This window comes from Malus domestica, chromosome 06, assembly GCF_042453785.1.
Source record: "Malus domestica chromosome 06, GDT2T_hap1".
In the NCBI taxonomy this organism is placed as follows: Eukaryota; Viridiplantae; Streptophyta; class Magnoliopsida; order Rosales; family Rosaceae; genus Malus; species Malus domestica.
The window spans coordinates 2,839,742-2,911,830 of NC_091666.1; positions in this window are offsets into that span (position 1 = coordinate 2,839,742).

The following is a 72,089-nucleotide window of genomic DNA, read 5'->3' on the forward strand; positions in this document are numbered from 1 at the left end:
TTAAGTACTGGAAACCAAGCTGCAATCAAAGCGGAGCTGATAAGTATTGGTTTCACATACCCTTGTTGTGGAAAGATTCTCACAATCAACAAGTGACTAATTGAGCGTTTGAATGTGTCTTCGTGTACTGATTCAGTAATTGAATGTGTCTTCGTGTACGTACATACTGCACGATCAATCGGCGACTTCCACATCTACAAAAATCAAAAGACTTCATTTTCCATCCACATTGTTCAAGGAAAGTGCTAAAACCTAATATATTATACATCTTAGCAAAACGAGAAAAACAATTGGTTGTTATTAATTGTATGCTTTTATTTCACTTATTTAATTTCTTTGACAGAATGCATCGTTTATTATTCATAGTTTTATTTATTTACACCCCCTGTCCCTTCGAAATTCACTCACATCCCTATCTAAACAAATGCAATTTTGGGACACACATAAAGCAGAAGCAGGTGTTGTAGCTATCAAATGACAACTGGCTTGTTAAGCTGGTATGATATGGATTACTGATTTATGGTCGTCCTTGAAAGAATAATTTAACAATAATTTGTAAAAGAGGAGGGCTGCGATTTTATAGAGGTTACGTACTGGAAACCAAGCTGCAATCAAAGCGGAGCTGATAAGTATTGGTTTCACATACCCTTGTTGTGGAAAGATTCTCACAATCAACAAGTGACTAATTGAGCGTTTGAATGTGTCTTCGTGTACTGATTCAGCAATTGAATGTGTCTTCGTGTACGTACATACTGCATGATCAATCCGCGACTTCCACGTCTACAAAAATCAAAAGACTTCATTTTCCATCCACATCGTTTCTTTCGGTTACCTGCATGAATTGTCCTTACATTAGTGATAATAATTAGAAGATGGACGGTATCATTGTTCAGGTTCTATCCAAAAACCCAGTACAATTGGGAAGTTGCCCTCCATAGAAGTCATTGCAAGGTTTATTGAACCTTCGGCGTGGGACATTAACTTTCACATTCTCACAACTAAAAGCTAGAATACTATTTGGCCACTATGTTCGGGTTTAGGTAAACGATAACAAAGCAACACACCTCAAGCTGCTCTTGCAAATCTGTTTTGTACTTCAATTTAACACTTGAGAGCCTCGAACAATGAAATTGTTTTGTTTTCAGGGTGTTACCGTTAATTTGTAGTCAGACGCTCGTACGGAGAAGAAGTAGAATAGTCATAAAACAAAGTCATTTTGTAAGAAATGTGCAAAAATAAAAATAGGCCTAATAATGTGTGATCATTAACTAGCTTATGCATGTTTTGTGAATGGTTGAACTTTAATCAAATAAAATGTAAAAGAGAAAAGACAACAGCTTGCAAATGTTCGAGGTGATCCGAAAGACATGGATGGCAACAACAGTATCCAAAGCACCATTAGGAGGGCTATATATACCAAATGCATAAACAGGAATGCAATTTTAATAGCAGTTAAGTACTGGTAAACCAAGCTGCAATCAAAGCGGAGCTGATAAGTAATGGTTTCACATTCCCTTGATGTGGAAAGATTCTCACAATCAACAAGTGACAGATTGAGCGCTTGAATATGTTTTCGTGTACTGATTGAGCGGTTGAATGTGTCTTCATGTACATACGGCATGTTCAATCCATGATTTCCATGTCTACAAAAATCAAAAGAGTTCATTTTCCATCCACATTTTTTCTTTCGGTTGCTTGCAAGAATTGTCCCCACATCAGTTAAAGCCCGGCAATGAGATCATCTATTAAATCAATATGGCGTCAGTTCAATGACTTCAGCTAATTGAACAACTCAGTTGTTGAAAAATGGCAAATAAACCTCATAAAATATAAATTAATAATCTGAATCATACAACTACGTACCCCAAAGTAAAACATGAATCCATAGTGTCCTATATATGAAATCTTTAAATAAAAAATAAGCAACTTTCGAAACAATGGATTTGGGTACATGTGAAAACTCAATTTCTGCTTGAATTAATCAAACGTAATACAAGGTGTGGTTGTGGAGCTAAAAATAATCAAGAAAATTATGGAGGCGACACATGTACTTTTGGGTGAAAATGACAAAATTACCCTCAAGTCACACCGGGATTCCCATGCGCATGCAACGGACAATAACTAGCTTGTAATGGTGAAATCGATATCCCTAGTTCCATTTCCATTGTTTCTGAATCAATCTATCATTCATGTTTGTCTTTGCTTGCAGCTTTAAGTTATTTTAGCTTCCAAAACAAAAATTTTAATTCAGTCTCAATTTTCTTTATTTAGTTAGGGTTCACATAAAGCTAGTAATCGTAGAGGTCTAATCAGTCCATGTGGTCAAATACTCTTACTTGTGCCATTATACTAAGCATATTTTTGCACTATAAAGGTACAACATAGTACCATAAGGCACAACAGTGATTGAACCCACAATACTACTAGGAATATGATTATGAGCTTGAGTATTCGAGGAAGATGCAGAACTAGAACTGGCATTACAACCTTGAACAAACATTGCAAATAAGCTCTGAGATAAGACATTAATCTCCCCTTCAATTTCCCTTTTTGCACCCAATAATTGTGCTCGAAACTCCTTCAAGGTAATCAATGACTCCCTAGCCAATATTACCGTGCAAATGACACCATATTCCTTAGGTAAACGAGCAAGACCAACAATCATTACATCATTATCAGACACAGATTCAACAGTTAGTTGTTCCCTAATACTTTTCAACTTCAAAAGATACTTATCAATTGTATCAGTTCCTTTATGAATTGTGTGCAACTCTGTATTGTGATGATTGACCCTAGACTTAGAAACATATGCATATCTATAAACAAGATTGGTCGATGCTTCATGAGTAGTCCTACAACCCAGAACATAGTCCACTGCCTCATCAGCTAAGGTAACAAGTAACAAACTCAGTAGTGCCATATCTGTAGATTCCCAATCCATAAAAGTCACAATAATCTCCTTTGTAACCCCAGCTTCCACACTAAAAACATACTTTGATGGACACACAGTTGTACCATGGAAATGACCAAACAATTTGTGCTCTCTTAAAACAGATTGAAATTGAAATGCCCATTTGGCAAAATTATCATCTCTTAGCTTTACGGTAAACATAACCAAAACTGCATCAACTTTAAAGTTTGAAGTACTCAGGATTATCTTCAAGAAAACAAACAACTAAACACCAAGTCGAATTATACTCAGAGATTGACACACTGATTGGAAATAACCAAGGAAGCATGACACTTTCCTTAACAAACGGTTTCTTGACTTATAAAGAATGACGCTTTCTTGAAAGATTAACACTTACTTGGATTCGTGAAAGATTAACACTTACACAAGAATGATACTTGGATACTGTTGTTGCCATCCATGTCTTTCGGATCACCCCGAAAATTTGGTAACTATTGTCTTTGTTCCTTTACATTTTATTTGAATAAAAATTAACCATTCACAAAACATGCATAAGCTAGTTAATGATCACACATTATTAAGCCTATTTTTATTTCAGCACCTTTCTCACAAAATGACTTTGTTTTATAAGTATTCTACTTATTCTCCTTACGAGCGCGTCTGAATACTAATTAATGGTAATACCCTGAAAACAAAACAATTTCATTGTTCGAGGCTCTCAAGTGTCAAATTGAAGTACAAAATAGATTCGCAAGAGCAGCTTGAGATGTGTTGCTTTGCTATCGTTTACCTAAACCCGAACTTAGTGGCTAAATAATATTCTAGCTTTCACTTGTGAGAATGTAAAAGTTAAAGTCCCACGCGAAGGTTTAATAAACCTTGCAATGACTTCTTGGAGGGCAACTTCCCAATTCTACTGAGTTTTGGGATAGAACCTGAACAATGAGTTTTGGGATCCACATTGTTTCCTTCGGTTGCCTGCAGGAATTGTCCCCACATCAGTTAAAGCGCTGCAATGAGATCAGCTATTAAATCAATATGGCGTCAGTTCAATGACTTCAGCTAATTGAACAACTCAGTTGTTGAAAAATCGCAAATAAATATGTACCTCATAAAATATAAATTAATAATCTGAATCATACAACTACGTACCCCTAAGTAAAACATGAATCCATAATATACATGAAATCTTTAAATAAAAAATAAGCAACTTTCGAAACAAACTCAATCTTTGCTTGAATTAATCAGATGTAATACAAGGTGTGGTTGTGGAGCAAAAAATAATCAAGAAAATTATGGAGGCGACACATTTACTTTTGGGTGAAAAGGACAAAATTACCCTTAAGTCACATTGGGATTCCCATGCACATGCAACGGACAATAACTGCTCAATCAAGGAAGAGTCAAAGGTGATCAAAACAATATTTATTCAAAACCCTCTCATCACCCCTCATCAAATCCTCACTCAAAAGGTAACTACCAATTTTCCTATGCAGTTTGGGATTAATTGCCAAGTTAATTGCAAGATATTATTTCACATAATATCTTGCAATGACACTCACAATTTGACCATATGTGGCCTGCCCCTATTCTCCAAATACTGCCGGTCACTCCCCTATAAACAACCATGTTTTCCCACTAAAATGCTAAGCCATTCTCTTCCCAAAAATTCCTAAACACTTTCTCGGCCAAATGCTCCACCTCCCCCCCCCCCAAAATCATCGTGGAAGCGTAAGGCTTTTGGCCTTAATCTTATGTGCTATTATTTTGTAGGTGGATTTTCATCAAAGGAGACGATGGCGCAAATTTGCATCCCCAAATTGGTGCTTTCATTGAGAGTTTGTCATTTCTTGTTCGTTCATAAAAATTTCATACTTTCTTATTCCTAGAATTTTTTAATTCTTTGAATAGAAGTAAAGGAAAAATACAATGACGGGAAATTCGAAAACCATGATGAACGAAACTTCCTATGTTCAAAGATCCGGATTAAATGATGGAGGAGGAGATGTAGCCCTACCATGACGATCCACGAGGTTCAACGCGATGGTAAGAGGAGCAACTTTGCCACTATGGAGCACCACCACCATGGCAGCCACTGGACCACCGTGGCATTAGGGAAGGGGCCAGCTCCAGGGCAGCGGGACCATCAGACCACGGCCCAAGAAGTGCAAGCCCTGGAGGCAGCCCAACTTGTTTCCACTTCGGCAGCCCAGGCCCCAACGAAACCAGCAGTAGCCTGGCACGCCCAAGCCCACTCCACAGAACAGCGCCAAGCCCAGGCCCGCGCCATTTTGCAGCGCTAAGCCCATGCATGTGTCGTACAGTAGCCAGCCCAAGCCGCTCCGAGGAGAGAGGAAGCCTAGCACAAAAGCACTTCTGTAGCCTAGCCCACGCCAGTGGTCCAGCCCTCTCCCATGACTCGACCTGTTTTCGAGGTCCAGCCCATTCCTGTGGCCCACCAAGCAATCTCAAGCAATCCAAAATCGGTTCAATCTTCCGGCTTCCGAATTTTGGACCGACAATTGAATCGGGGGTATGTTCATCCTATTTCTCTAAAGATTTGACACCTCAACTCAAAACTCGCGCCCAGAGTATATTAAACTTCCACTACTCAAGGGGACATATATCGTCTAAGCTCTTCCACCCCAAATGGCTAACAAAACTTGTCTCAACAAGTTATAGAGTTGACAAGAGCCTTTGTGTAACAGACTAACTTGGTAAATCAACTATTGTAATGTGCCCTAGATGATGTGTCCTGAAGTAGGAGACTGGCAGAGGATGAATATCCCCAACAGCATCCCGACAAATAGCCGCGCGAACAGTCACGAACTGAGCATACATGCATGGTTAGGGCCACACTCCGATTATCAACATAAGCAACCTTCCAGGCGAAGTGTTCATTCACAACTAGGCCTCCAAGGAGCATCCTCCACCTCACATTAGAGTAGGCAACACGACGGATGGAGAAAAGCAATCACTCTAATTGGCTAAAGTTTAACAAGCAGCCTGTGAGCAATTTGCTTGCCTGCTAGGACTGTACCACATGCAATGTAGCAAAGGCATAGACGAGCCGAACACATGGAAAAGAAGCCTAGACCAACAGGTCACGACAGAAGGCGGCGGCAAGCTCCGCTGCCCCATTAGAGTAGGTCCACCAGGGACTTTTTAGGCTGGCACCCAGCACAAAAATTGGCCCGGCACCAAGCCAATCCGCTCCAGCCCAGTTGATAGGATGGCACCTAGCCCAAGTTGGTCTCCAGGCCAGCCCAAAATAGACTGAGCTATAGGATGGCCTGCTTGACGTCATACTGATGCTAGAGTGACGTCGCAGGCCAGTTCAAATTTTTTTGCGCTAGGCGCGTACGATACACACTTGCATGGTCGTGTGTCTCGACAACAAAAAGTTAGGGTGGCCCGCCAGCGTAGGCGCACTTAGGGATTAGGTGGGGAGGCCACGTTCGTTTCTAGGCCGTTGGATTTCCAACGGTTAAAAAATTTTGATTTTGACATCCAACGACTAGTGACGTGGCTTGATCTAGATCGTCCGATCCAGAGATCAATGGTCCACGTTCTTCCCTCCAAATTTTTTTTAAAAAAAAAAGGCACAACGGTTTGAATTTTGACCTATGGCCACGTGTTAATGTTTAGGCTATTGGATTTGAATCTTTTTCCAATCCAACAATCCAAATTAATTAACTAAATTAAAATTTATATAAAATGATTAAAAATTGTTAAAAAATGTATAATTTCGTATTTATTTGTAGTAATTTATGTAATTTCATCTTTATTTTTAGTACTTTATGTAATGTCTTATTTATTTTTATTATTAGATGTAATTTCTTTTTTATTATTAGTACTTTGTGTAATTTCTTTATTATTTTCTAAAAAATTCAATAATATTTTAAATGGGCTGGGTGCCAATGCATTTTTTAGAGATGGAGATGCGTTTGGCCTATTACGGTTTATTGGGGTCTATCACTGTTCACTAAGTGGATTAATTGTGCTGGGTGCTGGCGTATTTTTTTACGGGTGGAGTTGCTCTTAAAGGAAAATTCAGGAAGAAGTTGAGAGACTACTAACCGAACGTTACACGATTTCCAACGCAATGAAGTTGTTGACGAGAATTGACCAACATAAGTGGGTCACCTTTCATTGACAAGATCAAGCAGACGGGACTATCCCATATAGATTGTTGGATACAAAGATTAATTATGTTCCAGCAAATTCAATAGCTCAGCCTACTGACGTTCCGAGGGTAGACGAGTACCAGAATGACACACTAGCCTAACTTTCAAGAACCGGGGACAAGCCTTGTCCAGTAGCCGAGCATCACAGACTTAGTGGTCCAATTCTTCTTGTTGCACACAACCTGGCCCAAGCCAGCCCCATCTTTATGCTCAAAACCGTGCTTACCTGCTTCACGGTTCCTAGCAGCCCTTGATCTATCGTTATGGCTCCTAATTGTGCAGATCTTGCACCATGACTCCTAGCTGTGCCGATCTTGCTATGTGGTTTCCGCTGACCAAGCCCATGGCACTCCAAACTTCAAAGCATCCAATGATGGAGCAGAATACAAGGCTTTATTGGCAACCCTTGCTAGCAACAGGCTTAGCGGTGAAGAAACTTGCAAAAAGCCTCAAAAGGGCACACAATGAAATATGTACCGATGACGCAATACTTGAAGAAAGTCTGGGAGTAGCTTAGTGCGCTTCCTACATACACCTTTGCATAAGTTCCATAAGCAGTTCGAACTCTCAAGCAAATCGCCGAACAAGACCTCACAGGCTGAGGATTATTTCAGTTGTTTAGCAGTTCAGTTTTCCTCAATTGCGCTCACAACAACGACTTCTATGCTCTCCGGTGCGAGAGGGTAAGCTAATTCCCGGACACCCATCTAGATAAGGTCTCTAGTGCATGAGGGTAAACTAATTGATGTCTAGTGTGAGAGGTTAAACTAAATCCCTGACACCCATTCAAGTTTGCTCTCTAGTGCGAGAGGATAAACTAATTGTTTTCCAGTACGAGAGGGTAAACTAATTCCCCGACACACATCTGGGTCTGCCCTCTAGTGCGAGAGGATAAACTAATTGCTCTCTAGTACGAGAGCGTAAACTAATTCCCATTCACCCATATGGGTCTACTCTCCAGCGCAAGAGGATAAACTAATTGCTCTTCAGTGCGAGAAGGTAAATTAATTCCCCGACACCCATCTGGATCTACTCTTAAGTGCAAGAGGCTAAACTAATTCCTTGACACCCATCTGGGTCTGCTCTAGAGTGCGAGAGGCTAAACTAATTGCTATTCAGTGCGAGAGGGTAAAGTAATTCCTTGACACCCATCTAGGTCTGCTCTTTAATGTGAGAAGATAAACTAATTTCTCTCCAGTTCGAGAGGTTAAACTAATTACCCGACACCCATCTGGGTCTTCTCTCTAGTGCGAGAGGATAAACTAATTGGTCTTAGTGCGAGAGGCCACACAGCTTAAAATATCGAATACTCGAAGATCAGCTAAAAAGCAAATGGTTAGGGGGCAACAACCACTTCACACTCAACAGTTCGTTCATCAGACACTTCATCTTCAGTAGCTTCGATCTTGGCAGCTCCATCCTTGATTTCTCCATACATGGTAGCTAAGAAATCAAACTCAAGAAGTTTCCTCATTCTTGGCAAGCAGCCTAGACGTGGCACCCCAAACAGTGGTCCATGCCACCCCACTTCCTCGATCCATGCCAAGCCAGCCCTTGGCTTTAGTTAAGTTGTTCCCCCAGCTGGTCGACGTGTCGCACCACCCCGACGGCTGCCCAGTGGCAGCACCATCGAAGAAGAAGGTAAAGAAAATTAAGTTTTTCTTACTTTAGTGATGTGCGGAGAAGACAAAGAGATCAACGGGAGACGGTTCTTTGCACGGGCAAGCAAAGAAGAGTGTTAAGGGAAGGGGGAACAAATATCCTCTAGCTTTCACTCTTTCTTGCAGGGATAAATAATTGCCCTCTGAAGTTCATTTAATTTCCTACTTAAGGTAGGCTTTTTAAAAAGGCTTTGGAGGCGATTTATTTCCTTTTCCTAAAAGAATCTAATTCCAAGTCTGAGTGGGAATCTACATCAAAGTTGGAGATTTCTACTCCTGCTGCACTTTCCTGTGAGCAGCCTAGCAGGTGTGTGGGCATTTGTGGAGCAAAAAATAATCAAGAAAATTATGGAGGCGACACGTGTACTTTTGGGTAAAAATGATAAAATTACCCTTGAGGCACACCGGGATTCCCACACGCATGCAACTGTCAATAACGGCTTAATTGAGGAAGAGTAAAAGGTGATCAAAATGGTATTTATTCAAAACCCTCTCACCACTCCTCATCAAATCCTCACGCCAAAGGTAACTCGTAATTTTCCTATTCAATTTGGGATTAATTGCCAAGTTAATTGCAAGATATTATTTCACATGTTTTCCCAGTAAAATGCTAGGCCATTATCTCCTAAAAAATTCCTAAACGCTTTCTTTCTCAAATTCTAACTTTAGGATCGGAGATTCTTCGGCCAAAGCCCCCCATTCATCGTGGGTGCATGAGGCTTTTGGCTTTAGGCTTAGGTGTTATTATTTTGAAGGTTCATTTTCGTCAAAGGAAACGACGGTGGAAATTTGCATCCACAGTGGTAGCATAGCAAAAGCGTACCGAATTTTGAAGAGATGGAGGTATTTATAGGAGGTGGCTGGCCACGAGCTTAGGGTTTTACCCTACACATGACACCATTATACTTGCAAAAATATGTCATCTGTAGGATGCGCAAGCAAATAGTATTCCCAAGAAATTAATTAAGAGATAATATCTTGAGATAATGGTAAGAATGTCTCTAATTGATTGTGACAGAGATTCCTTACTTGATATGGTTGTCTTCAATTGGGATGGTATTAAAGATAAGATTTAGTATTTAATCCCTCTTTAATGTTTTTGACTTTTCTATGTCAAAAACAGAGAGCGTTCAACAGTCTTAGTTTGCTGCTTGAACTTCCAGGGATGCTGAGCTACGCGTGGGAGTGTGTCTGCCCATTTAATTAGGGGAATCTTGTCTTTCTTTAGAAAAAGTCCATGCGTTGCGTCCAGGATTTTTGAGATTATTTTTGGCTCCACAAATCCACAACTCTCAAGATGCTTAGGTGAGGAGAGAGTTGTTTCCTAATTTGATATGGTTCTAGGCAAGGCAAACCAATTGCTACTAAAACCTATTACTAATTATAGATGCAATCACAAAAATTAATTTTTGAATCAGTTATCTTTAATAACACTAGGACTCTTCTGTATTAATTAAAGACTTAGAACTACTGAGAATTGAATTATTTTGCTGAAAGAAACAACAGTGAGAATTATTAGTTAAAGACAAAGAAAAGTAACCACAATTCCATAATCCAAAATAATAATAATAATAATAATAATAATAAATAACACCTTATTTACGAAACCATTAGTGTGAACGCATAATATGAATAGAGAAAGATGGTCTGGGCTTATCCGCATTATAAATAGGGTAGCTGGTTAGAACCTATGGAGCAAGCAAATCACACGAGAAAGAGAGCGAGAGAAAAAAAAAAAGGAGACAAGTGAGCCTGATCATCCCATTTAACATGGCACCGGCAGCAATCCTACCAAACCCTTTCGCATTTAAACATAACACCGACGGCCGTTACTTGACCGGCGGAGTAGACGGGATTTTCCGATTCACTGGACAGGATCCTACCCCATTATTCACAACGGAAAATGGACAAACCCCCGGAAACGTGCATATCAAGTACAGTGTAAATGGCAAATACTTGGTAAAGAGGCCGGGTCAAACTCAGATCGTGGCCACCGCTGACAAACAAAATGTAAAGACGACCGATGAAATTTGCACGTTGTTCGTGGCTGAGCTTGTCGGAACAAAAACCCCCACAGAAGTGCTCTTCCGATTACAACATGTGCAGAACAAGCTCTATGTGCGAGTTTTAGATGGTATCCCCTTTGCATCGGGTGCCAGCGCTGGAGAAGCGGCTGTTTTTACAGCCGTTGGGTCTGGTTGATCAAATTACCACGTGATGTTTGTGGGTAGCGTCTCTGGAAACCCTCACGAGACTTCACTCGTCCCATACGGGTCACCTATGGGTTTAAAAGGCTTGTTGCATGCGATAAATGCAATCGAGTTCCCTGCGAAAGTGGCATTAATTTTCATCACAAGTTTTTCGTCTATTTTTTCTTTTTTTTTAAAGTATATTAGTTTCCCTAAATCTCGTGTATTAAACCAGTAAACACAGATCGCATGATCTCATCAGCTGTGGTTATGTCCTTTGTGCAGTATTGTGTTCAATAAAAGTTGTGTTTCTTGCGAAATTCAATGGGGTGTAGGGTGATATATTGCATCAACTTAGGGGTTTAATTTATTTTCATGCATCTTAAACCAAACAATATGACAGGCCTGAGAAAACTTTGTGAATATGAAAATATAAAATTTCCGTAAATGTGTCCATAGTTTCCGTAAAGTTGTCCATATGTTTTTCTTTCCAAATCAAACAATGGTCATAAATCATTAATAACTAACTCGATCAAGAATCTTCCGATGGCAATTTCAAGTTCCGATCATTTTCTAATAGCATCTCTAATAGGAGACATAAGGGCATCTACACTGGAGAGATGCTAATTAATGTGAAAATCATATTTACATCTTATTTTACACTTCTAGAAGATGTCAATATGCATGAATTCTAATCTCAATGCGAGTTTGACATCTCATTTGTTTTCTTTATTTGATTGGCGGGATCGTCACAAAAAGATGTAAAATTAGGTTTTGATTCTAGCCAAGGTGGATATTTTACATCTTTCCATCAGAAGCGCACCCATGTACACCAACTGTAATAATACAATTGGTTGGAAACTTGAAAAGAAAATTTTAACCAATTATATTATGACATTTGGTGTAGTACGTAGTGGCATAGCCAAAAACCTCTTTCAGGAGGGGCCTTTAAGAAATATAAAAGAAATTAAATCAAACATAACAATACACTTAATTGCAGAAAATTTAAGGTTTTTGCTATTGGCATGGAAAATTTATCAAACAAGAGTAATGGGGCTTTAAAACTTTGCAAAATATAGTATTGAGATCATTTTATTATAAAAACATAATTTGTTTATTCATAAACTTTCAGGATGGGCCTAGGCCTAACCTAGCCTTCATGTGGCTCAAGCACTAGTACTAGGCCGTGTTTGTTTAATTAAAACGACAATGTCACTTTCACTCTAGCGTTACTATCATGAAAAAAAGTCATTATTGTGAATATATTTAAGTAGAAAAAAAAACTAAAGATACAATAAATTAGAGGGGACATGAAGCCATACATTAACAATAAGTAGAAAACTATTAGAAAAATCAATCAGACAACTCCTAAGAGTATCGAAAATAGATTGTGAGCAAAAGCCACAACAACACATGGCAAACAAGAATCATTGATAATCGACACCATAGTTGCCAAACAATACGTCACCTAATTTCTTTTCAAATAAATGTTTGAAAACTAAATTGCATGGAAAAGAGAATGGTACAACAATTTTCCCAATCAACCAATAAAGGCCAAGGCACCTGAGAAGATCCATTAGAAAGAAAATGCACTGCCAAAGAAAAAATCACACTCAATATAGCATACTAACCCTTCTTCAAAGCCATATAACCAACATGAATAATGGCTTTTCATTCCACCTCTAAGGCAATAGCAATTCCAAAAGATTCTACAAAGCATCCAAGACAATGACTCAAGTGGTCACGAAAAATATCACCAAAACTAACCATGCCAAGAGAACCACAAGCCGTACCGTCAATGCTAACTTTTAACTTGGAAAACACAAGAGGAAAGCCAATGAATCTTATGAAATATAGACGTAATATAGATAGAGATGTGAGTGAACCGTCAAGTATATCCAAACTTGAGTTTGTTTAGATGAATATAGATAGATAGAGATGCGAGTGAACTTAGATAGGAGTGTTGGACAACGATTATGTTGCAATTTGGTTTAAGTTTTCTTGTATATTTCATGAGTATTGAATGTACAAGGATACACACACACATATATATATATATATATATATATGAGAAAGATGGACTAGTTACAACCAACTATCCTTAGACTTAACCCTAGAGACCGGCCATACTCCCTAATTGAAGGAGATTACACCAAATACTAGTGACCGACCATACTCCTTAATTGGAGGAAACCAACCACAAGTAAAGAGTGATTTACACTTTTCTGTCAAGAAAAACACAGCATGCCATGTTGCAACTTGGCAGCCAAAGTTGACAGAGAAATGCCATGATTTCCGAATTACATATTCTACATAATCTGTCTAGGGTTAGTTAGTAACTCTCAATACTCCCCCTCAAGCTGGATCAAGTAGTATAGTCAAGCCAAGCTTGCCTAGAAGATGCTAAATATGTGCAGATGATAGAGCCTTAGTGAACATATCTACCAATTGATCATAACTGCGAGTGAAGATTGTTTGAATGAGTTGTGACTGAACTTGAGCCCTAATGAAGTGACAATCAACTTCAATATGCTTGGTCCTTTCATGGAAAACTGGATTTGCAGCGATGAGCATGGCTGCTTGATTATCACATATGTGAGACATGGGAGTGGTACTTGAGAACCTTAGGTCCAACAAGAGACCTTTGAGCCAAATCAATTCACATGCAGTAGTAGCCATGGCTCGGTACTCAGCTTCAACACTCGAGCGGGCAATGACTTGTTGTTTTTTACTCTTCCAATTAACAATGTTACCTCCAACAAATGTGCAATAACCAGTGGTGGATTTTCTGTCAATTGCATTACCTGCATAGTCAGCATCAGTGTATGCATGAATCTCAGTGGAATGATTGTTACGCATAAGAATACCCCGATTGATGGACCCTTTGAGATAGCGAAGGAAATGCTAAACCATTCTCTTCCCAAAAATTTCTAAATACTTTCTCTCTCAAATTCTAACTTTGGCATTGAAGATTCTTCGACCAATGCCCCCCATTCGTCATGGGGGTGTGTGGCTTTTGGTCTTAATCTTAGGTGTTATTAGTTTTCCGTTGCATTTTCGTCAAGGGAGACGACGGCGAAAATTTTCGTCCACAAATTGGTGCTTTCATGGAGAGTTTGTCATTTCTTGGTCGTTCGTAAATTTTTTGTATTTCTTATTCCTAGAATTGTTTAATTCTTTGAATAGAGGTAAAGGAAAAATTCAATGACGGGAAATCAAAGCCAAATCCACCCAAATGCATGGCTTTGGAAGTCTATAAATACAAGGTCCCAAGACAAGCGTAAGGTCGACAATTTCTATATTGAAGGGCCGAAATTCTCACAAAAGGAGAATGTCTGCCAAATCTTTGAAGAATAATACGCTACCAAAGCTCTCTTCGAAGAACGTACAACAAAAGCCTAAGCATTCCCTTGAAGAATCAACAAGCACCTGTGCCAATTCCTTCAAGACTTTGTTGCAAGCTCAAAACTTGTAACGAGGTTCGATTCAAGATCAAGTCGTCATGATCCTTGAATCAACAAAATTGTACATCAATGAAATATAGATAGATAGAGATGTGAGTAAACTTAGATAGGAGTGTTGGACAATGATTAAGAAGTTAAAATAGCAACATAATTTGAAAAAAGTAATTCTTTATTAAAGAAATATGCTTATAATACATAATGAAATAATACAACAACAACAACAACAACAACAACAGCAACAAAACCTTTTCCCACTAAGTGAGGTTGGCTGTGTGAATCCTAGAACGCCATTGCGTTCGGTTCTGTGCCACATCTTCCGTTAGATCCAAGTGCTCCAAGTCTTTTCTTACAACCTCTTCTAAAGTCTTCCTAGGCTTTCCTCTACCCCTTCGGTCGTGAACCTCTTTCTAATAATTTCATCTTCTGACCAGAGCGTCTGTAGGCCTTCGCTTCACATGCCCAAACAACCATAATCGATTTTCTCTCATCTTTCCTTTACTTTCAGCTATTCATACTTTACCTTGGATATCCTCATTCCTAATCTTATCATTACTCATGTTCCCACACATCCAGTGAAGCATTCTCATCTCCACTACACTTATTTTATGTATGTGTTGATGCTTCACCTCCTCACATTCTGTGCCATAAACCATTGTTGGTCTTATTGCCATCCTATAAAATTTTCCCTTGAGTTTTAGTGGCATACGACGGTTGCATAACACACCTGATACACTCTTCCACTTCATCTATCCAGCTTGTATTCTATGGTTGAGGTCTCCATCCAACTCTCCATTCTTTCACAAGATAGATCCTAGGTAGCAGAAGCGGTCGCTCTTCGATACTTCCTAATCTCCAATCCTCACCCCTAACTCATTTGAGCCTCCTTCGTACTATACCTGAACTCCATATACTTTGTCTTTAACCGACTTAGGTGAAGACCTTTTAGTTCCAACACTTCTCTCCAAAGGTTAAGCTTCTCATTTACTACATCTTGAGTTTCATTTATCAACATTATAGAATGAAATAATAACAAAATAATTATAGAAAGTAAAATGATATTAACTTGATGGACATATAGGCTAGCAAAGTTATGTTCTTTGAATAGTATTTCCATCCAATTCTTGTGCTTATGGTCCGATGACGTATGCCTAACAAGGATAAACCTATCTAATTCTACAATCAGCACTATATTGTAGAATTTTGTCAAATTGCTTTGTGCGTTTACTCTCTGGAATCTTTGTATGAGTGCGAAAGAAAAAAAGATGAGTTCTGTTGGAAATGAGACTTTAGTTATATAGGCTATTTCACCCTTTCAAATAACTTTTGTATGTATCTGAAAACACATAAGTCTTTCCAATAGTTGTGTCACTTAATCAAAATGTCTTTAATATTGATGAAAAACTTAATCAAAAAATAAAACCAATTTTAACTTCCAAGGCCCAAGGCCCTTGTCTTGATTAATTAATATTAATTATATAAGGGTATATTTCACAAGCCTAATCCACATAACCACAAGGCCCAAGCCCTCTATCCTCATTCCAAATGACCCGATCCTAATTACTAATGTAAAAAATAGTTCTAATATAAACCCCATTGGAGAAGTAGTGTTCCCTGACATGGGACACATTGAGGCACAAAACTCCAACAACACCATACATTTTGAGCCGAAAATTAGGTCCTAAGGCAAGCTAAGATACGAGAGTAAACAATAGATGTGACATATATCACAAGAGGTGTCCTTTGGCCTTGAACCCACCTTAGTGTATACTTATCGGATTTACTAGATGATGCAATGAATATGAAATCTTAAACTGTTCATCTCCACAGTAAACCAAGACAATAAGTAACACGTATGTCACACCAACATATTGCACATTCATACATTTGTGTTCATTTTGGTCCTGAAAAAAATCCTGGATTCATGAGAGCTTTCGAGAATGTGGCCATGTAATTCTCATAAATGTGACCCCACATTTATACTCATATAGGTGATACTGATTCAGAATAGTTTGCTTTTGTCCTACTTGATTTACAAGTATCAATATCATTAAACTAAGAATTCTAAAGCAAAATTAGAATGTTTATTTCAATGAAAATTTGAAGCATCAACCATAGGGAGATATGTGACATTTACTAACATTTAACAAACAGTACTGTATATATTTACCATGACATAGTACAACATAAACTTACACCTTAATCCATGTGATGAGGAGTAGTATTTTACAATATAAAGCTATCAATCTCATTGTTTATTTCAACCATCTCTCCATAATTGTTTCATGTACAAATTTGTAGATGATCCTGCAATTGAAAAACCCAAATGTGCAGTAAAAACAACCAAGAGAAACATAAGCTAAAAGAAATCACACTAAACTCACACAGCACAATGTTCATCGCCTGCACGAGCCTATAAATGTTAAACTAATCTAGTTTAATATCAAGGGCAAATATTATTGTTTGAGTCGTCTCATATAAATGTTATATGCTTAAACGATAAGTCCAAGGAATATGTGATTGGGAGAATGCAATCTAAAGAAGTTAGATTCATGAGACCATTCTTTCGTAGACACATCCTAAACGTTCCTGATCATAGGATTGCCAATTGAGCATTGACAGTCCGTTACGATCAATACGTGTTGTGTCTTCTCTCAGGGAGAGTGACTAGTCTCGAGTCATTGGTGTGTGTGACATCAAGACAAGTACGTAGGTGCTCAATAGAGAATGAGTTCACTGAACACGATCAACGAAGAGTTCTCATATTCATGTCACATGAGAACTCATGGTTGGGATAATGCAAAGTAGTCCTTTGACCTGAGGCATCACATTTGTCTTGTGGTTAAGTCCTTGATCTTTGATTATGTCAAAGTCACCCCATCCGCGGGCGGCATCGTTGGGGTTAAGCCACTTAGCTATGGAGGCAAGTGAATGCGCAACAAGGGATCTCTAACCTTCAAACTGTTTGAGGGAGAATACTCTATGATATGATTAAGAATCTCTGGCCAGAGTATGAATGAGATTTAGAAAAGTCGTTCTAAATCACATTCAAGGTAATCATATAAGAACGCGACTCACATTGGATAGTAGACATGAATAAACTATCAAACCAAACAATGTGGTCAAGAGTATTGTATTAGAGAAAGACCGTATTGCATTTGTAATCCTAAACTGAATAGGTTCTCTACCTCTTCTGATTAGCTTGGGTAACCATGATATGCTGCTAGGTGTCACTCTTGGTTTGTGGAAGCCCTAAACGTGTATAAACACTAAAGGGAGAATTGAAAGTAACCTTCTCTACCTCTTCCTCATAATCAATTTTAAAGAGTTTTCATCGCCCACTGCCTCGCTAAAAGGAACCTAATGGATCGTACACCGTGTAAGGTGGAGATTGAAGAAACAATGGAGATGAGTAAGAATAATTAAATGGTTTAATTATTTATGGAAATGATTAATTAATATGTTAATTAATCAAACGAATAAGTTCGTTAAAGACCTCGGGATAGTTTTGGACCTTAAGGCCCAATGGGCTTCGAACGTCAAGCCCATTGACTTAAGTTGTATGACAACTTAATGAATAATGATTCACAAAGGCCTAAACGGCCCAATGAAACCCCAAGGCCGGCCATAATGCTTTTGGAGTGGGTTTAGGACTTATTTACAAGTTTGCCACTCCAATGAATTAGGGTATAAATATGACTTTATAGCCAAAATTCATTTAGGGTTTGTTTTGGAGAAAATTGGAGAGAACATGTCTCTCCATTTCTCTCTAAAGAGGCCGGCCCCTTGGAGGGTGTATCTAGCCATACTACTACTCCAAGGTCACTCATTTTCTACTCCAATCTCTCCTTGGTGTGGAGACTTAGAGGTTCTCAATTTTGGGAACTTGTAGAAACCTTTTCATCCATCCAAATCCATAGATTTTAGATGCAAGGAATGAAGGCCCTCTCTTTGGGTGATTAGCCTTTGCTTATGCAAAGAGGAATCTACAAAGGTATATATTTCTCAACTCACTTTTGATTTGAGTTGAGTCTTGGTTCACCAATCTACTAGGCTTTGAATTTCATGGTTAATGTTTTGTTTTTAAGTGCATGCAAGCATGATTCCGCCTTTAATTGTTAATTGCATGCTTATAGATGTTGCTTAAATGAACATGTTTTCACAAAATCATCCTTCAAGTGGTATCAGAGCCTAGGTCTAGTAGTTGGTGAATCCTTTTGGGTTTGGTGGTTCATAGTTTGTGATTTAAAAGTTGTAATTGTTACAAGCTTTATTCTTGTTTCTTTGAATGTAAATTTTGTTAGAAAATTTGTCATCTCAAATGTTGTTGATGTAGTTCTTATGAGCATGAATATTGGAGCTAAAATTTGGTGCCATGCTTTTGGGAATTTTCTGCCAAATCCAAAGGGTGGATTTTTGGGTTCTTGTTTGACTTGTTAAAAGTGTTTTCAAGTAACTTTTGGAACCCTTATGTACCCTAGTTTGGTTATATGTTATTTCCCTAAAGTTTGAATGGTTTTGGGATGTTTTTGGAGTAAAAAATGTTCATGGAAATTTTTTGGGTTTTTCATGAATGTTCTTCATTGTTCTTGACATTTTTGCCAAGAACAAAAAGTTTTGTGTTTTGATTCAAAGTTTTGATTTATTTCATAAAGTTTATGTTTTATGTTTTTCAAATGATTTAATGTGTTAGATATTTGTTTAAATGGTGGTAGAAATAATGGTGGGTGTGAAAGGATTAATTCCCTTTCACACACACCACTTGCACCACTTGCATACTTTATGTCTAACTTAGCAATCAACACACACATCACTCATTTCTCCTATCCAAAACCGGCCCTCCCTCAAGTGGGAGTACTTTTGGGGCTTTTATGCAATTACATAAAGTTTTGATACTTTTGTGTATTTGCACTTTGGCCCAAAAATTTACGTTTTTACGTTTAGGTCCAAAAACGCTAAAGGACAAATTGTTTTGTTCCTTTAATGAAGTTTTTCCATTGTTTAAATTTTGGGTTCTACTTGTATTTACATGAAGTAGTGGACTTTTGTGTTTTTACAAAGTGACCCCAAAAGTTTATGTTTTTGCAATATAGCCCAAAAGTTGAGGTTAATTGCTTTATGGCCCAAATTAGGTAGAGAACAAAATTGTTTTGTCTCTTTAAATGAGAATTGGATTTTCATTTTGTTTAGCTCCATTTAAATCAATTTTATGGATACAAAAACCAAATGAAAATGTTGCATTCAAATTAATTAGTTAAAGTGTTAATTAATTAAAGGGTGATTATGAACCTAAGCCTACGATAATTGAGCTATGTGATAGGCTGTTTCAAATTTGTTTGAACCATGGGAATGTGTAGATTAGATTTTGGTTGTAATTTGATTTGATCAAATGTTGTAATGAGCATAAGCTCATCTTTACTTTGAAGTACTTCTTTCTTGCTTTATTTGATATGCATGAAAATGAAGTAGTTGGGTCCAACGCCCCTAAGACAACACGCCTTAATGTGATTAAACGCGTAACTAAAATCAATCACCATCCCTAGACCGAGATTCAACACAAGGCTCGTGTTGAATCTAAACAAAGGTTCATAATCATCCTAAGGCCCTAAGGCAACTATATAGTCCATCAAATGAATGCAAATGTTATGTTAGTAGTATCATATACTCTTGCTTTAAAAACGTTTTATAAGCATAGTGGGAGTATTATATACAACTAAAAACAATCATATGGACCAATAGTTGTAATAGGACCAAAATTGTTTTAATAGAGATTAAAATGTATGTTTATATGTGATGAGACCTAAAACCCTCAACCAAACCATTATTAAGTTGATAAGCGTGAGAGTGCTTTGAACACTTTTTCATGGCCTTCCACCGTGGTAGGCTCCAGTCGTTTATGACTTGTACACCGCCTTCACCCTATCATGGGGGAGTGCAAAGTGCATGCTTATATTCAGGAGGAGTCTATATACATACTTGATGAGGTGAGTGTAGGCAACGAGGATGGCCGACATCGTATCATCGTGAGGCTATTCTTGAACCCCTTCACAAACTAAGCATGGTGGGAATGACTTAACTAAGTGCAATGGACCCAACATCGTATCATTGTGAGGTGACATTCTCTAGAGGCCAAATAAGATGGGTACTTGCAAGTGATGCAAATGAGTAAGCGTACTCTCTCATTATTATTAACGCTAGCCAACATGATATAATTATGAGGTGGACTTGGTAATAGTGAGCCTCCCATACCCTACTAAGAGTTTCTTCCAAAACTCTCGAATTCCAATGAGGGATATGGAATTTGCCAAAAATAGTGGGTGGTGCTATTTGATTTAAAGACCTGAATCAAATGGCTTAAAATCAATCAATTTATATTCGTTATGTATTTACTTACCATTATATTTGCAAACGCTATCCCACACTTGACAAATAAAAGCCGAAAGCTTTAGTTTCCGTACTTGGTACTACAAAACCATAGATCGTCTTTAATGGCTTGTAAATATACCTAAGTAGTCTCATCCTCACAATCTTCCTATTGATAATGTATCATTAGAAGAATATGTTAGAAAAAGTCTATCATAAAGAGGACAACACTTTTAATGTCATAATTCTTCAATTACAATTTGTTGTATGAAGAAATAAGAGTTGCTTTGAACAACCCTTAATCAATGCAAACACTTAGTGCTTGTTTCTTTGTTACATGAACAAGGAACTTGAGAAGAAAGCACAAAGGCATGGACACTTAATGTGCCATGATTCTTCACTTACAATTTGTTGTATGAAGAAATAAGAGTTGCCTTGTACAACTCTTGAAAGTTTGTAATTATGTTTAGAACATAATGGTTGGTTGACAAAAATAGTCCATTAACATGGACTTATGATGATTTTGAATCATTGAGTGTTGAAGTGATAAACCACTTAACGAGACGGAAACTAGGCAAGGACTTCACCTTTATGTCCCTATCCTAATGGTTCACTAAGTTTATTGTAAACTATGTAGTGAACAATAAACACATACTCCCCAAAATGTTTGATGTGTATAACACAATTGAAATAAGTTTCAAGAGAGATAGTGGGAGTTTAGGGACCATGACTAATGTAGTCAAAGGAGAAGTCAAATGAAGAAGATAAAATTAACTCCAAAGGGAACAAACTTTCTTTATGAAAGGATGGACATTGGAAGGGGTATTTGCAAGAAATGTCTTGCAAGTGTCAAGAACACACCTTTCGAAGGTGTTGTAAATTGTTCTTGAATAGTTCAAAACAGTTGGTTCTTCTACTTGAATGCTTGATTCCGTATTAGTAACTACGTTTTACAATCGTTGTAAAAGTGTGACTAATAAGAAGTAAAAGATATATGAGAGAAGAAAAGGTGCTTTACATTCGGAACGTGAATAAAATATAGATCTCTGCGAAAGCAGATAGTACTTACTTCCTCATATGAACCACCAAAGAAATTGGAAAAACCAAAGATTGTCTTTACATTCCAATTTTAAGGAACTTAATTCCGTCACTATAGTAGAGATGGATGAATGTTTTGTTTGACAAAACATTGTTTTTTATTAATCAATGATTGGATTATAGTAATCTAATTGATTGTCTCTATAGTAGAGATGATATGGTAGTGTTAACTGTTTAGAATATAATGATGCTTAAAACCCAAAAGGTTGCAAGGTAGTGACTAATCCCAACTAAGTTATGATACCTCTAAAACATAAGTTACGAGTTGGTCATAGATGGATGCTTTGGATTGTTAGATCCGGATCCAATACCTTCTTGTTAAAATTGTATAGAGGCGAAATGTTCGAATCTTTATTCTTTTGGAAAGAAGAAAGAATTACAAAGTTGTTGAGGTTAATTCACTTAGATGTTAGTGGCACTTGTCCACAACATAATACTACTCATGTTATATGACATTCACCGAAGATCACTCTCGGTTGGACTATAGTTTATTTTTGAATAAACACAAGTCCGAATACTTCGCAAAATGTTTCAAAGAATTCAAGAAATGTAAGTTGATGAGTAAGACGTCTAAAGTATTTGCCTCATTAGATTTGATCCAAGGAAAGGTAACACTTTAGATGAGTCTCCTTGAAAAATATCAAGGAAAGAAGCATCATAAGATAATAAATTTCTCCATTAAGGAGAAGAACGAACTTAAATAAGATTTAGTTCGTTGGATGTTATCTATTACCCATATATAGGATATATACTTCTAAAAACAATATGATTGTCAATTAGAAGATCTTCCAAATTTTTCATGACTCCATAAGATGTAGTTGGAAAGAAAGACAAATCTTAAGCATGTTAAGTTTGGGGTTGTGTGCTAATAAGCAATATTTGTTTGATAACAATTTTGTGGGATATCCTTAAATTAACTTTTGGATATCGCTTCTATAAACCAATTAACAAATGTTGTTTTGTTGGGTAGTTCATTGTAATCCTACAATGTGATTTGCCTAAGAGCAAATGAACGAGAGATAGAACTCAAAGAATGGGTTCTTTGAGAGACAAGAAAGTAATCAACAAATATAACAACCTAGTTCCTATACCACAAGCTCCAAGGTAGTCGAGAAGGATTTATAAACCGTCTCAGTTGAATGGTTTGAACTTTATGACTATGGCATAGAGTTGCACCTCTTAATTCAAAAGAAATAAGAATGAAAATCCTTATGACTACATTGAGTGTATATACGATATATACTCAAGGAAATGGTAAAGTACCATTTGACCCGAAATAATGAAAACCCCATAGCTAATTGGTAGCTTAAGGTGACTGCAATCAAAGAGAATGGTTGACTTTGAAGAAACCATCTTTGACGTAGTCTTGTTTTTCAATTAATTCGAAGATAGCTAGCTACAACTAAATGGTGATTCAATGTTTGGACATTATATGGGTTTCCGAAACCATTATTAAGATAGTCTTGATAATATATATGTCTAAAACTATGAATCACAAGACATATAAGTTGTAGAGATCCAACCATCATGAATCTTAGCAAGCTAGTGGGAGCTATAAGCATCTTATGAGAAAAGGATCAAATCGTTTGATTTCTCATAAAGATGTAAATGAATCTTTTGTTTACTAGGTTTACAAAAGATTAGTGGGAGTTAATCATGTTCCTAAAATTTAAATATATATTTAATATATTAATTTTGGAAATGAAAAGAATACTTCTTCATTAAAGTTATAACTTTAAAACATTATATGAAGATAGAATGTATATGGGAGTTAATCATGTTCCTAAAATTTAAATATATATGATATATTAATTTTGGAAATGAAAAGAATACTTCTTCTTTAAAGTTATGACTTTGAAACATTATATGAAGATAGAATGTATATGGGAGATATAGTCTATATACATGGGATGGAAATCTATAATGATATATTTCATGATATAATTGGATTATATCAATCCCTAATAATAGACAATAGATGCTAGGAAGTTTCTCATATGGTGATAAACTTCAATTAGAAGGACAACTCTAGTGAGACTAAGAAGTTGCTCTTCTCAAAGAGAACGTACTCTTTGACTCCCAAAGAAATAATGCGTAAATAGAATCCTTTATGCGTATGCATAAAGGGGATTTATGTATTTCATATTGTTTGAAAAACATTGATATGAGTTGTACCTAGAACGGTACAAGACGATATCAGTGCAAGCCCAGGATCAGAACCATGGCAACTGTCAAGTGAGTCCTTAAGTATTTAAGAAATACTAAAGGATAAATTCCTCAAAGATTGAGGAAGAATTAGAGTAACGTAATGGAAGCGTAAATGTATTAGATTATGAATCTAATCTATCATTGGATGTTTCTTCATTATGAATGAAGAGATAAACAGATATCTCTTTATTATGACTAAAGAGATATTTGGATGGAAACATTAAAGTAATGACTTTAGTGTGTTCCATTATGAATGCAAAATATACTGCCATATAGAAGTTTACAACAATGTTGTTTGGATGGGAAAGTTCATTTATGAACTCTCTATTCGGTTCCAACCAGAAAGTGTATCTAGTGTATCGACACTATGACACTAATGGGGCGATAGCTCAAGCCAGGGAATCAAGGTCTCATCAAGGTCCGAACTCAAATGAGAGACTGAACCACATGATTGAGAATCATGTATAATGGTGACGTCGTTATTCTCAAGGTTACTTCTATGGATAACATATAGATATCCATTGTCTAGGCCTACTATTCAGCCATTTATGAAATGACTACAGAAGAGGTATCATCACTGATGACTAAGCTGATTAGCTCTAGTGCAAGTGGGAGATTGTTGGAAATGTGCCCTAAAACCAATCATATGATGATACTTTACGGACATTTCATATGTTAAACTAATCTAGTTTAATATCAAGGGCAAATATTATTGTTTGAGTCATCTCATATAAATGTTATATGCTTAAACGATAAGTCCAATGAATATGTGATTGGGAGAATGCAATCTAAAGAAGTTAGATTCATGAGACCATTCTTTCGTAGACACATCCTAAACGTTCCTGATCATAGGATTGCCAATTGGGCATTGACAATCCGTTAAGATCAGTACGTGTTGTGTCTTCTCTCAGGGAGAGTGACTAGTCTTGAGTCATTGGTGTGTGTGACATCAAGACAAGTACGTAGGTGCTCAATAGAGAATGAGTTCACTGAACACGATCAACGAAGAGTTCTCATATTCATGTCACATGAGAACTCATGGTTGGGATAATGCAAAGTAGTCCTTTGACCTGAGGCATCACGTTTGTCTTGTGGTTAAGTCCTTGATCTTTGATTATGTCAAAGTCACCCCATCCGCGGGTGTCCACGACATCGTTGGGTTTAAGCCACTTAGCTATGAAGGCAAGTGAATGCGCAACAAGGGATCTCTAACCTTCAAACTGTTTGAGGGAGAATACTCTATGATATGATTAAGAATCTCTGGCCAGAGTATGAATGAGATTTAGAAAAGTCGTTCTAAATCACATTCAAGGTAATCATATAAGCACACGAATCACATTGGATAGTAGACATGAATAAACTATCAAACCAAACAATGTGGTCAAGAGTATTGTATTAGAGAAAGACCGTATTGCATTTGTAATCCTAAACTGAATAGGTTCTCTACCTCTTCTGATTAGCTTGGGTAACCATGATATGCTGCTAGATGTCACTCTTGGTTTGTGGAAGCCCTAAACGTGTATAAACACTAAAGGGAGAATTGAAAGTAAGTTTCAATTCATAATCAATTTTAAAGAGTTTTAATCGCCCACTGCCTCTCTAAAAGGAACCTAATGGATCGTACACCGTGTAAGGTGGAGATTGAAGAAACAATGGAGATGAGTAAGAATAATTAAATGGTTTAATTATTTATGGCAAGGATTAATTAATATGTTAATTAATCAAACGAATAAATTCGTTAAAGACCTCAGGATAGTTTTGGACCTTAAGGCCCAATGGGCTTCGAATGTCAAGCCCATTGACTTAAGTTGTATGACAACTTAATGAATAATGATTCACAAAGGCCTAAAAGGCCCAATGAAACCCCAAGGCCGGCCATAATGCTTTTGGAGTGGGTTTAAGACTTATTTACAAGTTTGCCACTCCAATGAATTAGGGTATAAATATGACTTTATGGCCAAAATTCATTTAGGGTTTGTTTTGGAGAAAATTGGAGAGAACATGTCTCTCCATTTCTCTCTAAAGAGGCCGGCCCCTTGGAGGGTGTATCTAGCCATACTACTACTCCAAGGTCACTCATTTTCTACTCCAATCTCTCCTTGGTGTGGAGACTTAGAGGTTCTCAATTTTGGGAACTTGGAGGAACCTTTTCATCCATCCAAATCCATAGATTTTAGATGCAAGGAATGAAGGCCCTCTCTTTGGGTGATTAGTCTTTGCTTATGCAAAGAGGAATCTACAAAGGTATATATTTCTCAACTCACTTTTGATTTGAGTTGAGTCTTGGTTCACCAATCTACTAGGCTTTGAATTTCATGGTTAATGTTTTGTTTTTAAGTGCATGCAAGAATGATTCCGTCTTTAATTGTTAATTGCATGCTTATAGATGTTGCTTAAATGAACATGTTTTCACAAAATCATCCTTCAAACTGCACACAACACAAAGCTCCTCGCCTACATGAACCTAAACTGCACATGACACAAAGCTCCTTGCCTGCAAGAGCCTACACTGCACACTGCAACAATACTCCTTGTTCGCAAGAGGTTAAAAGGTGACACTCAATGCTTCTCGCCTGCATAAGCCTAAATTGCATGCGGCATAAAGCTCTTCGACTGCACAAGCCTAAACTTCACACGGTAACAATACTCCATGCTCACAAGTGCTTAAGAGGTGACACTCAATGCTCCTTGTTCGCACGAGCTTAGAAGGCGACACTCAACGCTCTTAGCCTGCACGAGCCTAAACTACACACGGCAACAATGCTCCTTGTTTGCACGACCTTAAAAGGCGACACTCAATGCTCCTCGCCTGCATGAGCCTAAACTGCACACGATAACAATGCTTCTTGTTCGCACGAGCTTAAAGGGCGACACTGCACACTCCTTGTTTGCAAGAGCTTAAAAGGCGACACTCAAAGCTCCTCACCAGCACAAGCTTAAACTGCACACGGCAACAAAACTCCTTGTTCACAAAAACTTAAAAAGCGACACTCAATGCTCCTTGTTCGCACGAGCTTAGAAGGTGACACTCAATGCTCGTCGCCTGCATAAGCCTCAATTGCACAAAGATCCTCGTCTGCACCAACCTAAACTGCCTATGGCATCAATGCTCCTTGTTCTCACAAGTTTAACAGGCGACACTCAACGTTCCTTGTTCGCACCAGGTTAAAAGGCGACACTCAAAGCTTCTCACCTACACGAGCCTAAACTGCCCATGGCATCAATGCTCCTTGTTCTCATGAGCTTAACAGGCGACACTCAACGTTCCTTGTTCGCACAAGCGTAAAAGGTGACACTCAATACTCCTCGCCTGCATGAGCCTAAACTACACACGGCAACAATGCTCCTTGTTCGGATGGGCTTAAAAAGCGACACTCAAATTTCCTTGTTCGTATGAACTAAAAGGGGACACTCAAAGCTCATCGCATGCACAAGCCTAAATTGCACACGGCAACAGTGCTACTTGTCCGTACGTGCTTAAAAGACAACACGCAACGCTCCTTGTTCACACGAGCTTAAAAGGCGTCACTTAATGTTCCACACCTGCAAGAGCCTAAACTACACACTGCATAAAGCTCCCCGTCTGCACGAGCCTAAATTGCACACGGCACAAGGCTGCTCGCCCGCATGAGCCTAAACTGCACATGACACAAAGCTCCTCGTCTGCACGAGCCTAATCTGCACATGGCAACAATGTTCCTTGTTCGTACGAGCTTAAAAGGCGACATTCAATGGTTTTTGTTCTCATGAGCTTAAAATGGGACACTCAAAGCTCATCGTATGTGCAAGCCTAAACTGCCCATGGCAACAATGTTACTTGGCCGCATGTGCTTAAAAGACAACACTCAATGCTCCTTGTTTGCATGAGCTTAAAAGGCGTCACTCAATGCTCCTCACCTACATGACCCTAAACTACACACTGCACAAAGGTCCTCGCCTGCACGAGCATAAACTGCACACGGCACAATGCTGCTTACCTGCATGAGCCTACACTGCACATGACATAAATCTCATCGTCTGCATGAGCCTACTTTGCACACGGCAACAATGCTTCTTATTTGGATGAGCTTAAAAGGTGACACTCAATGCTCATTGCCTGCATAAGCCTAAATAGCACACGATACAAAGCTTTTCACCTGCACGAGCCTACACTGCCCACGGCAACAACGCTCCTTATTGCACAAGCTTAAAAGGTGACACTCAATGATCCTCGCTTGGATGAGGCTAAGCTGCACACTACATAAAGCTCTTCACCTGCATAAACCTGCACTTTACATGGCAATAATGCTCATTGTTCGCACGAGCTTAAAAGGCGACACTCAATGCTCATCTCCTGCATGAGCCTAAACTACATGCTACACAAAGCTCCTTGCCTGCAAGAGCCTAAACAATGCTCCTTGTTCGCACGTGTTTAAAAGGTGACACTCAATGCTCATTGTTCGCATGATCTTAAAAGGCGACACTCAATGCTCTTCACCTGCATGAGCCTAAACTGCACATGACACAAAGTTCCTCACCTGCACGAGCCTACACTACACATGGCAATAATGCTCATTGTTCGCACAAGCCTAAAAGGCGACACTCAATGCACCTCGCCTGCATGAGCCGAAACTGCAAGCGCCACAAAGCTCCTAGCGTGCATGTGCCTAAACTTTACATGGCAACAGTGCTCCTTGTTCCCACGTGCTTAAAAGGCGACACTCAATGCTCCTTGTTCGCATGAGCTTAAATGACGACACTCAATGCTTCTCGCCTGCATGAACCTAAACTACACACGGCAACAATTCTCCCTGTTCGCATAAGCTTAAAAGGTGACACTCAATGCTCATTGCCTTCATGAGCCTAAACTGCACAAGGCATAAAGCTCATTGCCTGCACGAGCCTAAATTACACACTGCAACAATGCTCCTTGTTCCCACGAGCTTAAAGGCCGACACTTAACACTCTTTGTTTGCACGAGCTTAAAAGGTGACACTCAAAGCTACTTGCCTCCACAAGCCTAAGCCTCAAAAGGCAACAATGCTCATTGTTCACACGAGCTTAAAAGGTAACACTCAACGCTCCTTGTTCGCACAAGCTTAAAAGGCGACACTCAATGCTCCTCGCCTGCATAAGCCTAAACTGCCCACGTCACAAAGCTCCTTACCTGCACGAACCTAAACTACCCATGGCAACAATGCTCCTCGTTTGCACGAGCTTAAAAGGTGACACTCAACCTTCCTTGTTCGCAGAAGCTTAAAATGTGACATGATAAGCTCATATTTATATATATTTTACATCAAATTCACTTGTCTTTTCTTAGTTAGTTCCTTATATTTTTGAGCTATTTACTTTGTGTTTGTGTTTTCTAGGATTTGTCAAGCAAAGAAAAGAAAAATAGCACAAGTGGGATTTTAAGTAACAAATTCGTCAAAACTGTCTGTGCAGATCAGCTGACTTTGGAAGCAAGTTGCAAACAACTCATAATGAATTTGAGAATGAGTCTTATATGCTTGGAAAGCTACAGATGTATATTTTCTGGAGCATATCGTGGATTGTTAATATCATTTTTGTAGAAGAAGTTATGGCCGTTTTAACACTGAAAGGTTCGCAAGAGACTAAGCAGTTTGTAACTGCAATGAAAGCAATAAACCCAATAAATCTAACAGCCAAAACTAATGCAGCCAAGAACAAGCCAGCTGACACCTATTCAAATATCAGAGGAAATGGAAATAAAGACGAGGATTAAGTGGGAGTAATTGGCATAAAGGCTACCCAAAGCGTAATAATTGTTTTACCATTTCCTCTCACTTATTGCCATCACTAAATGGCTGTTAGTGGGTGAGTTAAGGAGAAGAAAATGGGGCAGCAAGTTAAAAAGGGGAAAGGATGCAGGTTGCAGTGTTGGAAAAAAAAAAGAACGGAAAAAAATAGAAAAGAAAAAGGACAAGGCAGCTTTGCGGAAAGGAAGGAAAGGAAGGAGGAAATCTTGGCATTCTCTTCTCTCGATTTTATCTTCTCAAACTCTCTTTCTGTTGGTTCTATTTGATAATAATGTGTAACTAAATTTTTAGTAGGTAAGGGCTGTTTTGAAGCCCCGAATATGATTGCAAGTTTGTTATGACATTTTGTTTGAATTACTTTTATGAATGGATGAAAATTGATTCACTACTTGTCTCATTGATGAATTGTTTATGTGTTTTCTACGGATGCTTACTTAGTAAGCATATCTAGGATTCTAATGCTATGAATATGTGTGTACCTGCCCTTATTGAATGAGGACCTACATATGTTCTAGAGTAGTACTTGTTAATTGCGATTAACATGTGAACCAATTTCTAGGATAAGTAAGACAACGCTAGTACTTACGATGCCTTGTGATGACTCAAAATCTTTTTGTTCTTAATGATTTCTACTTGTTAAATCTATGAACATGCCATTCTAGATTGCATACTAGGAACTAAGTTAAGTTGAAAACGCCATTCTCTTAACATTCTACATAAGAAAGAGTAATAGGTTGAGTTCTAACATTGAGCCAACTTGAGCATCTTCATCCGGAAATAAAAGGAATTTGAATGAAACATAACATGTTTGCAAGATTATTTGGTGGTGGATAGCAATTCCTCTAACTCGTTTTTCTTAAATTGTGAACTACTTAAAAATTGTTTATGTCCTGTTTTTGTTCGATTTTATTTAAATATCAAATCAACTCCACAAATCCTAAAACTTTGTGTAAGTGTAGCTCTGTGTGTCTAGTGTGTTCATATAAAATTTCGTAGAGTTTAGATTAGTGTAAGTCGATCTAATAATTATTTTTCGATGGATGGTCAGTAGGGACAGCAGCCCAGTTTTTGTGACATTTTAAATAGTTAGATAAAACAATCTTCTGCGAGAAAGACCCTTATTTTCATATGCTACAATTGACAAATCTTAGCTTTAATAAGGAAAATCAATAGGACATTTTTGTGCTACTTTGTGGTGTGCTTTTAATCCTATCATGACACTCAATCCTCCTCGCCTACATGAGCCTAAACTGCACACAGCATCAAGCTCCTCTCCTACACGAGCCTAAACGGCACACGGCAACAATTCTCCTTGTTCATAGAGCTTAAAAGGTGTCACTTAACACTCCTTGTTCGCACCAGCTTAAAAGTCAATGCTCCTCGCCTGCTGGAGCCTAAAATGCACACGGCACAAAGCTCCTCCCTTGCACAAGCCTCAATTGCTCACGTCAACCTTGCTCCTTGTTCGCATGTGCTTAAAAGGTGACACTCAATGCACCTTGTTTGCATGAGCTTAAAAGGGAAAACTCAATGTTCTTCGCCTGCGTGAGCCTAAACTACGCATGGCACAACGCACCTCGCCTACACGAGCCTAAATCGTACATTGCACAAACGCTTTTTGCCTGCACTAGCCTAAACTGCACACGGCAACAATGCTCTTTGTTCGCAGGAGCTTAAAAGGCGACACTCAATGCTACTCGCCTGCATGAGCCTAAACTGCACACGACATAAAGCTCCTCACCTACACGAGTCTAAACTGCACACGACAACAATGCACCTTATTCGAGCGAGCTTAAAAGGCGACACTCACCATTCCTTGTTCACCTGAGCTTAAAAGGTGACACTCAAAGCTCCTCGCCTGTACAAGCCGAAACTGCACACGACGATAATGCTCCTTGTTCGCACAAGCTTTAAAGGTGACACTCAATTCTTCTTGTTCGTATGAGCTCAAAAGGCGGCACTCAGTGCTCTTCCCCTGCGTGAGCCTAAACTGCACATGGCACAACGCTCCTTGTTCGTACGAGCTTAAAAGGCGACACTCAATGGTCCTTGTTCGTACGAGCTTAAAAGGAAACACCCAATACTCTTGGCTCGTAAAAGCATAAACTATGTACAGAAAAATCAAAATCATCTTCAAAATCACCACCAAAACCGTCAAAAGCAATCCATCACTCCTTTGAACTACGTCATGACTTGATCCCTCCTCAACCGAGGGTACATAGGCAACTTGAAACTTCAAAACTTGAAGTACAATGACATCATCAACAGGAAAACACAAACACTTTGAAGAATAAAGAGTAAATTCAAGAATGTGAATACTTTATTTTTTTTAAAGGAGGAATTCGGCTACAAAGCCGCATTACAAAATGAGCAAAAAACAAAGACGGCTTCTCTAGTTGTCGACAAGGTACATCACAAAGCTTCACGTGGCATACGACTCAACACAATTGGACAAGTCATCAATGACAGGTGGCACAAATCAAGCAAAGGAAGCTCAAAACTTCCCCAAAATTGGGGAAAAGGGGAAAATACCCCTTAAAATTAGCAAGGGGTCCAAATTGCTCTCAAAACCAGAAAGAAAGCTAAAGCATCTTCACAAAACAAACAAGAATTGAATATTGCTCACAAAATAGGCAAGAAAGCCCTATAATTCGGCCAAGCAAAGGAAAGTGGTTGAAAACAAGACACAAAACATGCCTAAATTCTCTCATGGATGATTGAAGACAAAAATCAAAGCCAAATCCACCCAAAGGTATGTCTTTGGAAGTCTATAAATACAAGATCCCAAGACAACCATAGGGACAATTTCTACATTGAAGGGGGAGTCGACAATTTCTACATTGAAAGGCCAAAATTCTCACAAACACCTTTGCCAAATCTTTGAAGACTAATACGATGTCAAAGATCTCTTCGAACAACGAACAACCAAAGCCGAAGTTTCTTTCAACCAAAGACAAAGCATTCATTTGAAGAATCAACAAGCACTTGTGCCGATTACTTCAAGACTTTGTTGCAAGCTCAAAACTTGTAGCAACGTTTGATTCAAGATTAAGTTGCCAAGACCCTTGAATCAACGAAATTCTACATCAACATCACCTTTTTCCATGACCCTAAACTTGGGGTGAAGACCATCCAAGCGTTGTTTCAAGTTCAAAACTTGAAGCAATCAGTCAATCGTTCATCCAAGAACAAGTCATCATGACACTTGGATCAACGGCCTACGTATCTACATCAAATTTGAAGACTAAATCAGAGGAAAATTGTAAACAGAGATTGTAACCCTACAAATTCATCAATACAAATCTACTTTGTACATGTATTCTTGTTTCATTCGTTACAGAATTTTCGTCTTCACAATATTTCACAAGCCTAATCCGCACAGCCACAAGGCCTAAGCCTTCTATCCTTATCCCAAATGACCTAATCCCAATTATTAATGTAAAAAAAAAATCCTAATATAAACCCCATTGGAGGAGTAGTGTTCCTCGACGTGGGACACTTTGAGGCATACAATTCCAGCAACACCATACATTTTGAGTCGAAAATTAGGTCCTAAGGCAAGCTGAGGTACGAGAGTAAACAATAGATGTGGCATATATCAGGAGAGGTGTCATTTGCCTTTGAACCTACCTTAATGTATACTTATCGGATTTACTAGATGATGCAATGAATATGAAATCTTGAATTGTTCATCTCCGTAGTAAACCAAGACAATAAGTAACACGTATGTCACACCAACATATTGCAAATTCATACGTTTGTGTTCATTTTGGTCCTGAAAAAATCCTAGATTCATGAGAGCTTTAGAGAATGTAGCCATGTAATTCTCATAAATGCGACTCCACATTTACACTCATATAGGTGATATTGATTAAGAATAAGCTATTTCTGTCCCACTTGATTTACGAGTATCAATATCATTAAACTAAGGGTGATTTTGTATAAAATCAATAAAAAGTTACAATATTAACCATATATCAATCATATTTATGCTAATAAATATGGTTAAATTATGTTTACTACCCTCATGTTTCGTGGTTTTCAACATTTAGTACATCAAGTTTTTTTCGTCCCAGAGTCATACCTAAAGTGTAAATTTTGGGACAGTCTCATACATCCGTTAGTCAAACTGTTTACTGTGTCGTTAACTAATGATGTGGGACCTATGTGGACAATGACTGGATGCCACGTGTCATAAAGGGGTCTACGTGGGAATTAAAAATTCAAAAAAATAATTATTTAAAGAAAAGTTAAAAATAAAAAAAAATAAAAAACCAACCAACCCAGGTCGTCTTCCCCAATCCCTCGTGCCCACCCTCCCACCCGCACCCAGATCTTCCCGTCCCTTCCTTCTTTCCTTTGCAACCCCCACCCTCTCTTCTCTCCTCTGCAAACCCCACCCACCCTCCTTCCCTTCTCTCATTTGCAACCTGCACCACCCACCCTCCCTTATCTCCTCTGCAACCCGCACCAAATTTAGCAAAACAAAACTAAAAAAAATCGAATCCATCAAAGTGTAGACCACAATCCAAAACCCTACCACCTAAAAAACAATTAGCATAAGTGCTTAATCAACCACTTCAAACAATCGAAATAAAAAATCAAGCAGCAGATGAACCTCACCTACACCACAGTCCGTACAAGAAGCCTTCCTTCAAGTCCGAACAAAAGACCTCGCAATTACCAAAAACTACACCGAAGCGGAGAATCCCAATTGGCAGTAATAGAAAGTTCCGACGAGCTCGGAGCAAGCAATGGTTGCAATGGTGAAAAGAATGCTCAAACGTTTGTGCCAGTGGTGGAAGCGGAAACCCTAGAACGAATAGGGAGAGAGAATCCCTCTTTTCTCTTTCGTTTCATTTTTTTTTTTGGAGTGAGATTTGAAACTGGAAAATGATAATTTTAGTGTGCGTGGGTTTTCTGTTGCTTTGACTCCGAGAGGGAGAAGAACAGAGGAAAAGAGGGAGAGAAGAAAGGAAGAGGGTGATGATAATTTTGGGGGTGAAGGTTAGGGTTTTGTTGATGCTATGATTTTGATTTGGTAGGTGGGTGGTACCATTGGTGCGAGGTGGGTGGTACGGGTTGCAAAGGAGATATGGGAGGGTGGGTGGTGCGGTTTGCAGAGGAGAGAAGGGAGGGAGGGTGGGTGGGGGAAGGTTTGGGTTGGGGGAGGGGGACACAGGTCGACAGGAAGATCTGGGTGTGGGTGGGAAGGTAGGCACGGGGGGATTGGGGAAGATGACCTAGGTTGTTTTTTTTTTTTTAAACTTTTCTTTAAATAATTATTTTTTTGATTTTTTAATTTCCACGTGGACCCCTTTATCACACATGGCGTCCAGTCATTGTCCACATAGGCACCACATCATCAGTTAACGGCAGAGTTAACAGTTTGACTAACGGATGTATGAGACTGTCCCAAAATTTACACTTTAAGTATGACTCTGGGACGAAAAAAACTTGTTGTACTAAATGTTGAAAACCACGAAACATGAGGGTAGTAAATAGAGTTTAACCCTTATAAATAAGTCAATCAAGTAAAGTGATACTTAAATGCATTTAAGACACTAAAAAATTACAAAATATGCCATTACAAATTTTATCACTCACACGCCTCTTATTCTTCACACCTCACACAACTCCTAATTTTTGCATTTAGATTCAGACATTGTAATGCAATGTCCGTTTCCTGGTTCAGTTTTTTTACGTTATTTTAACATTTAGATTCAAACATTCCAATGCAGTGTCCGTTCCTTGGTTTTGTTTTTTAAATTGTTTTTACATTTGGATTCAGACACAGCAATGCAATGTTTGTTTCCTGATTCTGTTTTTCACATTTTGATTTAGACATTGCATTGTAGTGTCTACTTCCTGGTTCCTTTTTTTTTTTTACATTTTGATTCAAACACTACGTTGTAGTGTCTACTTCCTGGTTCTGTTTTTTTCTTGTCCTATACTTCACACATTCCACGACTCCATTTACATTTAGATTCAAACGCACGATGTTTTCATTTCCTAATTCTGGATTGCAGACCCATAACTCTTCGCAAATGCACCTTTAATTCAAGATGGGTTCTGATGGACAAAACCCTTAACAGAATCTCTATGTCCAAAGCATTGAGATTCGTTTTTTTGATGGACAAAACCCTTAACAGAATATTTTGCTGGAAAAATATTACGTCCTTTTTTTTTTTTGCTTGTGTTTTGTTTTTGCTGTTGATAGTTGCACTTCTATTTGGAATTCCCCTTTTTCTCTCAACATTGTGTTTGGTATTGGGAAAGTTTCAAAGCACTGAGATTAATCGAACTATTTATTCGGGTTTGACGAAGGAGATAGAAAGATAAAGTGGCAGGGAGAGGAGAGATAAAAATGAGAGAGTGAAGAGAAAGAAGGGAAGAGAGAGACATGATACAAAATTGCGAGAGAATGAAGTAAATAAGGAAGAGAGTGGATGAGATTAGGAATGCAATAAAGTGAAGAGAGAAGGGTATAATAGTTATTTTATACCTATCATAAACTCATGTGTCATGCTTCATTGACCTATGCATAATTATTATAAATAATTCATTGATTATGTCCAAAAATAAAATTGGCCATTGATATATGGCTAATTAGTGAAGATTTTATTGACCTTTGGCCAAATGTCCTTTAAACTAATGTATGTTTCAAGCATCAGCAGTCAACACACTTTTTCAGTCATAGGAATGGGTATGTAAGTGTGTTTCACCTTCGAACCTAGCCAAACCAGTTTGGCTATTGAACCTAGACCATGGAACGTTCAATCAACTAGGTTAGGCTTCAGTTTGGTAGATTCATTTACGTCATTGGCTTAAACCCATTCCCCTCGATGTATGCGTACACAAAGAGAAAGCCAAAAAACATCATGAAATATGAAATATAGATAGAGATGTAAGTGAACCGTCAAGTGTACCAAATTTGCATTTGTTTAAATGAGTATAGATAGATATGTGAGTGAACTTAGATAAAAGATGGGGTGGGGTGTAAATAAATAAAATTCTGAATATTAAACGATGCATTCCATCAAAGAAAAAAAAAAGTAAATTCAAGTATACAAATAAAAGCCAATTCTTTTTCTCATTTTGCAAACATGTATAATATATTTGCATTTAGCAACTTCTTCTTTCAGATAGAATAGTGAACAAAAAAAAATCAATATAAGGATCTAAAGAATGTTAAGTCTTTGTCATCGAAGTGTTGTAGTATCTTGTAAACGAATGCATCTTGTTTCCAAATCACCTCCATTTGAACCAACATAAGCATAGCTTCCTTTGCTATTTAAGTCAAAATGTATGGAACCCCCCTCATCCTTAAGCTTTATATCTTTATTTTCTTCTCTTATTCTCTGTTCATAAATCTGAAAAGTTGATCCACTGTTCTTCTTATAAGCATCATTCATCATCTCTGTTGTGTTTCCTCCTCGATCTTGTTCGCTCATATTCTCCATAAAATTTATAGAGCCAAATTGAAATCCGTTAATTGGACTCTCGTTGCTTCTATATTATCGGGCCCTTTTAAGTCGAGGGCGAGGTCGTTTTGCGCCTTCTCCAATATGGCCTGCAAGTACTTCCCTTGAGCTTCAATTCTCATTTGCAACAACTTTTGAACCTATTTTGAAAAGTAGCGATAATGATTAGAAGATATGTTGAGGTTCTATCCCCAAACCAATTAGAAATGAGAAGTTACCCTCCTTAAAGGTCATTGTAAGGTTTATTAAACCTCCGATGTAGGAGTTTGCCTTTCACATCCATACAAGTGAAAGTTAGAATATTATTTGGCCTAATAATGAAATCTTGCCCGACCCTCTTTGTTTTGTCATTCAATTAATAGATCTAGCGTTATAATGCATTCCCCATATTGTATTGAAGTTGTTACCAGTCTTTTGATGACTCAAAGCCCCATCAATTTTCAGATCTGGTTCACTTAATGGTTTTATCATCATAAGAAGATTGAAATGAATTAAACTGATGACTTGATCAGATCTAGACCTTCACCCCTTAAACATACAAGATAACTAAAAGTCCTTGATCTCAAGGCATAAAAAAGAACTTAATGTAGACTTAACCCATCTACAACAATCCTTTGATAAACAAGAAGTCAGAAGTAACTTGGGGTGCAAGTAATCAGCTTAAAACACACTTGTTCTAAATCTGCCATATAGAGATGGCAGTGGCACACCTAAGCACTTAGTTGGTTTTGATTGCGAGCCTTAAGGCCTACTGTAGACATTGAAATTTCGGTGGCATAAATGTTAGCCATTGCATTAAGATTACATTTGTAAACATTGAAATTTTAGTGTAATAAATGTTGACCATTGTATTAAAATTACAACATTCATTCACTTCACCTACAACATCCAACCAAGTTTCACCTACAACACCCACCAAAATTCACCTACAACATCCACCAAAACAAATGGATGGTGGTGATTCATTCCCAAACCCTATAAATAGGCTCCTCCATCAAAGAATCAAAGGAGGATTTTACATACACTTTCTCTACTCCCAAATTGGAAGAGAAATCACACCACACCAAAGCCTTGAAGCCTCGAAACTCTGAAGCTCTCAAGCAAATCCCGAAGGATCAAGAAAGCCCTCTTCGTTCTTCGTGAAGTCCTCCTTCAAGATCAAGCCCTAACGCCCCCTTGAAGAACTTCCACCAATTCAAGATCAAGCCCCGACGGCCCTTGAAGAAGGTGTTCATCATTCATCGACTGTTCGTCCAAGACCAAGCCTCGACGGCCCTTGGATCAATAACACTACATCTACACATTTCAAAGATAGAATTAGAGGCTAAATTTGTAGAAGAGATTGTAACCCCTAAATCATTAATACAAATATTATTTTGTACACGTGTTCTTGTCTCATTCACCGCAGGAAATCCCGTGTTTACAAATTTGGCACGCCCAATGGGACAGTCTCTACCTCTCATCTCTATCTTTAAATCCGCAACAAGCACAAATGGCGTCAAAGAAGGCCCAAATTGTCATCGCTGTTGATGCAAGAAACAAGAGCGTCATCACGGCAGGAGGCGTCACTTCAGGCATCATAACTCGAAGCAAGGCAAAAGCTCTTTCTGCCGCCTCTTCCGCCCCTGCATCAACTCCGCCGAAGGCACAAGAGCACCCGAGGCACAAATCGGTGATCACCCTGGCCTCGCTCAGGGCGCCAAAAGAGGAAAGCCAGAGGAAGTACTCTGAATCCTTACTTTCTGATGCCGACTCAAGCAGCGGCATAGCTATGTAAGTCATGGTTGCTGGAGCGACTTCAATTGAGGAGCAGCTGGCTCAGATGAATGAAACAATCGCAAAACTCATAAGGACTGTGGAGGACAAAGACCTGCAAATCACAGCACTCGTTAACCAACTAGATGCAAAGCCCGATGAGAAAGCCAAGCAAGGGGATAATCCAGTAAAGAAGGAAAACGACGAGGATGAGGAACCTCCAGTGGAGAACGTCGAAGAGACGCTGAAGCCAGACCAAGCGGCGACGCTCATGGGGTCTCTCTCTATCCAGCAGCTGCAGGAGATGATCGCCAACACCATCAAGGCGCAGTATGAAGGAAGCTCACATGATTCTGTACTATACTCAAAGCCCTACTCCAAGAAGATTGACGCTTTGAAGATGCCGAGGGGTTATCAACCACCAAAGTTTATGCAGTTCGATGGAAAGGGGAACCCGAAGCAACATGTCGCCCACTTCATTGAAACCTGCAGCAATGCTTGAACAGATGGAGACTACCTCGTCAAGCAGTTCGTGTGCTCGCTGAAAAGCAACGCCTTTGACTGGTACACCGACCTCGAGCCCGAGTCTATCAACAGTTGGGATCAGCTAGAAAAGGAATTCCTCAACCGCTTCTACAGCACGCACCGCACCGTAAGCATGCTGGAGCTGACCAGTACGAAACAGTGGAAGGAGGAACCCGTCGTCGACTACATCAATAGATGGTGTTCATTAAGTCTGGATTGCAAAGATCAGCTTTCTGAAACCTCTGCCATTGAGATGTGTGTTCAAGGCATGCACTGGGGGTTACATTACATTCTCCAAGGCATAAAACCAAGAATGTTTGAGGAGCTGGCAACGCGTTCCCACGACATGGAGCTGAGTATCGCCAATCACAGAAAGAATGAGCCGATCACCCACTTCAAAAAGGATAAGGTGTTCGCCCCGAGTGTGGACAAGACCAGAAAAAAACCTGCTAAGGAAACTTTTACTGTCAACACTACCCCCATCAAAACCCCATCCGCGCCTATCAAGATTTCCTCCAAGACCAAGGCAAAGGAGACAAAGAGAAGTGAGCCTCCTCGCATCCAAGACAAGTATAAAAACACCTTGAGAGAGTTGGAGCAAAAGACGTACCCTTTTCCTGACTCAGACGTGGATGCGATGTTAGATGACTTGCTGGAAAATAAGGTAATTGAGTTACCAGAGTGCAAGCGCCCTGAAGAAATGAATCGAACGAACGATCCTAGGTACTGCAAGTACCATCGTATCGTAAGCCATCATGTGGGCAAGTGTTTCGTCCTCAAATAACTCATTATGAAGCTAGCGCAACAAGGGAGAATTGGGCTAGACCTTGAGGACACAGCCGCAACACATACTACTATAGTGGCGTTCGGATCATTCGATCTCGTGCCTCTCCAAACGACACCCGACCATTCCTATCAATGTGCAAGTTACACGACGCCTTCTACACAACCATCGCCGGGGGCAAACGAACAAGATGCGTATACCGATGATGATGAAGGATGGACATTGGTGACCTACAAAAAAACAAGGAAACCAAAACCACAAGCCACAAGACCAAATGTGGAACAAGTGAGAAAACACCGTCGCCGCAACAGTAGGAAGCCTAAAAGAAACGTAAAAGTCGATAAGCCAATGTATGCTGGGGAGCCTATGGAGCAAGAGCCACGCATTCCTGTCTCCTTGTACGAGTACTTCCCGAATGACTTCTTCCAACAGTGCACTATCGCTGCATGCCATATGGTCGAAGTAGAAATGGAAGAACCTTCAAAAGGCAAAGATATCACCACTGAGGGAGAAGAAACTTTCACGCTCGAAGAAGGTCTGCCAACACACTTTAGCATTGAGGAAGCGTTACGATTACCAAAGAAGATGCGAATAGCATTAGCAGCTATCTTGGAAAGTCCCAATGAACACGAAGTGCAAGAAAGCAAGAACGAAGGCTTGAAGCCTCGGCCACATGAATGTGCCACATGTTGTGCCATCGAGGACGCAATCCATTTCACCGATGAAGACTTACTGCTAGGATCCAAGCCTCACAACCGTCCTCTCTTCGTCTTTGGCTATGTAAAGGGGCACAAAGTCAACCGCATGCTTGTGGATGGTGGATCAGCCATAAACATCATGCCAAAGTCAACAATGACTACAATCGGCATCAAGGTGGATGAACTGTCCCTAAGTCGTCTACTAATCCAAGGTTTTAATCAAGGAGGACAAATAGCGATGGGCATGATCCGAGTGGAGATGACTATTGGTGAACTCAAGTCGAGCACGATATTCCACGTGATTGATGCAAGAACTTCCTACGGCTAACTCTTAGGAAGGCCTTGGATCCATGCGAACAGAGTAGTACCGTCCACCCTTCACCAATGCTTAAAATTCTACCGAGAAGGAGTGAAGGTGATCTATGGCGACACCAAACCATTCACTGAAGCCGAATCACATTTCGCAGACGCCAAGTTCTACATGGATGAAGACATGGTGCCCGAAGCTCTTCCAAAAGAGATCAAATCCACGGGCAAAGCAACACCTAAAAAGTAGGAGCGACAAGCCATGCCCAAGAAGCAAGAAGAAGAAGTTACGCCGTCTTCAAGCAAGAACGATAATGAACTGGCTAAACGTGCAACAACAAAGGGGAGTAGGACGCCCTCCAATGGACCAAACACACTCGTCTTCCGATACATCCCGATGTCGAGAAGAAAGAATGGTCAATCTCCGTTCGAAACTGGAGCAAACAAAGCCGATGCATAGAGGCATATGGATAATGTAAAGTTGCTTAAGACGAATGCAGTTTTACCTCTGACACAGCTAGGCGGCACTAAGGTCGCAAGACTACCACAAGGCTTCATAAAAGCTCTACCAAAAGGGGTGGAACCAAGCTTTCTCCCGACCCAGAGGACCGAAGAAGGTTTTGATCCAAATGCCTATAAACTCATGTCAAAAGCTGGCTACGACTTCGCTTCTTCTTCGAATCATAGAAAGAAGGTTTCAAACACCATTAACAATAAAGAACGTGACCTCACCGAGACTCAAAAGAAGTTGAAGAAGCACGGTTACGGAGTTGATAACAATAAAGCTGGACTAGGCTTCACACCAAATGCACCCGTGAAGATTTCAAGCAAAGCGAAAAATGCTAGCACTCAACACATCAGCATGAGTATTGAACAAGATCATGATGAGCCTAAATCCACCCCTTGGACGTCAGTCTTCGATATGATGAATCGTTCAAGACCCAGAATGTCAGCACTTAACCGCATTGGTGGTCAAAACCGAACCTCCGTCTTCAAGAGACTTAACATGCCAGCATCCCAAAGCTCTGTTTTTGAAAGGTTGTCAAAACCTAAGAAGCAAAGCAACACGACTAGCTCTCTTCCTCGTCAGTCAGCTTTGGAAATACTTGAAGACAACAAGAAGTTTTCTAGAAATAGGAAGACAACGTCAAAGGAAGAAAAGCTCGACATGATAGCAGAAAAATGTGATATTCGAAGCTCAATTCCTTCAAGGATGAAGCGCTAAGCAATCTTAGAGGTGGACACAAATGGACCACTGAAAGTAAGAAGGCGCACCATCATCCACACTGGATAATCTTCATGCCGACCAGCCCAAGAGGACGACACCGAAGAGGAATTCCAAGATGTCTTCCACATCACGATCCAAGAAAGCAAAGAAAATGAGATCCCTGAAGAAGATGTCGCTGCTGCGCCACCGCAACTTGAGGATGGGGGGCAATCCACGGTTGATGATCTCAAGGAGCCCAACTTAGGCACAAAAGAGGAGTAGAAACCTATCTTCGTGAGTGCGCTGCTAAGTGCGGACGAGGTAGAAGAGTATTACCTACTGTTATCAGAGTACAAAGACGTCTTTGCTTGGACTTACAAGGAAATGCCCGGCCTTGACCCTGTCATCGTTGTGCATCATCTTGCAGTTAAGCCTGGAACGCGACCGATAAAGCAAACTCAAAGGCGCTATCGATCCGAGCCCATTCCACAAATCGAGGTAGAGATTGACAAGCTAATAGAATGAGGCTTCATTCGAGAGGTGCAATACCCCAAGTGGATCTCCAACATCGTTATCGTCCTTAAGAAATCTGGACAAATACGTGTTTGTGTAGACTTCCGGGACCTCAATGACGCTTGCCCGAAAGACGACTTCCCCTTGTCGATCATCGAAATCATGGTGGACGCAACCACTGGCCACGAGGCACTGTCATTTATGGACGGCTCTTCTGGATACAATCAAATTCGTATGGCTCTCGAAGATGAGGAACTACTAGCATTCCGCACTCCAAAAGGTATCTACTGCTACAAGGTGATGCCCTTTGGTCTAAAGAATGCTGGAGCCACATATCAACGAGCAATGCAGAAAATCTTCAATGACATGCTACACAAAAACGTAGAATGTTATGTAGACGACGTGGTGATCAAAACAAAGAAAAGATCAGATCACTTGAAAGATTTGCGAGTAGTGTTCGAAAGGCTGCGAAAATACAACCTCAAGATGAACCCGTTAAAGTGTGCGTTTGGCGTCACCTCTGGAAAGTTCCTCGGCTTCATTGTCAACCACCGTGGCATTGAAGTGGACCAATCAAAGATCAAGGCCATTCAAAACATGCCCGAGCCAAGAAACCTGCACGAGCTGAAAAGTCTACAAGGACGACTAGCCTTCATCAGACGCTTCATCTCCAACCTTGCAGGGCGTTGTCAACTGTTTAGTCGACTCATTTACGTCCCAGCTAAAGCCGTCAAAGATTAGCAGACTTCCTTGCCGATCATCCAATCCCAGCCGATTGGAAAATCTCAGACGACTTGCCTGACGAGGAGGTATTCTACATTGACATATTCCCGAGATGGACGATGTTCTTCGACGGATCCGCACGAGCAGACGGAGCAGGGGCAGGAGTAGTATTCATGTCGCCACAAAGGCAAATACTACCTTATTCATTCCAACTAAGCGAATTATGCTCCAACAACGTCGCTGAGTACCAAGCACTAATCATCGGGCTCCAAATGGCGATCAACATGGAAATCACAACCCTTGAGATATATGGCGACTCCAAGCTCATAATTAGTCAACTCTTGACTGAATATGAGGTGAGGAAAGATGATCTCGTTCCGTACTTCCGACTGGCAACTCAGCTGCTACAAAAGTTCGAGGCCGTAACACTAGAACATGTGCCGAGAAAAGAAAATCAAATGGCAGACGCTATCGCTAACCTAGCCTCGAGTATGACACTAGGAGAAGACGAAGCTGCAGACGTGCCAGTTTACCAAAGATGGGTCATCCCCCTCGCCACCGAAATGCTACTAGATGATACAAATGTCATCTCGGTACTTCCAGTCGATGTTGAAGAATGGAGACAACCATTGATTGACTACTTAGAGTATGGAAAACTTCCAAATGATCCTAGACACCTCTCTGAAATACGTCGACGAGCACCTCGCTTCCTCTACTACAAAGAAACACTCTACCGGCGCTCTTTCGAATGTGTACTTCTGAGATGCCTAGGTGAGGAAGAAGCCAATCAAGCCATGGAAGAAACACACTCAGGCGTGTGCGGGGCGCATCAATCTGGACCAAAGCTACATTTCCAGCTCAAGAGAATGGGTTACTACTGGCCAAGTATGGTGAAGGATTGCCTAGAACATGCCAAAAGGTGCCAAGCCTGCCAATTCCACGCCAACTTCATACATCAACCACCTAAACCATTACACCCTACAACTGCTTCATGGCCATTCGATGCATGGGGATTGGACGTCGTGGGACCAATTACTCCAAAGTCATCTGCAGGAGAAGCTTACATCCTAGCTGCAACAGATTACTTCTCCAAGTGGGCTGAAGCCATACGCCTAAGGGAAGTAAAAAAGGAAACTGTTGTCCGTTTCATCAAAGAGCATATCATCCACAGATATGGTGTGCCTCGCTACATTATCACTGACAATGGAAAACAGTTCTCCAACCGACTTGTAGACGAGCTCTGTGAGAAATACAAGTTCAAACAGCACAAGTCTTCCATGTATCATGCTCCGGCCAACGGTCTTGCAGAAGCATTCAACAAAACATTGTGCAACCTCTTAAAGAAAGTGATTGGCCGAACAAAGAGAGACTGGCACGAAAGAATAAGCGAAGCACTTTGGGCATATACGACGACGCATATGACTCCTACCCAAGCTACCCCTTATTCTCTCGTATATGGCGTGGAAGCTGTTCTACCGCTAGAAAGTCAAATCCCCTCACTTAGGATGGCTATACAAGAAGGCTTGACTGATGAAGAGAATGCAAAGTTGCGCCTTCAAGAGTTGGAATCACTCGACAAAAGAAGGCTCGAAGCTCAACAACACTTGGAATGCTACCAAGCACGGCTATCCAAGGCATTCAACAAGAAGGTCCGCCCAAGGTCTTTCCAAACCGGAGATCTCGTCCTTACATTATGAAGGCCTATCATCACAACTCACAAGACAAAAAGCAGGTTCACATCAAAGTGGGATGGATCGTACGTAATACAAGAGGTCTACACGAGCGGCGCCTACGTAATCATGGCAGAAGACGGCTTGAAGATCGGTCCCATCAATGGCAGATTCTTGAAGCGATACTACCCCTAAAAGGCGACGACCAGGCTCCTGGCCCGCAAGAGCATAAACTGTGTACGGCAAAATCATCATCAAAATCACCATTAAAAAAAAATTCATCACTCATTTGAACTACGTTATGACTTGATCCCTCATCAACCGGGAGTACGTAGGCAACTTGAAACTTCAAAACTTCAAGTACAGTCACATCATCAACAAAAACACAAGCACTTTGAAGAATAAAGAGCAAATGCAAGAAAGCGAATACTTCATTTCTTTAAAAAAAAATGAAAAAAAAAAATAATAAAAAAAAAAGCAGAAAATATTACTGGAAAGATATGTCCTTAAAACTACGGAGGCGATCTTGAAGCAAGCCTTCCAAAGTCTTCAAAGTCTCCACCTCGGTCGGAGACAAGGTGGGCAAATCCATAGCCATGCCTTTCTCTTGTTCTAGACGTGAAATCTCCTTATGATACTGAGAAAGTGTAGCCCTCTGTTCTGCAAGAACATTTGCAAGTTGTGAAGCTTGGGTTCCCAACTGCTCTCGCTCTCGTACCAACGCATCCAGACGCACCTGGACGGAAGCTAAAGAAGCCTCTGTGGCTTGATAATCTCCCAAAGTAACTTGCTGAGAAGACCGGACTCGGGCTAAGGACAAGTCTATTGCTGCAAGCTGTTGAGCTCGATCATCTGGGCTCAATTTCTTCAAGGAAATAGCACGCAAGGAAGAATACTCAGTGAATGCGGCCATAAGTTCGGCGATCTTAATCCTTAAAGACAAAGAATCAACATTAAGGTTGTCAATCGTAGAAACAAGCTTCGACAAATCTTCTTCGAGCAATGAAAGGTCTTCCAGCGAGCACTTCGAAATCCTACTCTCAATATGGCTTTTGACATCCAAGGCGGCACGAAGTTTGAGGCGATGGATAAATTGCTCGGTACCGTTAAGGTTCGGCCCTCTCAAAGAGATCGCAGAACTAGCTGGCAAAGGTGCTGGACGTATGATGGACTCTTGTACGCCTTCACCTACACACGGCAGGCTTGGAAAATTGGGCGAATTTTGAACGAGCTCTTCACCGGGCGGATCCCCAATCTCCCCGTCTGTAGGTAGATTGCCTCCAAGTAGCATATCCATATAAGAGTGAACACCCGCGGTCGCCAAATCAAAAGAACAAGAATGCCCAACCTAAAGAAGACGAAGAAAGGTGTTAGAAGCAAAAGCTGAAATAAGAATAAGAAGTCATGAGAGAGAAAGGAATGCATACATCTTTATCTAAAGACACACGACCATCGGATTGGGGAGGCCTAAACACTTCTTTCTTTTTATGACGAAAATTGACATCGCTGTCAACCTGAGCAACTTCAAGTGGTCGTTTGTTTAAAACTTGTTGGCGCCGCGGCAAAACAAGTCCATCTTCATACGAATCAACTTCGTCACCCGCCTCTTCAGAAGCGTCCAAATGGTGAGGAGACGAGCACAAGCGTTGACGGACTAAAGCCACAAGTTTGTCTTGCAAGGGAGTTGCACTCGTACAGTTAAAAGGTACCAGCTGCATAGGAATCGCAAAACTGCCTTCTTTCAACGCATCATGGCGTGAATGGGAAGAATTAGTACCACTTGCCATCCCTAAATCCTCATGATGTACCTTTGACCACCAACGCGCGTAAACACGAGTCACTGGATTACCCCTGAACTCGTCCTTGGCTGGCAGGGTGATATAAGCATTCGTACATGCACGAGTACAAGACTCCCAATGCATATACACGGCTTGCAAGGATTCTGTTTGGGCCTTTTCCTTCAGCCTGCCCGACAAATTTTGGACAAAACCAATTGCCTGCTAAAACGGTGAGGATTGTACGGCTGAACGATGCATCTGTTTTCTTGCCGCAAAGAAACATACGCAGAGCGAAGACTTATAAGATAAGACAAGTCTGAAGAGCGAAGATGCGAATCGTCCATTATGCCTCGTCGTATTGAGCCAACTCTCGCCAGGCGGTCCATTTTTAAGCCTTCACAACTTCTAAACAGTGTTTGAGCCTGCAAATCATCAAGACTCTTCGCAGAAAGCACGCCAGAATACTTCGTCATTAAAGGCCCTAGCTTGACTGAAGTCGGAGAAGAAGGACCTGACTTGTCTAAAGTTGACGAAGAAAAATGAGTGCCAAAATACTCACCCAACCAACCATACACATAGTGGTAAGGGAGCACCGTAGCACGATCTTCAGTGCTTGCCAAGTTTGAAATAACATTCAAGCCGTCGTAAATGTTGGCTAAAACTGGAATAGCAAGGCTAAAAGATTCACCTGCAGCCATCTTGCTAGCAACTTTGAAGACTCCGGGACGAATGAGGTTGACATCATCCTTAGGGAAAACAAACTTACAGAGCCAACAAGCTAAGAAAGCGGCTAAGTAAGATTCTTCTAAGTGCTCTAACGCCACGCCACAATCCTCAAATGCCTTCAACTCAGCAGAAGTACGACGAACAACTGGACCAATGACACCCGACGGGTCCGAGTCCCCCTTAGGCCTGGTTGTCTTGTTACGACCGCTTTTCTTCGAAGGCCTCTTGTACTTCATGGCATCCCAATACCAAAATCGGATCCATGAAGAAATCTTCACGCCTGACTTACCTGGGGCCTCTTGGAAAAGCTTATGGTATGCCCCAAACAAATAGCGGCAGCTCGCAGGTAATCCTCGACTGTTGCGATAAGAAAACTCTTCCACACTAGGAACAACCTCATCATAAAATTTTCCCTGGATTGGCAAGCCTCCTATCTTATGGAGATCCCAAAGCGAGATCGACATCTCCCCTCGAGCCGTGTGAAGTGTGTTGGTCGCTGAACACCAATGCTCAAAGAATGCACGAATGACGGAAGGATGTCGGTCATAACTGAACAGAGATGCATATACAGCATGATAAAGGCCCGTGTTGGTAAGCATATCTTTGGAACGGCTCAAGATATCTTCAAGCCATTCCCAATAAAACTCAACAAAGACGGCTCCTCCAGTAGTCGACAAGGTGCTACTCCAAGCCATAGCTCCGCTACGGATACGATCACCAAGAAGCTCAAATGAAACTGAATGATTGTCACGAACATGGTGCCAATGGTTCAAGATAAGACTCATCGATGTGCATGCCTTTTTCTTTGCATTTAGTCGAACAGAGTCTACCACATCCCAAGGTACTTCAGAAGACCACGACTTAATATGCATGGAATTATCTTTTGCGGGAAGGGCAAGCGCCTTGGGGCCGGTCAGTGGCGCATAAAGCTTTAACGTCGTTCCACTATTCTGTGAATTGCCTTCCTTTGCAAGAATGGTGATAGTGTTGCTTTGAAAGCACTTGAAAACACCATGGATGCAACGAAAAAGTCAGTCACAAAAACTTGAGCAGTGCGGCAAAGAAAGCAGCTACAGGACGGTCCTTCAAAGCATGCTGCAGTGGCAGAGGAAACCAAAATGCTACGCAAACTCGCAGCGGAGCCCCGCTGCAGTCTCTTGCACAGCTCCACACGGCAACGCACCACCGAGGGAAAACTGTGATCAAAAGGCACTACACAGCGAAACCTCGTTGCAGTATCTGGCACACCCACGACTTGCTACCACGGCTCTAAAAGCTTCGTGAAGATCCTGGCGTCAAGCTTTGCCTTCTCAAGATTAAAGATTCTTGACATTATAAGCAAAGAAATCCATTAGTGGAGGCATACACGCATTGTGCATTAAAAAAAATATATATATATATATAAAATAAAAAAAATCAACTTATATATATATGCATGGGCGCAACCATCAGTTATATATATATAAATAAATAAAAAAAAAAAGTCAACTTATATATATATAGGCATGCAGAGTGATGGGATGCAACCATCAGCCAACTTTCATATATATATATATATATATATGTGTACATGTGTGCGTGCGGTGATGGAACAAACAAAGTCCGTGTGTATGTGCGTGCGGTGATGGAACAAAGCAAAGTCAGTATGTGGACGTGTGTGTGTATATATACACATGTCAAAAGTCAGACAAACAAAGTTTCTGTGTGTGTATAAGGCACGGCAACCAAGTTCCATATATATAAAACATATAAGCGTACACAATGATAATGACGGGACAAATCGACTTCCACCTATGTACATATGCATGCAGAATGAGGGGACAACCACCTGCAACATACATATATATATATATATATGCAAACCGTGATGGGCTGTGAGAGGACAACCACCTGCAACATATATATATATATATGCAAACCGTGATGGGCTGTGAGAGGACGACCACCTGTTTTATATATATACAAACCGTGATGGACAACCAGGTTCCATATATATATATATACACGAATGCATGCACGACCCATAAACATCAAAGTCGAGAAATATATATATATATATATATGAATGCACGCACAACCCAGAAGATCAAAGTCATACATATATGAATGCATGCAGCCCAGAGGATCAAAGTCATCCTCGGCTTAAAGAAGGCTCACCACAGAAAGGCTTCACCAGGGGATTTGCAGGTGACTACCCTCTTCTCTTCTCCTTCTTCTTTGTGCAGTCCCAGAGCGTGGTCGACAAGTACTCGGGAGCCGATGGGGGATGTTGGATTCATGGATGAGAAAGACCTTGATCTGCTTTATTCCTTAAAAAAAACAGCTGCAGCAACATGTCTGAGTTCAACGGACACAAAAAAAATGCAGTGCAGTGAGGGTGATGAAACGACTAGATGGAACATCCAACTTCCATATATAAATATAAACAATATGCGGCCAGTGATGGTGACAGGACAATCAACGCCTATATATGTATACATATGCATATGTACATGTCAAAATTGTGCTCGGTTTAAAATAAATACCTCACAGAGTAAAGGCTGCGTGAAGGAACTTACTGGATGACTGCTTTCTCTTCTCCCCGTCCAAAGCAACTCACCCTTGCGGTTTTGTCTAGCACCAAATTTAGCAGGCAACAAACACGGAGAACGCAGTGCGGCGAGGAAGCAGTGCGTGCAATCAACATTAGCGCAGGATTACAGAACAAGGCAATCAGGATGCAAGATAGCAAGCAAATACAGTGGCTGTGCAATGGTTGTGCAGTGATGGCTCGATATATATGTATGTCGGGATGTGTGTATACATATATATATATATATATATATATATATATATGTACGTATGTAAAAGAACACAGAGAAGCAGAAAGAAGTGCGGTGACTGTGCGAACAACAACCCGCATGCAGCATCCTCTGCAGTATGGTGACTGTGTAAATAGCAATCTGCATGCAGTGAAGAATGTAATAAGGTGACTGTGCAAGTGAAAGGATGGTCTGCATGCGAGAAGAACACAGTGCAGTGAGGAAGGCCACCAAGAAACCCAATCGTGCTATCGTCAAGCCACTCACAGGTGCATATTACTATTAGCAAGTCAATAAAAAAAAAAGAAAGAAAGGTGGTGACGACAAAATCATTGAAAGATAGAAAAAAAATGGGAAGGATGGTGCATCAGGCATCATCTAAAAGAGAGGTGATGGGATGGTGCATGGCGCCATTTTGAAAAAAAAAAAAAAAAAAAAAAGGATTATATATATCAGCACCATGCGGAGGGCAAAGAAAATAAAGGTTTCAAAATGGGCATCATTACTTGAAAAAAATAATTGTTGTGTGGTTGTATATACGTGGCATGCATATTATAAATCCCAACACTCTAACTCCCACACGTTCGTCCAAGTGGAGAGGAAAAGCAATAAGCTCTGCTGTCAAAAAAAAAAAAGAAAAAAAAAGAGGGAAGTAACACATCTATATGTTTTATTTGTACTTAGCACAATGCACGGAATAAAATAAGGCATGTCCATTAATATCTCCAAGAAATTACAAAAAAAAAAAAAGGAAGTAGAAAAAGCCTTAACGAATGTCATTTGTGTGAAGCCTCAGTACTTGGAGCCTTGGTACTTGGTGGAACCCTAAATGAGGGAGGCACTGAAGATAGCTTATTCGGAGCCTCAAGACTTGGTCGAAATCCAAATGACGAAGGAAAAAGTGCCTCTGGAATACATCCACAAACTTCCGATGGTCATTTTGAATTCGACCTTCGGAGTCCATCAGCTGATCAAGCTTCCTCTTCATGCTCGTCGAATCTATTTGCAAGCACATGCAACTCTCTATTCTCACGCCTGAGCTGGCTAATCTCTTGACTAAGAGCTGCCACCTCGGCTGTCAATGATTCAACCTGGCGAGTTCGAGCAAGTAAGCGTTGGCCCATGTTGAAAACGGAGTTCGCACACTGGACACTGAGAACCTGGGACTCTTGAACAGCTAACTCATCGGACCATCGTGAAAGTATCCTATTATCTTTAGGAGTGATGAGGTTTCTAGCTACAACCGTAGCCGTTGCTGCATCCCTCATCACAGAGTCTTCAACTGTAAGAGGGCCATTAGAAGAAAAAAAAGACGGGCGCCATACATTACCCTGACTCAAATCTAAGCAAATGTTAAAAGGGGAAGCCATTTTCAAAAATACCAAAAGAAAAAGGTTGGATGAAGTAAAGAGTAGCAGAGATAATTTTTCACGGGCAGGCAATCTTCAAATTGTGCATGTTGAATACAATTGACACCTCTTTAAAACGAGAGGCAGCACAACCATTCGTTCATAAATTGAAGAGACACCACTCTCTGAATTTCAAAACCAGGATTTTCCTGTGTAAAGTCCGTCGACACTTTTCAGACACAATCTCAGCTTTCGGCTATCACGTGCAACTTTGTCAGAAATCACTGACAAAGTTGAAAACGTGTGAAGTCCATTACGCCAACTACCGCACTTCTGCCGACAAGCGTGGGTGACAAGGCCACGCTCACCCTACCACTTGATGTTGAGAGCTCACCATATAATTCGACCTCCATCCTATAGCAAGACACACATCCAGCTTGACTCATCTTCCTTGCCAAAGGCATCTGCAACCAAAACTCAGTTTTCTTCCTCCCTGAAAACATATCCAGCCTGACCTTTCTTCCTTGCCAAAGACATTTGCAACCAAAACTCAATTTTCTTCCTCCCTGAAAACACATCCAGCCTGACCTTTCTTCCTCGCCGAGGGCATCTGCAACCAAAACTCAGTTTTCTTCCTCCCTGGAAGCGCCTCTTCAACCAAGCCACACCAGAGTAAAGGTATCTCATATCACTGGGGTTGAGAGCAAGAGTATCTCATAGCATGCTTTCTCCCTATCCTTTTCTTTGTCCTCCCTCTTCACTGCGAAGACAAGGATAAAGAAAGCAATATGTCGGAACCTCCACTCAAGATCCTGGTAAGGAATCGACTGCTTGGAACCTTTCCTGATTGCTCACCTAGCCGTGCTCTCGAATACCCATCGTCAACATCTTCTGCTTCCTCTTCGTCTACCACAGCTGCATGGAAAACAGATGATGCAGGTGAAGATGATGCATCAAAGCATATGGAGACAGGCGCGACGAATGCATGTGCTGATCGTCCACTACTTCTTCAAAAGCAAAAGTATCTCATATCACTGGGGTCGAAAGCAAAGGTATCTCATATCATGCTCTTCCCTCATCTTCTCCTCCGCCCTTGCTCTTGCCTGCAGAACAAGGAGAAAGGAAGCAATCAGTCGGAACCTGAAATTAAATGTCCGACCAGGAACTGATTGCCCGGAACCTTTGCCTGGTTACTTACCTAGCGTTGCTATCGAGTGCTCATCTTTAACTGCTAATATGTCTCGAATTCCCTTAGCAAATGCTTCAAAAGTGTGGATCTGTTGACATCGTCTATTTGCACTGAAGCTGCCAAGCATGAGTGAGTCGCTGAGAGGTGGTGCTCCGAGGAACCATTTAAAGGCAAAAGGTTGCACACCGCTTCCGCTATGCAAAAGAAACAAGCAGAGAAGAACGCAACACAACGAGCTGGAACAAATCATGAAGCACGAAGCCTTCCCTGCATGACCACATAATCCAGACGGAGGAGTTCAAGTAAAGATCCAAGCTGGACACCGTTGCTCTAACCAAAAGGCTTGAGAAGCTTTAACAACCTTTCGTTAGCACCGTCACCGAAGAGCAAAGTCTCGATAATCCTTAAAGATCAAGTCACCAACCGGAAGAAGAGCCCATCAATCTTGAAGATCATACTATTGACCAAACTATTCAGGGTTCATATGAAAATGCTGCAAACTTCCTTGATCTTTCAAAGCATGCATGTCCTGAAACTGCTCGTGGCCATGTTTAAGTTCGAGATCAAGCCTCAACCACCCTGACTCAAGATCAAGTGTCCACCACCCTTGAGTCAAATCCAGTTCAAGATTAAGTCTGTGGAAAGTCCTTTGGAGGAAACCAGAAAACTCCTCCAGCCTAGTTCAAGATCAAAGTTGTGGAAAGTTAACAAGCACAACAAAATACGTGCCGATTCATCCATTATCAAAGCCAAGGATCGTCTACTACACGAAGCTCCTTACGGTCCAATTTCATCCAAGATCAAGCCTCAACGGCCCTTGAAGAAATTTCAAACAAAATTCAAGAACAAGCCTTAACGGCACTTGAAGAAACTCCCAGACCAGTTCAAGATCAAGCCTCAACGGCCCTTGGGTCGACAACTGCATTAAGGGACTTCAAAATGCATCTTCTACATGTAACAAGCACATGTATACAACGCGCCTTGAAGTGGGGGCATTTGTAGACATTGAAATTTTAGTGGCATAAATGTTAGCCATTGCATTAAGATTACATTTGTAAACATTGAAATTTTAGTGTAATAAATGTTGACCATTGTATTAAAATTACAACATTCATTCACTTCACCTACAACATCCACCCAAGTTTCACCTACAACATCCACCCAAGTTTCACCTACAACACCCACCAAAATTCACCTACAACATCCACCAAAACAAATGGATGGTGGTGATTCATTCCCAAACCCTATAAATAGGCTCCTCCATCAAAGAATCAAAGGAGGATTTTACATACACTTTCTCTACTCCCAAATTGGAAGAGAAATCACACCACACCAAAGCCTTGAAGCCTCGAAACTCTGAAGCTCTCAAGAAAATCCCGAAGGATCAAGAAAGCCCTCTTCGTTCTTCGTGAAGTCCTCCTTCAAGATCAAGCCCTAACGCCCCCTTGAAGAACTTCCACCAATTCAAGATCAAGCCCCGACGGCCCTTGAAGAAGGTGTTCATCATTCATCGACTGTTCGTCCAAGACCAAGCCTTGACGGCCCTTGGATCAACAACACTACATCTACACGTTTCAAAGATAGAATCAGAGGCTAAATTTGTAGAAGAGATTGTAACCCCTAAATCATTAATACAAATATTATTTTGTACACGTGTTCTTGTCTCATTCACCGCAGGAATTCCCGTGTTTACACCTACACCTAAGGCCCCACAAAGGCACCTTTTAGAACTAATCTTGTTCTCTTCTTGCAGTATTACGACAAGCAGGAGCCTGACAATTAACCAAAGTGCCAACTCCTTAGGGAGATGTGTGCTCGAGCCAACATTGCCCACCAACCAGATTTCCTGCACGAACTGTATGCTTTTATTTAACTTATTTTTTTTCTTTGACAGAATGCATCGTTTATTATTCATAGTTTTATTTATTTACACCCCATGTCCCTTCGAAATTCACTCACATCTCTATCTAAACAAATGCAAGTTTGGGACACACATAAAGTAGAAGCAGGTGTTGTAGCTATCGAATGACATCTGGCTTGTTAAGCTAGTATGATATGGATTCCTGATTTATGGTCTCCCTTGAAAGAATAATTTAACAATGATTTGTGAAAGAGGAGGGCTGCGATTTTAATAGAGGTTAAGTACTAGAAATCAAGCTGCAATCAAAGCGGAGCTGATAAGTATTGGTTTCACATACCCTTGTTGGAAAGATTCTCACAATCAACAAGTGACTAATTAAGCGTTTGAATGTGTCTTCGTGTACTAATTCAGCAATTCAATGTGTCTTTGTGTACATACTGCACGATCAATGTGCGACTTCCACATCTACAAAAATCAAAAGATTTCATTTTCCATCGACATTGTTTCTTTCAGTTACCTGCATGAATTGTCCTTACATTAGTGATAATAATTAGAAGATGGACTGTATCATTGTTCAGGTTCTATCCAAAAACCCAGTACAAATGGGAAGTTGCCCTCCATAGAGGCCATTGCAAGGTTTATTAAACCTTCGGCGTGGGACATTAACTTTCACATTCTCACAACTGAAAGCTAGAATATTATTTGGCCACTAAGTTCGGGTTTAGGTAAACGATAACAAAGCAAAACACCTCAAGCTGCTCTTGCAAATCTGTTTTGTACTTCAATTTGACACTTGACAGGCTCAAACAATGAAAATGTTTTGTTTTCAGGGTATTACCGTTAATTTGTAGTCAGACGCTCGTACGGAGAAGAAGTAGAATAGTGATAAAACAAAGTCATTTTGTAAGAAATGTGCAAAAATAAAAATAGGCCTAATAATGTGTGATCATTAACTAGCTTATGCATGTTTTGTGAATGGTTGAACTTTAATCAAATAAAATGTAAAAGAAAAAAGACAACAGCTTGCAAATGTTCGAGGTGATCCGAAAGACATGGATGGCAACAACAGTATCCAAAGCACCGTTAGGGGGGCTATATATACGAAATGCATAAACAGGAATGCAATTTTAATAGCAGTTAAGTACTGGTAAACCAAGCTGCAATCAAAGCGGAGCTGATAAGTATTGGTTTCACATTCCCTTGATGTGGAAAGATTCTCACAATCAACAAGTGACAAATTGAGTGCTTGAATATGTCTTCTGTTTGGATCAAAACTTGAACTTTGAGCCCACGAATTGGCTGGCCCAAAAGGAGGCCTGACAGCCGAAGCGCAACCGAAGCACAGAAAGCTGAAATGGCCCTTTCCGACTTGGTGCAGCTCATCAGGACCACTTGCTCACCTACTTAGAGGCCAAATGGTGTAGACCAGCCAGCTAATCAGCCCAGAAAGTACTTTATAGTGGCAGTACAAGTAAATAGTGGATGAGTAACTACCCTTCAAGCTGCACTCGGGCAAGATTACTGCTACAGGAGGCCAAGCCGAAGTGTTTATAAAAGAAGAAAGAGAAATCAGAGATAAGGACACTCAAACAAACCAACAAATACAAGCACAAACTCTGCTAAAAGCCAGATTTGCCTTCAAAACGAAGCTGTAGTTAGCAAGCCTTCATCCTTTTCGGGATAACCCTTTATAATAGCTCTGCTACCCTGTTTAACTCTTACTGTAGTATCGATTTCTTTCTATAAACTCATCTCCTAACCCCTTTTCTAAGCTTCCAAACCCCCTGATAAACCACAAAGATAGGAAGTGACAAGACGATCAGCCTTGCCCAACAAGGTTAAACCTTGCCCGACCTTCTTTGTTTTTGTCTTTTCATTCATTAGCCTAGCAATATGTTGTATACTACAAGTTGTATTCAAGTTATTTCTAGTAATATGGCTATTAAAAGACTCTTTCAACGCTTGAATCCGATATGAATATGTCATCACAGTTCAAGCCAGATCTAAGTTCTAAGCCTTCGGGCATGTAAGATTTGATCACTCAAAAGTCCTTGGCCTCAAGGCATAAAAAAGAACCTTATTTGGACTTAACCCATCCACGACAAGCTTTGATAAACAAGAAGTCAGAAGTTACTTAAGGCGCAAGTAATCGACCTGTCACTTAGTTTTATTTCTATTATATTATGATTACCATAGAACGTGAGTACGGAATGAATTCTGATTGGAAGCCTCAAGGCCTATATCTAAGGCCCTACAAAGGCACCTATTTGGATTCATTCTGTTCCTCGGGCTAGAACGTTGAGTATAGAAGGAGTTCTGATGGGAAGCCTCAAGGCCTATTTAAGGCCCTACAAAGGCACCTATTTGGATTCATTCTGCTCTTCGGGCTCAGGTAATCAGAAGTATAATGGTTATAAGACTCATATAAACAAGAAAATGAACCTTATATATATTCGAGTACTGAGTTAGTTATTAACGGGAAGCCTCAAGGCCTACACCTAAGGCCCAACAAAGACACCTGTGATAACTAATATAGTCTCTTGGGTATATATAATTAAAACTCAACATCCTTTTTACATCTGCCATGCTGAAGATGGCAGTGGCACGCCTGAGCACTTAAAAGTTAATCTTGATTGTGAGCCTCAAGGCCTACACCTAAGGCCCCACAAAGGTATTTTTCAAAATTAACTCTGTCCTTCTCTTTCAGCCTTGCTCGACAAACCCTGCCCGACAGGCTTTGCCCGACAAGCCCAGCAGTAAAGCAGAAGCCCGACAGAAAGCATCAACCGGCGCCGACCTCTCGGGTAGTTGTGTGCTTGTCGGCCAGGAAACATCCGACGGAAATTCCTGCCACGAACATAGTTTTGGCATGCCCGGTGGGATCTCATTTGTGTTGATCTTGCATGTCCAAGAAGAAAGGCCATAAACTTTGCAGAAAGAATACGAAGGACGGTTCTTCTCAACGATTGCTACCAATGACAGATCAATCGGGAAATCCTTCTTCCCCATCAGGACAGGTGGTCCTAGAAAGCCCATCTTCATCAGGAAAGTCGGAAGAGAAATGAACTAATGAGGAATTACAGGCTACTATGATACAAGTATTGAGAAGTATGGAAAAATCTCTTTGGAGACCAAGGAGGAAGTCAGTAGACGATGTACCTTAACAGGGAATTTACAGAGAAAGCTAGTTCTGGAGTTTTCCAATCCAAAAGGTGCTCAAAGGAGTGGGGTGAGCTAAGTTACCATCAGAAGTGAGCCAGTCATTCCCCTATTTCCATTGTTAGAAGAAGAAAAGGATAGGGGAAAAGAAGAAAGCAGTTCCTGAAGAAAGTCCACCTGTGATAGGGCCGATCCTAGAGAAAGAGTTTCCTAGCTTCCCATTATTATCATTTAATAACCGGAAGCAAAGCGAGCAGGAAAGGACAAAGTATGGGATGCCCGTAACAACAGGGGAGTCCAGCCAAAAAGAAAGTTCCGCAGCTTCGGATAAACCTCTTCCTTATAGGCCACCCCCATTGGCTCATAAGGGAGTGGGAGCCAACTGGAGAAAGCCTGAATCAAAGAAAGAAGCATTCACATGTAGTGACCGAAGCCTGAAGAACGAGTCCGCCCTTCTCTTCCAGAATAATAATACAACTACTCAACAACTAAGGGATGAGTTGGCTGAATTGAGAAGGGCAGTGGTTCAAAATGCTCAACCACGAGCTCGCCCAGTATTCAGGATTACTAATCAAAATCCTTATCCTGAATACATTGATGAGCGGAATCCATTTCCTCTCAACTTCAAGATGCCCGCATTCCCAACATTCACATGTGAAGATAGCAGTGTGTCCTCCAGATATCACATTTTCAAATTCTCTAATCACTGTGTGGCATATGAAGACAACCCAAACTATAAGTTAAGGTTGTTCGGGAATTCATTGGTGGGACTTGCATCTCAATGGTATTCTCTATTACCCCCTAACTCTATTGCCAATTGGGGGCAAATGGAGATGGCTTTCCATGAACAATTTTACAGAATAGAACCAGAAATGACTATTAATGACCTGGTTGAAGTCAAACAATACGAGCACGAGTCCACATAAGACTTCATGATGAGGTTAAGGAAGACAAGGATGAGGTGCCAATTCCCTGTTAACCAAGCTCAGCTCATATCAATTGCTCAAAGGGCTCTGAGATTACCTTTAAGGAAAAGATTTTATGATACACAATTTAACGAGCTACAAGAATTGGTCATTGTTGCCACAAAATATGAAAGGCTATTGCTAGAAGAACAGCAAGTGAAGCATACTTCCAAAGCTCCTCCCTTCTACAAAAACAAAGCTGCAATTCATTGTGTGGAGGTAGGAGAAATCGGGCCAGAGCAGGAGGATGGCCATGATAGAGAGGAAGTCGAGGTGTGCGCTGCTGAGATGACTACGCCTTTCAAACCCTTGACGGTGAAAGGATTAGTTCAACCCATCAAGGACCAGAAGATTGTGATGAACGATGAAGGCTTTGTTCCGATGAAACCTCCTAAATACCAGAGCTATTCATTCGATCTGGCCAAAGCACCTGAGATTTATGATGTGCTGGTGTGGGCAAGAGTGATTGTGCCCGACAGTACGAAAAATATGCCCAAGCCAGAAGAGCTGAGGGGAATGAAATATTGCAAGTTACACTATACCTTGAACCATTCTATAACCAATTGTATCCAGTTCAGAGAGTGGATACAAGACCTAATAGTGAAGGGAAAGTTTTTACTTGACAAGCCACAAGCTAGTATGATGGTTGATACCAATCCTTTCCTGGAAGCTCCTATCAACGCGATCCATCTAGTTTAGATGGAGATGCCAGTGTCATCTTGGAAAACTCATTTCTGCTCTGGAAAGCCGGAAGGTGAAGAATGCTTTGAAGATCTCATCCTTGTTTCGAGCTGCCCGAATTCTTCAAATAGTTCGGGCAACTTAGCATTTTTTGAAAATGGAGAAGCAAGAGGGGGATTTCGCCCTCCAGTTTCCTCTAATGAGGTAGTGCCTACTGATAGGGCAGTTTTTAGCTCCCCAGCCTTCTCAATTCCAGGATGGGCAATCCCGGCACTCCCAATAGTTAAATAAGGCCCCGGGGGCTTTGACTTACGAACCAAGCAAGGAGGAGAAATTTCTTCAAGAACTTGCTGTAAAGACCAAAAGAAGATCAAATTGTTAAATATACAGTTGGACGTAAAGGGAAGTTTTGGGAGGAAGAAATATACCTGACTAAGCCTTCGAGCCTTACAAGGAAGAGCACCGATTCCTGGTTGAGGAGAAGACTCCTTACCATTGACAGGGGAAGCAAAAGATGCACCTCAACCTTCACCAATACCCTGGAAAGTACCCAGGAATAGCAGCAATTGTTAGTAAGCAGATGGTAAGAGAAAAACAGGAAGAAAATATCTCTTTACCAGAGTTCGACCCTGATGAGATGAATGAGGTTCATCAAGGGTAACTGTTGGGCAGGCAAACACCTGCAAAGTGGTTGCTTCTGAAATCACAAGAATCTCAAGGACTATGGGTTCGTCACATGTTGCCACTGATGGATGTTATATTGAAGAAGGCTGAGGAAGAGGTAAATAGAAGTTGATATCGAAACAATGTACAGGAAATCAATGTAAGGATGGTTACTCACCAAATTACTATCCTCATCCACGGAGTGCAACATTACTCATGTGGATGGATCAAATTGAGAAGATAGAGTTGCCTCCAGGACAGAAGAAGAAATCAAAAGAGAACCTTGACTAGGCGAGGGGGCAGATACCTCGACCTGGATGAAGTCAGAAGAAAAGAAAAGATTAGGCATTAGCCCCAGAAATTATAAAAGTTACCTAAGGTTTAAGAAGAAAGGGAGTGTATCTCCGAAGGTTTAACCCGGGGGGGGGGAGAGGTTTGTTTCTTGGGCAAGTGGTGAAGAGACCTCAGGCGGATGGAGCTTTTCCTTTCTTGCAGCCTGACTCAAGTAATCATGCTCAGGGTTTTGTAAAAACAGGAAAGACTATGCAGACATAAAAGTAAACTATACCTCAAGTTCTTTAACGGTGATGTTTTGCAATTCTTCAGCCTTTTTATACATTTAGGCTCCTAATGGTTCATCCTTGGAAGCGATGGTTAGTTTCTTTGATGCTTGAGGTCATGTGTTCAAGAAAAAACATAGGTAACTAGATAAAAAAGAAAGGTGGCAATTTGACAGAAAAGAACATAACTCACTTGAAGATTTTTCCTTCTTTTTGCCCGCCTCGGAAATTGGAGCAGGTGGGTCTGAAGACTTGAGAGTTCGGACGGTTCTGGTTCTCTTACTCTTTCTAGTAGGAGTAGGAATTTGTCGTTTAGTCTTGGGTGGGGATGCAGGATCAGAATTTGAGTTCTCAATTAAAACTGCTTTCCTTCGCTTAGACACTTGGATGGTGGCTTCAGGCTCTTCTTTTTCAGCTCCTGAATCTTCTGAAACATCCTCACATTCTCCAGCTTCTCGCCTTTCAGCCTCTGCCGCACCTCCATGAAGAACTGCTGCATTAGCTGAATCATCCTCGGACTCAGTAGGTACCGATTCGACATCCACTTGGGCTGCAGGGTTAAGCAGGGAAAAGGTTAAACGGCTTCAAGAGAAGGGATACAAAATCAAGATAAGAAGAAGAAATACCTATCAGAAGAATCCAATTCTTCTCTTGGATCATCTCCTTCCAATTTTCAAGTTCGCCCGAACTAGAATATGATTTAAGAGAAAGTTGACTGAAAAAGCGATCATGAGTCTCTCTTAAGTCTCCTCCATATTTCTTGGTCCATTTTTCTTCCCACCAAGAAGAGAAGAGTGAAGTGCATTTAAAATTGAGGATGATGAACTTTCGGGCAGCCTGACTCATGACTTCAAAACTGCATCGGGCAGCTCGAAAGATCGCCTCAGAGGGAGATGATAAACGAAAGGAAGTGCCATAATGAACAGAGTCAAAAATTAGGATGGGGATGGTTTGCTTAAAGCCTAATTACCTGCTACAAAAGTTAGGGTGATACACCTCCAACCCTCTATCATATCGGTTGCCCCGAACTCCCTAAGCCATGTCTCTCGATTGAATGCAACTAATAAATTTTTCTCTACAAGATGAAGTGGCATCTTCCCTAGGGGCATCTTGAAAGGCCTGATTAAAGAACCAAGGGTATATTCTTAAGACTAATGCACCCCATTCCAGGTCTGATCGAGTCCTGCAAACCTTGAAGAAATAAAAGCAGGCGAAGGTGGAGTGATCAGTAGGAGCAGCTTCGACACCTTCTGGGAACTCTAAGTTGGTAGCTCAAAACTCTGGAAAGTACCATTGGAGCCATGTTTGTATCATCCATATGGGTCCATTCAGGTTAGTCTCAAATGGCTCGCCTTAAGTCATTTCGAAAAGAAGATGGTAAAGATGAGAAAGAAGGAATGGACCTGTTGTTACATCATCGAAGTTATGAAGAGCTTCCACCAAGGGGATCCATTCAACCTTCACTCCTTTAGATTTATTGAGGAAGACATGTTTGTTGAGCCAGTATAAGAGGAAATACATGTGCTCTTAATCTCTATCAGCACGAGAAGAACCTGCTTCAAAATTTTCTTTTACAAAAGGGATGAATCCCTTGAACAAGGTCCCGTAACTCTTGAAGGTTACAGAGTTATATTCCAGGGAGAGGAAGGATGTGGATGAACCTGAGCTTTTAGCAATTGAGGGGAGAGCCCAGTCTTGAGTAACATCTACTATCCTACCCGATGGCCTTAGCGCGAAAACTTGAGCCATATCTAGAATAGTCGGAGCCATGGGACCCATACGAAAGTCAAAAGTGTTTGTGCCCGAATTCCAGAAAAGAAGAGAAGAAGCAAGTAGTTCGGGCTTGGGAATAATGATGGTTTTTGAAAGCATTATCAACTCATAAATACCATTATTCATCCATTTCTTCTTAAAAGTTGGCTCTAGTTCGTCAATCCATTGAGCCCAAGCTGGATCATTCATCAAGGGAAAGCCTCGGCGATATGATGACCACTTGGATGAAGAAATACCCGACTTAGCCAAAAAGGGATTTGGGGAAAACCAGTTATCCTTGGGCATATTGTCCTCTATCACTGTAGGGACCCGAGAAATCCATGCGGGACCCAACGATTGTACCCCATGTACTTCAAAGAAAAGCTCAGAATGCAAACCTACTAGAGGGCGATGCAGGCCGTTGAGTAAACGACGCAAAGTGGCGATGCCTTTGCCGGATTCGTATGATAGTTGGATTTGGCTAGATCCTGAAGCCATTTGATGAAATTTGGAAAAGGATCGGCAAGGAAGACAACAAGGATAGAAGATGTCGGACAAAAAGCAGCGGAAAGTTTAAAAGATTTAGAAAAGAAAAACGATTGGGGAGTTAGGAAGTTTTCGATTACAAAAGAAGAATGCAGGAGATTCGAGAGTGACGGGAATAACTGTGGAAATGCGGTGATTGCTTTTGAAAAGTGTGCAAATCCCGAGAGAGAAAGACGTGGGTATTAATAGAGACCTATTCAACAATATTGGCGCCTGGAATTCCAGGCTAAATATCGATTGAACGGGGCACTTTTTGGATCAAAACTTGAACTTTGGGCTCACGAAGTGGCTGGCCCAAAAGGAGGCATGACAACCGAAGCCCAACCAAAGCCTAGAAAGCAGAAATGGCCCTTTCCGACTTGGTACAGCTCATCAGGGCCACTTGCTCACCTACTTAGAGGCCAAGTGGTGTAGACCAGCCAGCTAATCAGCCCAGAAAGTACTTTATAGTGGCAGTACAAGTAATAGTGGATGAGTCACTACCCTTCAAGCTACACTTGGGCAAGATTATTGCTATAGGAGGCCAAGCCGAAGTGTCTATAAAAGAAGAAAGAGAAATCAGAGATAAAGACACTCAAACAAACGAACAAATACAAGCACAAACTCTGCTCAAAGCCAGATTTGCCTTTAAAACGAAGCTGTAGTCAGCAAGCCTTCATCCTTTTCGGGATAACCCTTTATAATAACTTTGCTACCTTGTTCAACTCTTGCTGTAGTATCGATTTCTTTCTGTAAACTCATCTCCCAACCCCTTTTCTAAGCTTCCAAACCCCCTGATAAACCACAAAGATAGGAAGTCGCAAGACGATTAGCCTTGCTCGACAAGGTTAAACCTTGCCCGATCCTCTTTGTTTTTGTCTTTTCATTCATTAGCCAAGCAATATTTTGTATACTACAAGTTGTATTCAAGTTATTTCTAGTAATATGGCTATTAAAAGACTCTCTCAACGCTTGAATCCGATTTGAATATGTCTTCACAGTTCAAGCCAGATCTAAGTTCTAAGCCCTCGGGCATGTAAGATTTGATCACTCAAAAGTCCTTGGCCTCAAGGCATAAAAAAGAACCTTATGTGGACTTAACCTATCCACGACAAGCTTTGATAAACAAGAAGTCAGAAGTTACTTAAGGCGCAAGTAATCGCCTGTCACTTAGTTTTATTTCTATTATATTATGATTACCATAGAACGTGAGTACGGAATGAATTCTGATTGGAAGCCTCAAGGCCTATATCTAAGGCCCTACAAAGGCACCTATTTGGATTCATTCTGTTCCTCGGGCTAAAACGTTGAGTATAGAAAGAGTTCTGATGGGAAACCTCAAGGCCTATTTAAGGCCCTACAAAGGCACCTATTTGGATTCATTTTGCTCTTCGGGCTCAGGTAATCAGAAGTATAATGGTTATAACACTCATATAACCAAGAAAATGAACCTTATATATATTCGAGTATTGAGTTAGTTATTAACGGGAAGCCTCAAGGCCTACACCTAAGGCCCCACAAAGGCCCCTGTCATAACTAATATAGTCTTTCAGGCATATATAATTAAAACTCAACATCCTTTTTACATCTGCCATGATGAAGATGGCAGTGGCATGCCTAAGCACTTAAAAGTTAATCTTGATTGTGAGCCTCAAGGCCTACACCTAAGGCCCCACAAAGGTACTTTTCAAAATTAACTATGTCCTTCTCTTTCAGCCTTGCTCGACAAACCCTGCCCGACAAGCTTTGCCCGACAAGTCCGGCAGTAAAGCAGAAGCCCGACGGAAAGCATCAACCGGCGCCGACCTCTCGGGGAGCTGTGTGCTCGTCGGCCAGGAAACATCCCCGACGGAAATTCCTGCCACGAACATAGTTTTGGCACGCCCGGTGGGATCTCATTTGTGTTGATCTTGCATGTCAAAGAAGAAAGGCCATAAACTTTGCAGAAAGAATACGAAGGACGGTTCTTCTCAACTATTGCTACCAATGACAGATCAATCGGGAAATCCTTCTTCCCCATCAGGACAGGTGGTCCTAGAAAGGCCATCTTCATCAAGAAAGTCGGAAGGGAAATGAACTAATGAGGAATTACAGGCTACTATGATACAAGTATTGAGAAGTATGGAAAAAATCTCTTTGGAGACCAATGGGGAAGTCAGTAGACTATGTACCTTAACAGGGAATTTACAGAGAAGGCTAGATCTGGAGTTTTCCACTCCAAAAGGCGCTCAAGGGAGTGGGGTGAGCCAAGTTACCATCAGAAGTGAGCTTGTCATTCCCCTATTTCCATTGTTAGAAGAAGAAAATGATAGGGGAAAGAAGAAAGCAGTTCCTGAAGGAAGTCCACCCGTGATAGAGCCGATAATAGAGAAAGAGTTTCCTAGCTTCCCATTATTATCATTTAAGCAGAATCCATTTCCTGAATACATTGATAAGCATAATCCATTTCCTCTCAACTTCAAGATGCCCGCATTCCCAACATTCACATGTGAAGATAGCAGTGTGTCCTCCAGATATCACATTTTCAAATTCTCTAATCACTGTGTGGCATATGAAGACAACCCAAACTATAAGTTAAGGTTGTTCGAGAATTCATTGGCGGGACTTGCATCTCAGTGGTATGCTCTATTACCCCCTAACTCTATTGCCAATTGGGGGCAAATGGAGATGGTTGTCCATGAACAATTTTAATGAATAGAACCAGAAATGACTATTAATGACCTGGTTGAAGTCAAACAATACGAGCACGAGTCCACATAAGACTTCATGATGAGGTTCAGGAAGACAAGGATGAGGTGCCAATTCCCTGTTAACCAAGCTCAGCTCATATCAATTGCTCAAAGGGCTCTGAGATTACCTTTGAGGAAAAGATTTTATGATGTACAATTTAACGAGCTACAAGAATTGGTCATTGTTGCCACAAAATATGAAAGGCTATTGCTAGAAGAACAGCATGTGAAGCATACTTCCAAAGCTCATCCCTTCTACAAAAACAAAGCTGCAATTCATCGTGTGGACGTAGGAGAAATCGGGCCAGAGCAGGAGGATGGCCATGACAGAGAGGAAGTCGAGGTGTGCGCTGCTGAGATGACTATGCATTTCAAACCATTGACGGTGAAATGATTAGTTCAACCCATCAAGGACCAGAAGATTGTGATGAACGATGGAGGCTTTGTTTCGATGAAACTTCCCAAATATCAGAGCTATTCGTTCGATCTGGCCAAAGCAACTGAGATTTATGATGAGCTGGTGCGGGCAAGAGTGATTGTGCCCGACAGTACGAAAAAGACCAAGGAAGAAACAACTAAACACCAAGTCGAATTATACTCAGAGATTGACACACTGATTGGAAATGACCAAGGAAGAATGACACTTTCCTTAACAAACAGTTTCTTGACTTATAAAGAATGACGCTTTCTTGAAAGATTAACACTTACTTGAGTTCGTGAAAGAATAACACTTACACAAGAATGATACTTGGATACTGTTGTTGCCATCCATGTCTTTCGGATCACCCCGAAAATTTGGTGACTATTGTCCTTGTTCCTTTACATTTTATTTGAATAAAATTTAACCATTCACAAAACATGCATAAGCTAGTTAATGATCACACATTATTAAGCCTATTTTTATTTCCGCACCTTTCTCACAAAATGACTTTGTTTTATAACTATTTTACTTATTCTCCTTACGAGTGTCTGAATACTAATTAATGGTAATACCCTGAAAACGAGTGTCTGAAATTGTTTTGTTTTCAGGGTGTTACCGTTAATTTGTAGTCAGACGCTCGTACGGAGAAGAAGTAGAATAGTCATAAAACAAAGTCATTTTGTAAGAAATGTGCAAAAATAAAAATACGCCTAATAATGTGTGATCACTAACTAGCTTATGCATGTTTTGTGAATGGTTGAACTTTAATCAAATAAAATGTAAAAGAGAAAAGACAACAGCTTGCAAATGTTCGAGGTGATCCAAAAGACATGGATGGCAACAACAGTATCCAAAGCACCATTAGGAGGGCTATATATACGAAATGCATAAACAGGAATGCAATTTTAATAGCAGTTAAGTACTGGTAAACCAAGCTGCAATCAAAGCGGAGCTGATAAGTAATGGTTTCACATTCCCTTGATGTGGAAAGATTCTCACAATCAACAAGTGACAGATTGAGCGCTTGAATATGTTTTCATGTACTGATTGAGCGGTTGAATGTGTCTTCATGTACATACGGCATGTTCAATCCATGATTTCCATGTCTACAAAAATCAAAAGAGTTCATTTTCCATCCACATTCTTTCTTTCGGTTGCCTGCAGGAATTGTCCCCACATCAATTAAAGCCCGGCAATGAGATCAGCTATTAAATCAATATGGCGTCAGTTCAATGACTTCAGCTAATTGAACAACTCAGTTGTTGAAAAATGGCAAATAAACCTCATAAAATATAAATTAATAATCTGAATCATACAACTATGTACCCCAAAGTAAAACATGAATCCATAGTGTCCTATATATGAAATCTTTAAATAAAAAATAGCAACTTTCGAAACAATGGATTTGGGTACATGTGAAAACTCAATTTCTGCTTGAATTAATTAGACGTAATACAAGGTGTGGTTGTGGAGCTAAAAATAATCAAGAAAATTATGGAGGCGACACATGTACTTTTGGGTGAAAAGGACAAAATTACCCTCGAGTCACACCGGGATTCCCATGCGCATGCAACAGACAATAACTAGCTTGTAATGGTGAAATCGATATCCCTAGTTCCATTTTGCAGCGCCAAGCCCATCCATGTGTCGTACAGTAGCCAGCCCAAGCCGCTCCGAGGAGAGAGGAGGCTTAGCACAAAAGCACTTCTGTAGCCTAGCCCACGCCAGTGGTCCAGCCCTCTCCCATGACTCGACCTGTTTTCGAGGTCTAGCCCATTCCTGTGGCCCACCAAGCAATCCCAACCAATCCAAAATCGGTTCAATCTTCCGGCTTCCGAATTCTGGACCGACAATTGAATCGGGGGTATGTTCATCCTATTTCTCTAAAGATTTGACATATCTCAACTCAAAACTCACGCCCAGAGTATATTAAACTTCCACTACTCAAGGGGACATATATCGTCTAAGCTTTTCGACCCCAAATGGCTAACAAAACTTGTCTCAACAAGTCATAGAGTTGACAAGAGCCCTCGTGTAACAGACTAACTTGGTAAATCAGCTATTGTAATGTGCCCCAGATGAGGTGTCCTGAAGTAGGAGACCGACAGAGGATGAATATCCCGAACAACATCCCGACAAACAGCCGCGCGAACAGTCACGAACTGAGCATACATGCATGGTTAGGGCCATACTCCGATTATCAACATAAGCAACCTTCCAGGCGAAGTGTTCATTTGCAGCTAGGCCTCCAAGGAGCATCCTCCACCTCACATTAGAGTAGGCAACACGACGGATGGAGAAAAGCAATCACTCTAACTGGCTAAAGTTCAACAAGCAGCCTGTGAGCAAATTGCTTGCCTGCTAGAACTGTACCACATGCAATGTAGCTAAGGCATAGACGAGCCGAACACATGGAAAAGAAGCCTAGACCAACAGGTCACGACCGAGGGTGGCGGGAAGCTCCGCTGCCCCATTAGAGTAGGTCTACCAGGGACTTTTTAGGCTGGCACCCAGCACAAAAATTGGCCCGGCACCAAGCCAATCCGCTTCAACCCAATTGATAGGATGGCACCTAGCCCAAGCTGGTCTCCAGGCCAGCCTAAAATGGACTGAGCTTTGGGATGGCCCGCTTGACGTCATACTGACGCTAGAATGACATCGCAGGCCAGTTCAAATTTTTTTGCGCCAGCCACGTATGATACACACGTGCATGGTCGTGCATCTCGACAACAAAAAGTTGGGGTGGCCCGGCAGCGTAGGCACACTTAGGGATTAGGTGGGGAGGCCACATGTTCGTTTCTAGGCCGTTGGATTACCAACGGCTAATTTTCTGGACCGTTGGATTTCCAACGGTTAAAAAATTTTGATTTTGACATCCAATGACTAGTGACGTGGCTTGATCTAGATCGTCCAATCCAGAGATCAATGGTCCACGTTTTTCCCTCCAAAATTTTGTTTTTAAAAAAAGGCACAACGGTTTGAATTTTGACCGTTGGCCACGTGTTAATGTTTAGGCTATTGGATTTGAATCTTTTTCCAATCCAACAGTCCAAATTAATTAACTAAATTAAAATTTATAAAAAATGATTAAAAATTGTTAAAAAATGTATAATTTCGTATTTATTTGTAATAATTTATGTAATTTCATCTTTATTTTTAGTACTTTATGTAATGTCTTATTCATTTTTATTAATAGATGTAATTTCTTTTTTATTATTAGTACTTTGTGTAATTTCTTTATTATTTTCTAAAAAATTCAATAATATTTTAAATGGGCTGGGTCAATGCATTTTTTAGAGATGGAGATGCATTTGGCCTATTACGGTTGATTGGGGTCTATCATTGTTCACTAAATGGATTAAATGTGCTGGGTGCTGGCGTATTTTTTTAGGGGTGGAGTTGCTCTTAGAGGAAAATTCAGGAAGAAGTTGAGAGACTACTGACCGAACGTTACACGATTTCCAACGCAATGAAGTTGTTGACGAGACATGACCAACATAAGTGGGTCACCTTTCATTGACAAGATCGAGCAGACGGGACTATCTCACATAGATTGTTGGATACAAAGATTAATTATGTTCCAGCAAACGTAATAGCTCAGCCTACTGACGTTCCAAGGGTAGACGAGTACCAGAATGACACACTAGCCTAACTTTCAAGAACCGGGGACAAGCCTTGTCCAGTAGTCGAGCATCACAAACCTAGTGGTCCAATTCTTCCTGTTGCACACAACCTGGCCCAAGCCAGCCCCATCTTTGTGCTCAAAATCGTGCTTACCTGCTTCACGGTTCCTAAAAGCCCTTGATCTATCGTTATGGCTCCTAACTGTGCAGATCTTGCACCATGACTCCTAGCTGTGCTGATCTTGCTATGTGGTTTGCGCCGACCAAGCCCATGGCACTCCAAACTTCAAAGCATCCAATGATGGAGCAGAATACAAGGCTTTATTGGCAACCCTTGCTAGCAACATGCTTAGCGGTGAAGAAACTTGCAAAAGCCTTCAAAGGGCACACAACGAAATATGTGCCGATGGCGCAATACTTGAAGAAAGTTTGGGAGTAGCTCACTGCGCTTCCTACATACACCTTTGCATAAGTTCCATAAGCAGTTCGAACTCTTAAGCAAATCGCCGAACAAGACCTCACAGGCTGAGGATTATTTCAGTTGTTTAGCAGTCCAGTTTTCCTCAATTGCGCTCACAACAACGACTTCTATGCTCTCCGGTGCGAGAGGGTAAGCTAATTCCCGGACACCCATCTGGATAAGCTCTCTAGTGCATGAGGGTAAACTGATTGATGTCCAGTGTGAGAAGTTAACTAAATCCCTGACACCCATTCAAGTTTGCTCTCTAGTGCGAGAGGATAAACTAATTGTTTTCCAGTGCGAGAGGGTAAACTAATTCCCCAACACACATCTGGGTCTGCCCTTTAGTGCGAGAGGATAAACTAATTGCTCTCTAGTGCGAGAGCGTAAACTAATTCCCATACACCCATCTCGGTCTGCTTCAGCGCAAGAGGATAAACTAATTGCTCTTCAGTGCGAGAAGGTAAACTAATTCCCTGACACCCATCTGGGTCTACTCTCGAGTGCAAGAGGCTAACCTAATTCCTTGACACCCATCTGGGTCTGCTCTAGAGTGCGAGAGGCTAAACTAATTACTCTTCAGTGCGAGAGGGCAAAGTAATTCCTCGACACCCATCTAGGTCTGCTATTTAATGTGAGGAGAGAGTTGTTTCCTAATTTGATATGGTTCTAGGCAAGGCAAACCAATTGCTACTAAAACCTATTGCTAATTATAGATGCAATCACAAAAATTAATTTTTGAATCAGTTATCTTTAATAACACTAGGACTCTTCTGTATTAATTAAAGACTTAGAACTACTGAGAATTGAATTATTTTGCTAAAAGAAACAACAGTGAGAATTATTAGTTAAAGACAAAGAAAAGTAACCACAATTCCATAATCCAAAATAATAATAATAATAATAATAATAATAATAAATAACACCTTATTTACGAAACCATTAGTGTGAACGCATAATATGAATAGAGAAAGATGGTATGGGCTTATCCGCATTATAAATAGGGTAGCTGGTTAGAACCTATGGAGCAAGCAAATCACACGAGAAAGAGAGCGAGAGAAAAAAAAAAGGAGACAAGTGAGCCTGATCATCCCATTTAACATGGCACCGGCAGCAATCCTACCAAACCCTTTCGCATTTAAACATAACACCGACGGCCGTTACTTGACCGGCGGAGTAGACGGGATTTTCCGATTCACTGGACAGGATCCTACCCCATTATTCACAACGGAAAATGGACAAACCCCCGGAAACGTGCATATCAAGTACAGTGTAAATGGCAAATACTTGGTAAAGAAGCCGGGTCAAACTCAGATCGTGGCCACCGCTGACAAACAAAATG